Below are 72,089 nucleotides of genomic sequence, written 5' to 3' on the forward strand. Positions count from 1 at the left end.
CAACAGACCGGATCAACATTCCATCATGCAACCACCGTCAGCACCCTTCTTCTACTTCCAAGGAAACTGTTGGACCTGAACTGGATGCACTCCATCGGAGGGCATATGCTTTGAGTGACCATGTAAAGCCTTGTACAATACTAAATGCTTAGAAAAATAAAACAGATTTTTCTGAAATATCAGTGCTTATTTTTATAGAAGAGACGTCTAATCAGGCGTCTACCGAGTATAAATACTACGTCCATCTCGGGTATGACACGTCTTGGTATTGATGATCTAGCTGAAGCATCGTTTAAACCCGGACGAAGGTAGTAAACACTGGTGTTTAAGGAAAACCTAATTTATTTCTCCAAGCACCTCCCCTAAGTACCTTGCATTATACAAGGCCTAAGTAGCATGCAACAAGCCCGGACACCATCATCTTTGTTGCTCGTTGGTCATGGTTGAGCTCATTCACGCCGGTCCAACCGATCAGCGGGTACCCTACTGGATCTTTTTTCACAAGTAGATGAAACTAAAATGACATCATTTATTGATAAGACAACATATAACTTAAAGGCTAATCTATTGATGCTTCAGCTTTTAAACATTATGACTCCGTTTGTTATTTATGTGCTTATATTCATGATGTGGACATAGCTATCATAAAAACGTCTAAAAAATTACACGGCAAATTGAAAACCGGGTACTTTTATTTTTTTGTACCCGTGATTTAACTACAAGAATATGATGCTACGCTCATTATTCATTTTTCTTATACTCAGGAACGAAGGAGGTGAGAGAGTCATCAAGAGAGGGCACTTGAAGATGGAAGATGCAGATGCATGTACGTTCAATTCACAAGGGGCGTGTTTGGTTGCCTGCATGAGGCCCAACTAGGCCCGCGCGCGAAGGAAATGGGCTGTTTGGTTGGTTGCATACACTGTTGGGCATGCATAGCACGAAACTTAAAGCACCTCTGGGCTTGGCTCCCAGAAAACACTCAGATTGGCAGTTTCTTGCGAGCCAGGCCGAGGCAAGCGCAAGCGAGCGGACTTTTGCTGTGACGCCCCCGATTCAATCGTACACTAATCATACACCAAACATATACGATCAAGATCAGGGACTCACGGGAAGATATCACAACACAACTCTAAAAATAAAATAAGTCATACAAGCATCATAATACAAGCCAGGGGCCTCGAGGGCTCGAATACAAGTGCTCGATCATAGACGAGTCAGCGGAAGCAACAATATCTGAGTACAGACATAGGTTAAACAAGTTTGCCTTAAGAAGGCACAAACTGGGATACAGATCGAAAGAGTCACAGGCCTCCTGCCTGGGATCCTCCTAAACTACTCCTGGTCGTCATTAAGGGCCTGCACGTAGTAGTAGGCACCTCCGGTGTAGTAGGAGTCGTCGTCGACGGTGGTGTTTGGCTCCTGGGCTCCAGCATCTGGTTGCGACAACCAGGAAGAAAGGAAAACGGAAAAAGGGGGAGCAAAGCAACCGTGAGTACTCATCCAAAGTACTCGCAAGCAAGGATCTACACTACATATGCATGGGTATCTGTGTAAAGGGGCAATATCGATGGACTGAACTGCAGAATGCCAGAATAAGAGGGGGATAGCTAGTCCTGTCGAAGACTACGCTTCTGGCAGCCTCCATCTTGCAGCATGTAGAAGAGAGTAGATGGTAAGTTCACCAAGTAGCATCGCATAGCATAATCCTATCCGGCGATCCTCTCACTACTAGGAAAAGGGCTATAGCTAATATGGACATTAATGGCGCACCACATATGTGGTGCGCCACTGCTATATAGCAGTGGCGCACCATGTGTAGGTACGCCATTAGTGTCCATATCACTAATGGCGCACCACACCCACGGTGCGCCACTACTAACAATTTTTTTTCCAAAACTAGTAATGGCGCACCAGAGCATAATGCGCCATTACTAGTTTTAACTAGTAATGGCGCACCACACACTCTGTGCGCCACTACTAACAATTATTTTTTTGCTTTTTTCAAAACTAGTAATGGCGCACCAGGGTATAGTGCGCCATTACTAGTTCAAACTAGTAATGGCGCACCACAACCACGGCGCGACACTACTAACAATTTTTTTAAATTTTTTTGCAAAACTAGTAATGGCGCACCACGTAACAGGTGCGCCATTAGTAACCAGGGTTACTAATGGCGCATTGTTAGGCGGTGCGCCATTGGTAACCTGAGAGCAGCTAGATATTTTGGACAACCACCTACCACACTCACTTTCCCCACTTCATTCTCTCCACCTCCTCCTCCAAGCTTGTCTCGGCTTCCTCCTCCTCCTCACCTCATTTGCACCATAGATTCACCCAAATTAAGTGGTTAAATTTCCTTTTTTTGATAGGTAAGTAAGGGGAAAGCTTTCTTTATGCTGTAGATCTACTTTTGTCTCCCTCCAACAACGTGCACATGCACTTTTTATGGCCTAGATCTATGTATGTTTGTGTTTGCAGGTACCGGTATTTGAAATGCGATAGTTGCCAATATTTTGCCGGAATGTTGATTCATTTCCGTTTCGGCGAGAATTTGGCACTATGCATTCTTTTTGGTCCTATTTTTAGGCAAAGTCATGCCAAATTTTTTTTGTTCTAAAATATCGTTTTGCTCTACCCCGCAGGCGACCATGGTCCGCACGATGACCGAAGGCATCGTGAATAGGTTTTTGAGCTCCGCGAAGGCCGAGGTGCTTCAAAAGAACGAGACGGAGATAAGATGTCCGTGTCGAAGATGCAAGCTGAAGAGCCTTATGGACCCGGATTCCGTACAGGTGCGAGACCACCTGCTCTTGCGTGGTTTCATGGATGGCTATTGGTGGCAAGGTGATGAAGATGACTATGAAGTCGTCCATGGGGGCCAGGCAAGAAATGAGGAAGGGCAGCAAGACAACCGCGGCGAGGGCGGGCGAGAAGACGAAGAATCTCCAGGACATGATCACGAAGTAGATGCAGTACACAGTCATCATGTAGAAGATGCCGGACATGATGATAAGGAAGGTCAAGACGAAGGGCATGATCATGAAGATGAAGATGCCGGAGCAGACGACGATGGACCATCGATGGGCTGGGTGCAGGACCCTCATATTCAAGAGCTGCTTCTCAAGCAGACGGATAACGCAAGAGCTGCCGCCCGAGAGAAAGCCAAGCTGGATCAACTGGAGATAGACGCGGTTACTCCATTGTATGAAGGATGCAGGCCCGAGGATACCCGCCTGAAAGTAACGCTCATGGCTCTGGAGATGAAGGTAAAACACAAAATGACCGACGCATCCTTCGACGAGAACATGTCATTCTGGTACGAACGTCTTCCCAAGGGGAACAAGTGCCCGACCAGTTTCGAGGAGGCGAAGAAAATCGTGTGTCCTCTGGATTTACCGCACGTGAAATACCATGTGTGCATGAACAATTGCATCATTTATCAGGACGAGCACGCGGAGTCTACCATATGTCCGGTGTGTGGCGTCACTCGATACAAGAAGAGGAAGAAAGCTCCTCGAAAAGTGGTGTGGTACTTTCCGATCACTCCTCGTCTGCAGCGATATTTCGCGGACCCTAAGCTAGCAAAGCTCCTGCGTTGGCACACGGATAGGGAGGAGAAGAAGCGAGAAGATGACGAAAATGATCCGGAGATAAATAAAAAAAGACAAGATGCTGAGTCACCCTAAGGATGCGAGCCAGTGGCAAGCGTTGAACTTCGAACACCCAGAATTTGGGGACGATCCAAGGAACATCGTGCTGGGCGCGAGCACCGATGGAGTCAATCCGTTTGGCAGCCATAGAAGCATACATAGCACCTGGCCTGTGTTTGTGTGGATGTACAACCTTCCCCCTGGTTGTGCATGAAGAGGAAGTACATTCACATGAGTATGTTAATTGAAGGGCCGAAACAACCAGGGAACAACATCAATCTGTATCTGGGGCTGCTAAAAGAGGAGCTAGATACGCTGTGGAAAACTCCAGCCAATACGTGGGACGCTGCAGAGAAAGAAGATTTCCCTATGAGAGCCGCATTGCTCACGACGGTGCACGACTATCTCGGTTACGGATATGTCGCGGGGCAGGTGGTCCACGGATTTTCTGGATGCGGCAGGTGCATGGATGACACAACGTATCGCCAGCTAGATAGAGATCCCGGGTCTTCGAAAACCGTGTTCATGGGACATCGAAGGTGGCTTCACGACGATGACTCATGGAGAAAACTCAAGGATCTGTTCGATGGTGAAACCGAACCCCGAAGACGCCCGCGTACGAGGAGCGGCGAGGAAATAGACGAGCTGTTGAAAAATTGGAAAGATTGCCCACTGCCGGGAAAGAAGCAAAAGGCGCCAGAGCCGGGAAAGAAGCGAAAGGCGCTAGAGCCGCTGCTGAAGGTACGGAAAACGAGGTCTGTTTTCCGGGACTTGCCGTACTGGAAGATCCTCCGTTTGCCTCACAGCCTTGATGTCATGCATATCACGAAGAACGTGTGCGAGAGTCTGCTTGGTACCCTGCTCAACATGCCAGAGAGGACCAAAGATGGGCCGAAAGCAAGGGTAGATTTGAAATCAATGGGCATCAGGGAGGAGCTTCACGCTAATGATGATGATGAGGCGAAGCAGGACACGGAAAGTCGTCGCAAAGGCAAAAAAGCCAAGAAGATCGGAAATGACTACCCTGCCGCGTTGTAACGCCCCGAGGCCGATACTCCAGATGCCTTCCTTTTTTTAGTTGTTGTCGTGTGTTTTTTTGTGTTTGTTGCATTGTCATAATTGTTTTGGCTTATTTCTTTTCCCTATGTTGTTGCCATGATCATGAGGAATGCCATTGCCATATTTTGCTTCTTGCATCATGTTCATATTTTATTATATTATACTGTGCCATCTTTGTTTGTTTGCCATGTTCATCCCATTTTGTTATATGCTACATGTTTTGGATGTGTCTCTTGTCATTTATTATTGCATTGCATCATGATCATCATGCCTTGGTTTGCATGTTTAAGTCTTCTTGTGTGAAACCCCCCTCTTCTTCTTATCTCCACATCATTCATGCATCATGCACATACCAGCAACCATTCGTCAAGTTCACTCAAGTTTCTATCCCATCCAAACTTCTCCTTTCTTCTTTATTACACTTATTTTCATGTGACATTTCTCTGTCCAGAAAAATGTTCCTTTTTTTCCTATGAATCCTGCACCTTGCCTTTAACCCCTATGTAAAATCTCATCTATTTAGGAGTTGTTTTGGTTGGGTTAAAAAATGGCTCACGTTTGAATTTAATTCAAACTTGAATTATTTTTCTGTCCTTAAAAATGCCTGAAGCAATTTATTCAAATTTTGCACAAATTCTGGACTCCAATGATATGTTCATATCTCTCACAACCCTCTCCAATTCCTTTGTGATTTTTGCTTTTTTATTTCTGTTTGAAGAAATAGAAAAAGAGCAGCAGCGCAGCCCAGCGATCAGTAGTTTCGCAACCTAGCAGCCCAGCCGATCCAGCCCACCTGGCTTACCCATTCAAGCAGCCCACCAACGCCGACCCCTCATGTTCTTGTTCTTCCCCTTGTATGGCAGCTCATCGACCATGTCCACGTCGGCACTCCGACCGATTTGACGGCCGGAACAGGAGCCCCTGCTCCTACAAAACCTACCACGCGAGCCCTCTGCAACCTTAGACTTCTCCCTTCCCTCCTCGCGCCGCCAACCCTTTTCCTTCCCCTCTGTTTCCTCTTCTTCAAGGAACAGAGAAAGAGAGAGCACCACCGAGCGCGCTCCGCCGTCGTATGCAAGGCCTCCTCGTCGTCTTCTTCGTCTTCAAGCAAGGCCAGGAGCCAGAAGGGCCCAAGGGCACCGCGATCTTGTTCCTCGACGTCGTCTCCTTCGTCCACGCACACGTTCACGAGCCTCGGATCGACCTCCCCGACGACCTCTTCTTCCCCTGCTTCTCTGCTTCACGGACGCCAAGCCGGAGGCCTCTTCTCGTCACCGACCTCTCCTTCTTCTTCCTCGGGTCTACCTCGCCGCCGGCTAAATTCGTCGCGTCCCCGAGCTCGATCGACTCCTTCGAGCCCCTCTACATGAGCAGCCGCGCTTCCCTGTACCTTTTTCTCGTTGATTGTCTCCTCTGTCGCCGGTTGCTTGCATGCCTGATAGTTCCTCCACCGCCATTTTGGTCACCGGCAAGGTTGCTACGCTTCCTCTGTTTCTTCAGCACACACGCAGCGCCTTGTCTGCAACTCGCGCGCATGCACCAGGGCCTGCCCAGCTTCTTGTTCGTCGTAGATCTCTGCCCCGAGTGGAGCTCCTGCTCGTGCCCGAGCGCATGCACGCACACGACTCCGGCAAGAAGCTGCCGCTCGCTCACATGCAACCTCGTCAGTTTCCGCACCCCTGCCGGTGATCTGCTGTACCTGCAGCCGCTGCTTGCTCCCGTCGCCGGCAAGCATCACCGGACATCCATGGCCGTAGCTGTGGCCATGCCTCGCCACAACTCCTACCCTCGCCCAACCGAGCCAACACCCGCACGCGCGCACCCACACCATCCCCGCACGCTCGCCGTTGCTCTGCTGCGGCAGCAGCCGCCGCTTCACTCGCCATCCTCGCCGGCTACTTCTGTGCGTCCATGGAGTCCAGTGTCCGCCTCCTTGTTTGCTCTTAGAATGCTTTGCCGCTAGCATGCCAACTTCACCAAGCCAGCTCGGCTGGTCATCCCAGCGCAGCAACAACAGGAGGTCCTGGGTTTGATTCCCAGGCACCCATGCTTCGGGCCTGTGCATGTTTTTTTTCTGCCTGTGGTTTTGTTTAATTTCCAGTGTGTTGCATATTTACAGAATTGCCACTGTTTTATATTGTCTATAGCTAAGTATGCATGCGTCCAAACTAAACATGTTATTTATGTAAAATGCTCAGTTTTTCCTGTACTGTCATAATCTGCAACTTCCATCCATGTTTAAATGGCTGTTTGCATTATTTTGCATAAATGACTTGCTAAAATGGTTTAATTCATATCTAAATAACCGTAGCTCCGTAAATAATCTTTATATGTAAATGGGGTAGAAAAATGCATAGATTAACTTGCTGCACTTTATTTTGCTGGTTGACAACATTAAAATTGTGTATAGGGCAGAACAGTACCAAATTCGAAATATGCTTATGAGGATTTTCCGGAATTGTTGTTTGTGTTTCCGGCCTCATTTAAACTTGCCTAAATAGGTAGTTTGCATATGCTTCACCTCTTGCCATGTTAACAACATTTAATCTTGACATGCATCATACTTGGTTGTGCATCATGTCATGTTATGCTTGTTTGTTTACCTATGTTGTTTGCTTCTTTCCGGTATTGCTTCTTCTTGATAGTTCCGGTAACGTTGCGATTGTGAGGATCCGTTCGACTACGTTGGATCATCTTCTTCATGGACTCGTTCTTCTTCCTAGCGGGATTTCAGGCAAGATGACCGTCACCTTGGATCTCATTACTATCATTGCTATGCTAGTTGTCTCGATGCTATCGCTATGTCGCGCTACCTACCACTTGTTAATCAAGCCTCCCTGATTGCCATGATAGCCTCTAACCTTTTACACCCTTCCTAGCAAAACGTTGTTTGGCTATGTTACCGCTTTGCTCAGCCCCTCTTATAGCGTTGCAGTTGCAGGTGCAGTTGCAGGTTGTTCCATGTTGGAACATGGATATCATGAACTTTGTTGGGATATCACAATATCTCTTATTTAATTAATGCATCTATATACTTGGTAAAGGGTGGAAGGCTCGGCCGTATGCCTGGTGTTTTGTTCCACTCTTGCCGCCCTAGTTTCCGTCATACCGGTGTTATGTTCCTTTATTTTGACTATAAGCATGAGGAGAATTTAGCACAGATTGCAACAAAGAAATACAATCTATTAAAGAGAAATTATCATAATTAAATTCCTTGAAATCCAAAATAGTAGGTTCATTATTATCTAATGTTTTAATCTCTTCAATCCCACTTTTATCAATTTTAGCATCAAGATCTAAAAACTCTGAATTGTTGGAACGCCTTCTTGGTAAAGATGGATCATATTCAGTCCCATCATTATCAAGATTCATATTGCAAAACAAAGATTTAATAGGGGACACATCAATAACTTTTAGATCTTCATCTTTATTTTCATAGAGATTTGAAGAACACGCTTTCACAAAGCAATCTTTCTTAGCACGCATCCTAGCGGTTCTTTCTTTGCACTCATCAATGGAAATTCTCATGGCTTTGAGAGACTCATTGATATCATGCTTAGGAGGAATAGGTCTAAGTTTTAAAGAATCAACATCAAGAGAAATTCTATCAACGTTCCTAGCCAATTCATCAACTTTAAGCAGTTTTTCTTCAAGCAAAGCATTGAAATTCTTTTGTGAAATCATAAATTCCTTAACACTAGTCTCAAATTCAGAATTTATCTTATTAAAGTTTCCATAAGAATTGTTGTAGGAATTACCATAATTATTAGAGGAATTACTAGGATAAGGCCTAGGATTAAAGTTTCCTCTATACGCGTTGTTACCAAAATTATTCCTACCAACAAAATTCACATCCATAGGTTCATTATTATTCTCAATCAAAGTAGACAAAGCCATATCATTAGGATCAGAAGAAACACTCTTAGTAGCAAATAATTTCGTAAGTTCATCCATCTTTCCACTCAAAATATTAATTTCTTCTATCGCATGCACCTTTTTATTAGTAGATCTTTCAGTGTGCCATTGAGAATAATTAACCATAATATTATCTAGGAGTTTAGTAGCTTCTCCTAAAGTGATTTCCATAAAAGTGCCTCCCGCGGCCAAATCTAAAAGATTTCTAGAAGCAAAATTCAATCCGGCATAATTTTTTTGTATAATCATCCACAAATTCAAACCATGCGTAGGGCAATTACGTATCATTAATTTCATCCTCTCCCAAGCTTGTGCAACATGTTCATGATCAAGTTGCTTAAAATTCATAATATCGTTTCTAAGAGAGATGATCTTAGCGGGAGGAAAATACTTAGAGATAAAAGCATCTTTGCACTTATTCCAAGAATCAATACTATTTGTAGGCAAAGATGAAAACCAAGCTTTAGCACGATCTCTAAGCGAAAAAGGAAATAGCTTCAATTTAACAATATCATTGTCCACATCTTTCTTCTTTTGCATATCACACAAATCAACGAAGCTATTTAGATGAGTAGCGGCATCTTCACTAGGAAGGCCAGCGAATTGATCTTTCATGACAAGATTCAACAAAGCAGCATTGATTTCACAAGATTCAGTATCAGTAAGAGGAGCAATCGGAGTGCTAAGGAAATCATTATTGTTGGTATTGGTAAAGTCACACAATTTGGTATTATCTTGAGCCATCGTGACAAGCAAGCAATCCAACACACGAGCAAACAAGAAGCAAGCGAAAAATAAGGCGAATGGAAAAGAGAGAGGGTGAATAAAACGGCAAGGGTGAAGTGGGGGAGAGTAAAACGAGAGGCAAATGGCAAATAATGTAATGCGAGAGATAAGGGTTTGTGATGGGTACTTGGTATGTTGACTTTTGCGTAGACTCCCTGGCAATGGCGCCAAAAATCCTTCTTGCTACCTCTTGAGCACTGCGTTGGTTTTCCCTTGAAGATGAAAGGGTGATGCGGCAAAGTAGCGTAAGTATTTCCCTTAGTTTTTGAGAACCAAGGTATCAATCCAGTAGGAGGCCACGCACGAGTCCCTCGCACCTACACAAACAAATAAATCCTCGCAACCAACGCGATAAGGGGTTGTCAATCCCTACACGGTCACTTACGAGAGTGAGATCTGATAGATATGATAAGATAATATTTTTGGTATTTTTATGATAAAGATGCAAAGTAAAATAAAAGGCAATAAAAATAGCTAAGTGTTGGAAGATTAATATGATGGAAAATAGACCCGGGGCCATAGGTTTCACTAGTGGCTTCTCTCGAGAGCATAAGTATTTACGGTGGGTGAACAAATTACTGTTGAGCAATTGACAGAATTGAGCATAGTTATGAGAATATCTAGGTATGATCATGTATATAGGCATCACGTCCGAGACAAGTAGACCGACTCCTGCCTGCATCTACTACTATTACTCCACACATCGACCGCTATCCAGCATGCATCTAGAGTATTAAGTTCATAAGAACAGAGTAACGCTTTAAGCAAGATGACATGATGTAGAGGGATAAACTCATGCAATATGATATAAACCCCATCTTGTTATCCTCGATGGCAACAATACAATACGTGCCTTGCTGCCCCTACTATCACTGGGAAAGGACACCGCAAGATTGAACCCAAAGCTAAGCACTTCTCCCATTGCAAGAAAGATCAATCTAGTAGGCCAAACCAAACTGATAATTCGAAGAGACTTGCAAAGATAACCAATCATACATAGAAGAATTCAGAGAAGATTCAAATATTGTTCATAGATAAACTTGATCATAAACCCACAATTCATTTGTCTCAACAAACACACCGCAAAAGAAGATTACATCGAATAGATCTCCACAAGAGAGGGGGAGAACATTGTATTGAGATCCAAAAAGAGAGAAGAAGCCATCTAGCTAATAACTATGGACCCGAAGGTCTGAGGTAAACTACTCACACATCATCGGAGAGGCTATGGTGTTGATGTAGAAGCCCTCCGTGATCGATGCCCCCTCCGGCGGAGCTCCGGAACAGGCCCCAAGGTGGGATCTCACGGGTACAGAAGGTTGCGGCGGTGGAATTAGGTTTTTGGCTCCGTATCTGGTAGTTTGGGGGGGGGGTACGTAGGTATATATAGGAGGAAGGAGTACGTCGGTGGAGCAACAGGGGGCCCACGAGGGTGAAGGGCGCGCCCTGGGGGGGGGGGGTAGGCGCGCCCCCCTACCTCGTGCCCTCCTGGTTGATGTCTTGACGTAGGGTCCAAGTCCTCTGGATCACGTTCGTTCCGAAAATCACGTTCCCGAAGGTTTCATTCCGTTTGGAGTCCGTTTGATATTCTTTTTATGCGAAACTCTGAAATAGGCAAAAAATAGCAATTCTGGGCTGGGCCTCCGGTTAATAGGTTAGTCCCAAAAATAGTATAAAAGTTTATAATAAAGCCCAATAATGTCCAAAACAGAATATAATATAACATGGAAGAATCAAAAATTATAGATACGTTGGAGACGTATCAAGCATCCCCAAGCTTAATTCCTGCTCGTCCTCGAGTAGGTAAATGATAAAAACAGAATTTTTGATGTGGAATGCTACTTGGCATAATTTCAATGTAATTCTTCTTAATTGTGGTATGAATATTCAGATCCGAAAGATTCAAGATAAAAGTTTAATATTGACATAAAAATAAAAATACTTCAAGCATACTAACTAAGCAATTATGTCTTCTCAAATAACATGGTCAAAGAAAGTTATCCCTACAAAATCATATAGTCTGGCTATGCTCTATCTTCACCACACAAAATATTTAAATCATGCACAATCCCGATGACAAGCCAAGCAATTGTTTCATACTTTTAACGTTCTCAAACTTTTTCAATCTTCACGCAATACATGAGCGTGAGCCATGGACATAGCACTATATGTGGAATAGAATGGTGGTTGTGGAGAAGACAAAAAGGAGAAGATAGTCTCACATCAACTAGGCGTACCAACGGGCTATGGAGATGCCCATCAATAGATATCAATGTGAGTGAGTAGGGATTGCCATGCAACGGATGCACTAGAGCTATAAGTATATGAAAGCTCAATAAAAAAACTAAGTGGGTGTGCATCCAACTTGCTTGCTCACGAAGACCTAGGGCATTTTGAGGAAGCCCATCATTGGAATATACAAGCCAAGTTCTATAATGAAAAATTCCCACTAGTATATGAAAGTGATATCATAAGAGACTCTCTATCATGAAGATCATGGTGCTAATTTGAAGCACAAGTGTGGTAAAAGGATAGTAACATTGTCCCTTCTCTCTTTTTCTCTCATATTTTTGGGCCTTTTTTATGGCCACTTTTTTTATTTAGTCCGGAGTCTCATCCCGACTTGTGGGGGAATCATAGTCTCCATCATCCTTTCCTCACTTGGGACAATGCTCTAAAAATGATGATCATCACACTTTTATTTTCTTACAACTCAATACTTAGAACAAAATATGACTCTATGTGAATGCCTCCGGCGGTGTACCTGTTGGGGAACGTAGCAATAATTCAAATTTTTCTACGCATCACCAAGAACAATCTATGGAGTCTTCTAGCAACGAGAGGGAAAAGAGTGCATCTACATACCCTTGTAGATCGCGAGCGGAAGCGTTCAAGTGAACGGGGTTGATGGAGTCGTACTCGTCGTGATCCAAATCACAGATGACCGAGCGCCGAACGGACGGCACCTCCGCGTTCAACACACGTACGGTTGGGAAGACGTCTCCTCCTTCTTGATCCAGCAAGGGGAGGGAGAGGTTGATGGAGATCCAGCAGCACGACGGCGTGGTGGTGGAAGCAGCGGGGATCTCGGCAGGGCTTCGCCAAGCTCAGCGAGAGGGAGAGGTGTCACTGGAGGGAGAGGGAGGCGCCAGGGGCTTGGGGTGTTGCTCCCATGCGCCTCCCCACTATATATAGGGGTGGAGGGGGCTGGTTCCTTGCCCTCCAAGTCCATTGGGGCGTTGGCAAAGGTGGGGGAAAGAAATCCCATCATTTCCCTTCCCCACCGATTGTTATCCCCCTTTTTTAGGGATCTTGATCTTATCCCTTCGGGATATGATCTTATTCCTTCTAAGGTGGGATCTTGGTGCGCCTTGACCAGGGGTGTGGGGCCTTGCCCCCACTACCCACGTTCATGTGGGCCCCCCATGCAGGTGGGCCCCACTTCGGAACCTTCTAGAACCTTCCTGGTACAATACCGAAAAATCCCGAACATTTTCCGGTGGCCAAAATAGGACTTCCCATATATAAATCTTTACCTCCGGACCATTCCGGAACTCCTCGTGACGTCCGGGATCTCATCCGGGACTCCGAACAACTTTTGGTTAACCGCATACTAATATCTCTACAACTCTAGCGTCACCGAACCTTAAGTGTGTAGACCCTACGGGTTCGGGAGACATGTAGACATGACCGAGATATTTCTCCGGTCAATAACCAACAGCGGGATCTGGATACCCATGTTGGCTCCCACATGCTCCACGATGATCTCATCCGATGAACCACGATGTCGAGGATTCAATCAATCCCATATACAATTCCCTTTGTCAATCGGTACGTTACTTGCCTGAGATTCGATCGTCGGTATCCCAATACCTTGTTCAATCTCGTTACCGGCAAGTCACTTTACTCGTACCGTAATGCATGATCCCATGACCAAACACTTGGTCACATTGAGCTCATTATGATGATGCATTACCGAGTGGGCCCAGAGATACCTCTCCGTCATACGGAGTGACAAATCCCAGTCTCGATTCGTGCCAACCCAACAGACACTTTCGGAGATACCTGTAGTGCACCTTTATAGCCACCCAGTTACGTTGTGACGCTTGGTACACCCAAAGCATTCCTACGGTATCCGGGAGTTGCACAATCTCATGGTCTAAGGAAATGATACTTGATATTAGAAAAGCTCTAGCAAACGAACTACACGATCTTGTGCTATGCTTAGGATTGGGTCTTGTCCATCACATCATTCTCCTAATGATGTGATCCCGTTATCAATGACATCCAATGTCCATGGTCAGGAAACCATAACCATCTATTGATCAACGAGCTAGTCAACTAGAGGCTTACTAGGGACATGTTGTGGTCTATGTATTCACACATGTATTACGGTTTCCAGTTAATACAATTATAGCATGAACAACAGACAATTATCATGAACAAGGAAATACAATAATAACCATTTTATTATTGCCTCTAGGGCATATTTCCAATAGTCTCCCACTTGCACTAGAGTCAATAATCTAGTTCACATCACCATGTGATTAACACTCAAAGTTCACATCGCCATGTGACTAATACCCAAGAGTTTACTAGAGTCAATAGTCTAGTTCACATCACCATGTGATTAACACTCAATGAGTTCTAGGGTTTGATCATGTTATGCTTACGAGAGAGGTTTTAGTCAACGGGTCTGCAACATTCAGATCCGTGTGTGCTTTACAAATCTCTATGTCATCTTGTAGATGCAGCTACCACGTGCTACTTGGAGCTATTCCAAATAACTGCTCTACTATACGAATCCGGTTCACTACTCAGGGTCATCCGGATTAGTGTCAAAGTTTGCATCGACGTAACCCTTTATGACGAACCCCCTTTCCACCTCCATAATCGAGAAAATTCCTTAGTCCACTAGATACCAAGGATAAGTTCGACCGCTGTCATGTGATCCCTTCCTGGATCACTATTGTACCCCTTGACTAACTCATGGCAAGGCACACTTCAGGTGCGGTACACAGCATAGCATATTGTAGAGCCTACGTCTAAAGCATAGGGGACGACCTTCGTCCTTTCTCTTTCTTCTGCCGTGGTCAGGTCTTGAGTCTTACTCAATACTCACACCTTGTAACACAGCCAAGAACTCCTTCTTTGCTGATCTATTTTGAACTCCTTCAAAATCTTGTCACGGTATGTATTCATTTGAAAGTACTAGTAAGCATTTTTGATCTATACTTATAGATCTTGATGCTCAATGTTCAAGTAGCTTAATCCAGGTTTTCCATTAAAAAACACTTTTCAAATAACCCTGGATGCTTTCCAGAAATTCTACATCATTTCTGATCAACAATATGTTAACAACATATACTCATCAAAAATTCTATAGTGCTCCCACTCACTTCTTTGGAAATACAAGTTTCTCATGAACTTTGTATAAACCCAAAATCTTTGATCATCTCATCAAAGCGTTCATTCCAACTCCGAGATGCTTACTCCAATCCTTAGGAGGATTGCTGGAGCTTTGCATACTTGTTAGCATCTTTCAGGATTGACAAAACCTTCTGGTTGTATCACATACAACCTTTCCTCAAGAAAATTGTCGAGGAAAAAATGTTTTGACATCCTATCAGCAAGATTTCATAAATAATGCAGTAACTGCTAATATAATTCTAACAGACTCTTAGCATCGCTACGAGTGAGAAAGTCTCATCGCAGTCAACTCCTTGAACTTGCCGAAAAACATCTTAACGACAAGTCGAGCTTTCTTAATGGTGACACTTACCATCATTGTCTGTCTTCCCTTTAAAATCCATCTGTACCCAACAGCCTTACGACCATCAAGTAGTTCTTTCAAAGTCTATACTTTGTTTTCATACATGGATCCTCTCGGATTTTATGGCCTCGAGCCATTCGTCGGAATCCGGGCCCACCATCGCTTCTCCATAGCTCGTAGGTTCATTGTTGTCTAGCAACATGACTTCCAAGACAGGATTACGTACCACTCTGAAGTAGTACGCATCCTTGTCGTCCTATGAGGTTTGGTAGTGACTTGATCTGAAGTTTCATGATCACTATCATAAGCTTCCACTTCAATTGGTGTAGGTGCCACAGGAACAACTTCCTGTGCCCTGCTACACATTAGTTGAAGTGACGGTTCAATGACCTCATCAAGTCTCCACCATCCTCCCACTCAATTCTTTCGAGAGAAACTTTTCCTCGAGAAAGGACCCGTTTCTAGAAACAATCACTATTGCTTCCAGATCTGAAATAGGAGGTATACCCAACTGTTTTGGGTATTCTATGAAGATGCATATATCCGCTTTGGGTTCGAGCTTATCAGCCTGAAACTTTTTCACATAAGCGTCGCAGCCCCAAACTTTTAAGAAACGACAGCTTAGGTTTCTCTAAACCATAGTTCATACGGTGTCGTCTCAACGGAATTGCGTGGTGCCCTATTTAAATGAATGCGGTTATCTCTAATGCCTAACCCATAAAAGATAGTTGTAATTCGATAAGAGACATCATGGTATGCAGCAAATCCAATAGGGTGCAGTTATGATGTTCGGACACACCATCACAATATGGTGTTCCAGGCGGTATTAGTCGTGAAACAATTTCCACAATTTCTTAATTGTGTGCCAAACTCGTAACTCAGATATTCATCTCTATGATCATATCACAGACATTTTATCCTCTTGTCACGACGATCTTCAACTTCACTCTGAAATTACTTGAACCTTTCAATAATTCAGACTTGTGTTTCATCAAGTAAATATTCTCAGCATCTACTCAAATCATCTGTGAAGTAAGAACATAACGATATCCACTGCGTGCCTCAGCACTCATTGGACTGCACACATCAAATGTATTACTTCCAACAAGTTGCTCTCTTGTTCCATCTTACTGAAAACGAGGCCTTTCAGTCATCTTGCCCATGTGGTATGATTTGCATGTCTCAAGTGATTCAAAATCAAGTGAGTCCAAATGATCCATCTGTATGGACTTTCTTCATGCATATATACTAATAGACATGGTTCGCATGTCTCAATCTTTTCAAAAATGAGTGAGTCCAAAGATCCATCAACATGGAGCTTCTTCATGCGTTTTATACCAATATGACTCAAGTGGCAGTGCCACAAGTATGTGGTACTATCATTACTATCTTATATCTTTTGGCATGAACATGTGTATCACTACGATCGAGATTCAATAAACCATTCATTTTAGGTGCAAGACCATTGAAGGTATTATTCAAATAGACAGAGTAACCATTATTCTCCTTTAATGAATAACCGTATTGCGATAAACATAAGCCAATCATGTCTATGCTCAACGCAAACACCAAATAATAATTATTCAAGTTTAACCCCAATCTCGATGGTAGAGGGAGCATGCGATGCTTGATCACATCAACCTTGGAAACACTTCCAACACATATCGTCATCTCACCTTTAGCTAGTCTCCGTTTATTCCGCAGCTTTTATTTCGAGTTACTAACACTTAGCAACCGAACCGGTATCTAATACCCTGGTGCTACTAGGAGTACTAGTAAAGTACACATTAATATAATGTATATCCAATATACTTGTGTCGACCTTTCCAGCCTTCTCATCTACGAAGTATCTAGGGTAGTTCTGCTTCAGTGACCGTTCCCCTCATTTCAGAAGCACTTAGTCTCGGGTTTGGGTTCAACCTTGGGTTTCTTCACTAGAGCAGCAATTGATTTGCCGTTTCATGAAGTATCCCTTCTTGCCCTTGCCCTTCTAGAAACTAGTGGTTTTACTAACCATCAACAATTGATGCTCCTTCTTGATTTCTACTTTCGCGGTGTCAAACATCGCGAGTTGCTCAAGGATCATCATGTCTATCCCTGATATGTTATAGTTCATCACGAAGCTCTAATAGCTTGGTGGCAGTGACTATGGAGAACCATCACTATCTCATCTGGAAGATTAACTCCCACTTGATTCAAGTGATTGTAGTACTCAGACAATCTGAGCACATGCTCAACGATTGAGCTTTTCTCCCTTAGTTTGCAGGCTTAAGAAACTTGTCAGAGGTCTCATACCTCTTGACATGGGCATTAGTCTGAAATCCCAATTTTAGTCTTTGGAACATCTCATATGTTCTGCGACGTTTCAAAACCGTCTTTGGTGCCACAATTTTAAACCGTTAGCATCACACACTGAACTATCACGTAGTCATCAAAATGTGTATGTCAGATGTTTCGTAACATCTACAGACGACGCTCGAGGTTCAGCACACCGAGCGGTGCATTAAGGACATAAGCCTTCTGTGCAGCAATGAGGACAATCCTCAGTTTACGGACCCAGTCCGCATAATTGCTACTATCAACTTTCAACTAAATTTTCTCTAGGAACATATCTTAGTAGAACTAAAGCGTAAGCTACGACATTATTTGCAAAGACCTTTTGACTATGTTCATGATAATTAAGTTCATCTGATTATTTAATGAACTCCCACTTAGATAGACATCCCTCTAGTCATCTAAGTGATACATGATCCGAATCGACTAGGCCGTGTCTGATCATCACATGAGACGGACTAGTCATCATCGGTGAACATCTCCATGTTGATCGTATCTACTATACGACTCATGTTCGACCTTTCGGTCTCTTGTGTTCCGAGGCCATGTCTGTACATGCTAGGCTCGTCAAGTCAACCTAAGTGTTTTGCTTGTGTTCCGAGGCCATGTCTGTACATGCTAGGCTCGTCAACACCTGTTGTATGCGAACGTTAGAATCTATCACGCCCGATCATCACGTGGTGCTTCGAAACAACGAACCTCTGCAACGGTACACAGTTAGGGGGAACACATCTCTTGAAATTTTAGTGAGGGATCATCTTATTTATGCTACCGTCGTTCTAAGCAAATAAGATGTAAACATGACAAACATCACATGCAAATCATAAAGTGACATGATATGGCCAATATCATCTTGCGCCTTTTGATCTCCATCTTCGAGGCGCGGCATGATCACCTTCGTCACCGGCATGACACCATGATCTCCATCATCGTGTCTTCATGAATTTGTCTCACCAACTATTACTTCTACTACTATGGCTAACGGTTAGCAATAAAGTAAAGTAATTACATGGCGTTTTTCATTGACAAGCAAGTCATACAATAAATTAAGACAACTCCTATGGCTCCTGCCGGTTGTCATACTCATCGACATGCAAGTCGTGATTCCTATTACAAGAACATGATCAATCTCATACATCACATATATCATTCATCACATCCTTTTGGCCATATCACATCACATAGCATACCCTGCACAAACAAGTTAGACGTCCTCTAATTGTTGTTGCATGTTTTACGTGGCTGCTATGGGTTTCTAGCAAGAACGTTTCTTACCTACGCAAAAGCCACAACGGTGATATGCCAATTGCTATTTACCCTTCATAAGGACCCTTTTCATCGAATCCGATTCGACTAAAGTGGGAGAGACAGACACCCGCTAGCCACCTTATGCATCAAGTGCATGTCAGTCGGTGGAACCTGTCTCACGTAAGAGTACGTGTAAGGTCGGTCCGGGCCGCTTCATCCCACAATGCCGTTGAATCAAGATAAGACTAGTAACGGTAAGCAAATTGAACAAATCGTCGCCCACAACTACTTTGTGTTCTACTCGTGCATAGAATCTACGCATAAACCTGGCTCATGATGCCACTGTTGGGGAACGTAGCAATAATTCAAATTTTTCTACGCATCACCAAGAACAATCTATGGAGTCTTCTAGCAACGAGAGGGAAAAGAGTGCATCTACATACCCTTGTAGATCGCGAGCGGAAGTGTTCAAGTGAACGGGGTTGATGGAGTCGTACTCGTCGTGATCCAAATCACAGATGACCAAGCGCCGAACGGACGGCACCTCCGCGTTCAACACACGTACGGTTGGGAAGACGTCTCCTCCTTCTTGATCCAGCAAGGGGAGGGAGAGGTTGATGGAGATCCAGCAGCACGACGGCGTGGTGGTGGAAGCAGCGGGGATCTCGGCAGGGCTTCGCCAAGCTCAACGAGAGGGAGAGGTGTCACGGGAGGGAGAGGGAGGCGCCAGGGGCTTGGGGTGTTGCTCCCATGCGCCTCCCCACTATATATATGGGTGGAGGGGGCTGGTTCCTTGCCCTCCAAGTCCATTGGGGCGTTGGCAAAGGTGGGGGAAAGAAATCCCATCATTTCCCTTCCCCACCGATTGTTATCCCCCTTTTTAGGGATCTTGATCTTATCCCTTCGGGATATGATCTTATTCCTTCTAAGGTGGGATCTTGGTGCGCCTTGACCAGGGGTGTGGGGCCTTGCCCCCACTACCCACGTTCATGTGGGTCCCCCCATGTAGGTGGGCCCCACTTCAGAACCTTCTAGAACCTTCCCGGTACAATACCGAAAAATCCCGAACATTTTCCGGTGGCCAAAATAGGACTTCCCATATATAAATCTTTACCTCCGGACCATTCCGGAACTCCTCGTGACGTCCGGGATCTCATCCGGGACTCCGAACAACTTTCGGTTAACCGCATACTAATATCTCTACAACTCTAGCGTCACCGAACCTTAAGTGTGTAGACCCTACGGGTTCGGGAGACATGTAGACATGACCGAGACATTTCTCCGGTCAATAACCAACAGCGGGATCTGGATACCCATGTTGGCTCCCACATGCTCCATGATGATCTCATCCGATGAACCACGATGTCGAGGATTCAATCAATCCCGTATACAATTCCCTTTGTCAATCGGTACGTTACTTGCCCGAGATTCGATCGTCGGTATCCCAATACCTTGTTCAATCTCGTTACCGGCAAGTCACTTTACTCGTACCGTAATGCATGATCCCGTGACCAAACACTTGGTCACATTGAGCTCATTATGATGATGCATTACCGAGTGGGCCCAGAGATACCTCTCCGTCATACGGAGTGACAAATCCCAGTCTCGATTCGTGCCAACCCAACAGACACTTTCGGAGATACCTGTAGTGCACCTTTATAACCACCCAGTTACGTTGTGACGTTTGGTACACCCAAAGCATTCCTACGGTATCCGGGAGTGTTGGAAATATGCCCTAGAGGCAATAATAAATGGTTATTATTATATTTCTTTGTTCATGATAATCGTCTATTATTCATGCTATAATTGTATTGTCCGGAAATCGTAATACATGTGTGAATACATAGACCACAACGTGTCCCTAGTAAGCCTCTAGTTGACTAGCTCGTTGATCAACAGATAGTCATGGTTTCCTGACTATGGACATTGGATGTCATTGATAACGGGATCACATCATTAGGAGAATGATGTGATGGACAAGACCCAATCCTAAGCATAGCATAAAAGATCGTGTAGTTTCGTTTGCTAGAGCTTTTCCAATGTCAAGTATCTTTTCCTTAGACCATGAGATCGTGCAACTCCCGGATACCGTAGGAGTGCTTTGGGTGTGCCAAACGTCACAACGTAACTGGGTGACTATAAAGGTGCACTACGGGTATCTCCGAAAGTGTCTGTTGGGTTGGCACAGATCGAGACTGGGATTTGTCACTCCGTGTGACAGAGAGGTATCTCTGGGCCCACTCGGTAATGCATCATCGTAATGAGCTCAATGTGACTAAGGCGTTAGTCACGGGATCATGCATTGCGGTACGAGTAAAGAGACTTGCCGGTAACGAGATTGAACAAGGTATTCGGATACCGACGATCGAATCTCGGGCAAGTACATACCGATTGACAAAGGGAATTGCATACGGATTGATTGAATCCTCGACACCGTGGTTCATCCGATGAGATCATCGTGGAACATGTGGGAGCCAACATGGGTATCCAGATCCCGCTGTTGGTTATTGACCGGAGAGGCGTCTCGGTCATGTCTGCCTGTCTCCCGAACCCGTAGGGTCTACACACTTAAGGTTCGGTGACGCTAGGGTTGTAGAGATATATGTATGCGGAAACCCGAAAGTTGTTCGGAGTCCTGGATGAGATCCTGGACGTCACGAGAGGTTCCGGAATGGTCCGGAGGTGAAGAATTATATATAGGAAGTCAAGTTTCGGCCACCGGGAAAGTTTCGGGGGTTACCGGTATTGTACCGGGACCACCGGAAGGGTCCCGGGGGTCCACCGGGTGGGGCCACCTATCCCGGAGGGCCCCGTGGGCTGAAAGTGGAAGGGAACCAGCCCTTAGTGGTCTGGGGCGCCCCCCTTGGGCCTCCCCCCATGCGCCTAGGGTTGGGAACCCTGGGGGGGGGGAGCTTCCCCCTTGCCTTGGGGGGCAAGGCACCCCTTCCCCCCACTTGGCTGCCGCCCCCCCTTTGGATCTCATCTCCAGGGCCGGCGCCCCCCCAGGGGGCCAATATAAAGGGGGGGGAGGGAGGGCAGCAACCTACAGCCTTGGGCGCCTCCCTCCTCCCCTGCAACACCTCTCTCTCTCCCGTAGAAGCTCGGCGAAGCCCTGCCGGAGACCCGCTACGTCCACCACCACGCCGTCGTGCTGTTGGATCTCCATCAACCTCTCCTTCCCCCTTGCTGGATCAAGAAGGAGGAGACATCGCTGCACCGTACGTGTGTTGAACGCGGAGGTGCCGTCCGTTCGGCACTCGGTCATCGGTGATTTGGATCACGGTGAGTACGACTCCGTCATCCACGTTCATTGGAACGCTTCCGCTCGCGATCTACAAGGGTATGTAGATGCACTCCTTTCCCCTCGTTGCTAGTAGACTCCATAGATGCATCTTGGTGAGCGTAGGAAAATTTTAAATTATGCTATGATTCCCAACAGTGGCATCATGAGCCAGGCCTATGCGTAGTTACTATGCACGAGTAGAACACAAAGAAGTTGTGGGCGTTGATGTTGCCAATTCTTCTTGCCGCTACTAGTCGTTTCTTGTTTCGGCGGCATTGTAGGATGAAGCGGCCCGGACCGACCTTACACGTACGCTTACGTGAGACAGGTTCCACCGACTGACATGCACTAGTTGCATAAGGTGGCTAGCGGGTGTCTGTCTCTCCTACTTTAGTCGGAACGGATTTGATGAAAAGGGTCCTTATGAAGGGTAAATAGAAATTGGCAAATCACGTTGTGGTCATACGTAGGTAAGAAAACGTTCTTGCTAGAAACCTACAAACCACGTAAAAACTTGCAACAACAATTAGAGGACGTCTAACTTGTTTTTGCAGCAAGTGCAATGTGATGTGATATGGCCAGAAGATGTGATGAATGATATATGTGATGTATGAGATTGATCATATTTTTGTAATAAGAATCACGACTTGCATGTCGATGAGAATGACAACCGGCAGGAGCCATAGGAGTTGTCTTTATTATTTTGTATGACCTGCGTGTCATTGAATAACGCCATGTAAATTACTTTACTTTATTGCTAAACGCGTTAGCCATAGAAGTAGAAGTAATCGTTGGCGTGACGAATTCATGAAGACACAATGAAGGAGATCATGATGATGGAGATCATGGTGTCATGCCGGTGACAGAGATGATCATGGTGCCCCGAAGATGGAGATCAAAGGAGCATGATGATATTGGCCATATCATGTCACTATTTGATCGCATGTGATGTTTATCATGTTTTTGCATCTTATTTGCTTAGAACGACGGTAGCAAGTAGGATGATCCCTTATAATAATTTCAAGAAAGTGTTCACCCTAACTGTGCACCGTTGCGAAGGTTCGTTGTTTCGAAGCACCACGTGATGATCGGGTGTGATAGATTCTAACGTTTGAATACAACGGGTGTTGACGAGCCTAGCATGTACAGACATGGCCTCGGAACACACGCAATACACTTAGGTTGACTTGACGAGCCTAGCATGTACAGACATGGCCTCGGAACACGGAGGACCGAAAGGTAGAGCATGAGTCGTATAGAAGATACGATCAACATGGAGATGTTCACCGATCTTGACTAGTCCGTCTCACGTGATGATCGGACACGGCCTAGTTAAACTCAGATCATGTTTCACTTAGATGACTAGAGGGATGTCTATCTGAGTGGGAGTTCATTAAATAATTTGATTATATGAACTTAATTATCATGAACTTAGTCTATAATCTTTACACTATGTATTGTAGATCAAATGGCCAACGTTGTCCTCAATTTCAACGCGTTCCTAGAGAAAACCAAGCTGAAAGATGATGGCAGCAACTATACGGACTGGGTCCGGAACCTGAGGATCATCCTCATAGCAGCCAAGAAAGATTATGTCTTAGAAGCACCGCTAGGTGAAGCACCAATCCCTGAGAACCAAGACGTTATGAACGCTTGGTAGCAGCGTGCTGATGATTACTCCCTCGTTCAGTGCGGCATGCTTTACAGCTTAGAACCGGGTCTCCAAAAGCGTTTTGAGAAACATGGAGCATATGAGATGTTCGAGGAGCTAAAACTGGTTTTTCAAGCTCATGCCCGGGTCGAGAGATATGATGTCTCCGACAAGTTCTTCAGCTGTAAAATGGAGGAGAACAGTTCTGTTAGTGAGCACATACTCAGAATGTCTGGGTTGCATAACCGCTTGTCTCAGCTGGGAGTTAATCTTCCGGATGACGCGGTCATTGACAGAATCCTCCAGTCGCTTCCACCAAGCTACAAGAGCTTTGTGATGAACTACAATATGCAGGGGATGGAAAAGACCATTCCTGAGGTATATTCGATGCTGAAATCAGCAGAGGTGGAAATTAGAAAAGAACATCAAGTGTTGATGGTGAATAAAACCACTAAGTTCAAGAAGGGCAAGGGTAAGAAGAACTTCAAGAAGGACGGCAAGGGAGTTGCCGCGCCCGGTAAACCAGTTACTGGGAAGAAGTCAAAGAATGGACCCAAGCCTGAAACTGAGTGCTTTTATTGCAAGGGAAGTGGTCACTGGAAGCGGAACTGCCCCAAATACTTAGCGAACAAGAAGGCCGGCAACACCAAAGGTATATGTGATATACATGTAATTGATGTGTACCTTACCAGTACTCGTAGTAGCTCCTGGGTATTTGATACCGGTGCGGTTGCTCATATTTGTAACTCAAAACAGGAACTACGGAATAAACGGAGACTGGCGAAGGACGAGGTGACGATGCGCGTCGGGAATGGTTCCAAGGTCGATGTGATCGCCGTCGGCACGCTACCTCTGCATCTACCTACGGGATTAGTTTTAAACCTCAATAATTGTTATTTAGTGCCAGCTTTGAGCATGAACATTGTATCTGGATCTCGTTTAATTCGAGATGGCTACTCATTTAAATCCGAGAATAATGGTTGTTCTATTTATTTGAGAGATATGTTTTATGGTCATGCCCCGCTGGTCAATGGTTTATTTTTGATGAATCTCGAACGTGATGTTACACATGTTCATAGTGTGAATACCAAAAGATGTAAAGTTGATAACGATAGTCCCACATACTTGTGGCACTGCCGCCTTGGTCACATTGGTGTCAAGCGCATGAAGAAGCTCCATGCAGATGGACTTTTGGAGTCTCTTGATTACGAATCATTTGACACGTGCGAACCATGCCTCATGGGTAAGATGACCAAGACTCCGTTCTCCGGAACAATGGAGCGAGCAACCAACTTATTGGAAATCATACATACCGATGTGTGCGGTCCAATGAGTGTTGAGGCTCGCGGAGGATATCGTTATGTTCTCACTCTCACTGATGATTTAAGTAGATATGGGTATGTCTACCTAATGAAACACAAGTCTGAAACCTTTGAAAAGTTCAAGGAATTTCAGAGTGAAGTTGAGAATCAACGTGACAGAAAAATAAAATTCTTACGATCAGATCGTGGTGGAGAATATTTAAGTCATGAGTTTGATGCACACTTAAGGAAATGTGGAATAGTTTCACAACTCACGCCGCCTGGAACACCTCAGAGAAATGGTGTGTCCGAACGTCGTAATCGCACTCTATTGGATATGGTGCGATCTATGATGTCTCTTACCGATTTACCGCTCTCATTTTGGGGTTATGCTTTAGAGACTGCCGCATTCACTTTAAATAGGGCACCGTCTAAATCCGTTGAGACGACACCGTATGAATTATGGTTTGGGAAGAAACCTAAGCTGTCGTTTCTAAAAGTTTGGGGATGCGATGCTTATGTCAAGAAACTTCAACCTGAAAAGCTCGAACCCAAGTCGGAAAAATGCGTCTTCATAGGATACCCTAAGGAAACTATTGGGTATACCTTCTACCTCAGATCCGAGGGCAAGATCTTCGTTGCCAAGAACGGGTCCTTTCTAGAGAAGGAGTTTCTCTCGAAAGAATTGAGTGGGAGGAAAGTGGAACTTGATGAGGTGATAGTCACCCCTTCCGAACCGGAAAGTAGCGCAGCGCGGGAAAATGTTCCTGTGGTGCCTACACCGACTGGGGAGGAAGTTAATGATGATGATCATGAAGCTTCGGATCAAGTTACTAAACTTCGTAGGTCCACAAGGACACGTTCCGCACCAAAGTGGTACGGCAACCCTGTCCTGGAAATCATGTTGTTAGACAACGGTGAACCTTCGAACTATGAAGAAGCGATGGCGGGCCTGGATTCCGACAAATGGCTAGAAGCCATGAAATCCGAGATAGAATCCATGTATGAAAACAAAGTATGGACTTTGACTGACTTGCCCGATGAGCGGCGAGCCATAGAAAACAGATGGATCTTTAAGAAGAAGATGGACGCAGATGGTAATGTGACCATCTACAAAGCTCGACTTGTCGCTAAGGGTTATCGACAAGTTCAAGGGGTTGACTACGATGAGACTTTCTCACCCGTAGCGAAGCTGAAGTCCGTCCGAATCATGTTAGCAATTTCCGCATACTATGATTATGAGATATGGCAGATGGACGTCAAAACGGCATTCCTTAACGGCTTCCTTAAGGAAGAGTTGTATATGATGCACCCGGAAGGTTTTGTCGATCCTAAGAATGCTAACAAAGTATGCAAGCTCCAGCGCTCAATTTATGGGCTGGTGCAAGCATCTCGGAGTTGGAACATTCGCTTTGATGAGATGATCAAAGCGTTTGGGTTTACACAGACTTATGGAGAAGCCTGTGTTTACAAGAATGTGAGTGGGAGCTCTGTAGCATTTCTCTTATTATATGTGGATGACATACTATTGATGGGAAATGATATAGAATTCTTGGAAAGTATAAAGGCCTATTTGAATAAGTGTTTTTCAATGAAGGACCTTGGAGAAGCTGCTTATATATTAGGCATCAAGATCTATAGAGATAGATCAAGACGCCTCATTGGTCTTTCACAGAGTACATACCTTGACAAGATATTGAAGAAGTTCAATATGGATCAGTCCAAGAAGGGGTTCTTGCCTGTATTGCAAGGTGTGCAATTGAGCACGGCTCAATGCCCGACCACGGCAGAAGATATAGAAGAGATGAGTGTCATCCCCTATGCCTCGGCCATAGGGTCTATTATGTATGCCATGCTGTGTACCAGACCTGATGTAAACCTTGCCGTAAGTTTGGTAGGAAGGTACCAAAGTAATCCCGGCAAGGAACACTGGACAACGGTCAAGAATATCCTGAAGCACCTGAAGAGGACTAAGGATAAGTTTCTCGTTTATGGAGGTGACGAAGAGCTCGTCGTAAAGGGTTACGTCGACGCTAGCTTCGACACAGATATGGATGACTCGAAGTCACAAACCGGATACGTGTATATTTTGAATGGAGGAGCAGTAAGCTGGTGCAGTTGCAAGCAAAGCGTCGTGGCATGATCTACATGTGAAGCGGAGTACATGGCAGCCTCGGAGGCAGCACAGGAAGCAGTTTGGATGAAGGAGTTCATTACCGACCTAGGGGTGATTCCCAATGCGTCGGGCCCAATGACTCTCTTCTGTGACAACACTGGAGCTATTGCCCTTGCGAAGGAGCCCAAGTTTCACAGGAAGACCAGGCATATCAAGGGTCGCTTCAACTCCATTCGTGAAAGTGTTCAAAATGGAGACATAGATATTTGTAAAGTACATACGGACCTGAATGTAGCAGATCCGTTGACTAAACCTCTCCCTAGGGCAAAACATGATCAACACCAGGACGCAATGGGTGTTCGATTCATCACAATGTAACTAGATTATTGACTCTAGCGCAAGTGTGAGACTGTTGGAAATATGCCCTAGAGGCAATAATAAATGGTTATTATTATATTTCTTTGTTCATGATAATCGTCTATTATTCATGCTATAATTGTATTGTCCGGAAATCGTAATACATGTGTGAATACATAGACCACAACGTGTCCCTAGTAAGCCTCTAGTTGACTAGCTCGTTGATCAACAGATAGTCATGGTTTCCTGACTATGGACATTGGATGTCATTGATAACGGGATCACATCATTAGGAGAATGATGTGATGGACAAGACCCAATCCTAAGCATAGCATAAAAGATCGTGTAGTTTCGTTTGCTAGAGCTTTTCCAATGTCAAGTATCTTTTCCTTAGACCATGAGATCGTGCAACTCCCGGATACCGTAGGAGTGCTTTGGGTGTGCCAAACGTCACAACGTAACTGGGTGACTATAAAGGTGCACTACGGGTATCTCCGAAAGTGTCTGTTGGGTTGGCACGGATCGAGACTGGGATTTGTCACTCCGTGTGACAGAGAGGTATCTCTGGGCCCACTCGGTAATGCATCATCGTAATAAGCTCAATGTGACTAAGGCATTAGTCACGGGATCATGCATTGCGGTACGAGTAAAGAGACTTGCCGGTAACGAGATTGAACAAGGTATTGGGATACCGACGATCGAATCTCGGGCAAGTAACATACTGATTGACAAAGGGAATTGCATACGGATTGATTGAATCCTCGACACCGTGGTTCATCCGATGAGATCATCGTGGAACATGTGGGAGCCAACATGGGTATCCAGATCCCGCTGTTGGTTATTGACCGGAGAGGCGTCTCGGTCATGTATGCATGTATCCCGAACCCGTAGGGTCTACACACTTAAGGTTCGGTGACGCTAGGGTTGTAGAGATATATGTATGCGGAAACCCGAAAGTTGTTCGGAGTCCCGGATGAGATCCCGGACGTCACGAGAGGTTCCGGAATGGTCCGGAGGTGAAGAATTATATATAGGAAGTCAAGTTTCGGCCACCGGGAAAGTTTCGGGGGTTACCGGTATTGTACCGGGACCACCGGAAGGGTCCCGGGGGTCCACCGGGTGGGGCCACCTATCCCGGAGGGCCCCGTGGGCTGAAAGTGGAAGGGAACCAGCCCTTAGTGGGCTGGGGCGCCCCCCTTGGGCCTCCCCCCATGCGCCTAGGGTTGGGAACCCTAGGGGGGGGGAGCTTCCCCCTTGCCTTGGGGGGCAAGGCACCCCTTCCCCCCACTTGGCCGCCCCCCCCTTTGGATCTCATCTCCAGGGCCGACGCCCCCCAGGGGGCCTATATAAAGGGGGGGAGGGAGGGCAGCAACCTACAGCCTTGGGCGCCTCCCTCCTCCCCTGCAACACCTCTCTCTCTCCCGTAGAAGCTCGGCGAAGCCCTGCCGGAGACCCTCTACATCCACCACCACGCCGTCGTGCTATTGGATCTCCATCAACCTCTCCTTCCCCCTTGCTGGATCAAGAAGGAGGAGACGTCGCTGCACCGTACGTGTGTTGAACGCGGAGGTGCCGTCCGTTCGGCACTCGGTCATCGGTGATTTGGATCACGGCGAGTACGACTCCGTCATCCACGTTCATTGGAACGCTTCCGCTCGCGATCTACAAGGGTATGTAGATGCACTTCTTTCCCCTCGTTGCTAGTAGACTCCATAGATGCTTCTTGGTGAGCGTAGGAAAATTTTAAATTATGCTACGATTCCCAACAGGGAGTTGCACAATCTCATGGTCTAAGGAAATGATACTTGACATTAGAAAAGCTCTAGCAAACGAACTACACGATCTTGTGCTATGCTTAGGATTTCGGTCTTGTCCATCACATCATTCTCCTAATGATGTGATCCCGTTATCAATGACATCCAATGTCCATGGTCAGGAAACCATAACCATCTATTGATCAACGAGCTAGTCAACTAGAGGCTTACTAGGGACATGTTGTGGTCTATGTATTCACACATGTATTACGGTTTCCAGTTAATACAATCATAGCATGAACAACAGACAATTATCATGAACAAGGAAATACAATAATAACCATTTTATTATTGCATCTAGGGCATATTTCCAACAGTACCGGGATATGCAATGAATCAAGAGTGACATGTATGAAAGAATTATGAACGGTGGCTTTGCCACAAATACAATGTCAACTACATGATCATGCAAAGCAATACGACAATGATTGAGCGTGTCATAGTAAACGGAACGGTGGTAAGTTGCATGGCAATATATCTCGGAATGGCTATGGACATGCCATGATAGGTAGGTATGGTGGCTGTTTTGAGGAAGGTATATGGTGGGTATATGATACCGGCGAAAAGTGCGCGGTATTAGAGAGGCTAGCAATGGTGGAAGGAAGAAGAGTACATATAATCCATGGACTCAACATTAGCCATAAAGAACTCATATACTTATTGCAAAAATCTACAAGTTATCAAAGCAAAGTATTATGCGCATGCTCCTAGGGGGATAGATTGGTAGGAAAAGACCATCGCTCGTCCCCGACCGCCATTCATAAGGAAGACAATCAATAAATAAATCATGCTCCGACTTCATCACATAACGGTTCACCATACGTGCATGCTACGGGAATCACAAACTTTAACACAAGTATTTCTCAAATTCAAAACTACTAAACTAGCATGACTCTAATATCACCATCTCCATATCTCAAAACAATTATCAAGCATCAAACTTCTCATAGTATTCAACACACTCATAAGAATTTTTCTTTTTCTCTTTTACTAGTCTTGAATGCCTATTATTGTTAAAGCAAACTACCATGCTGTTTTGTAGGACTCTCAAAATAATCTAAGTGAAGCATGAGAGAACAATAGTTTCTATAAAAGTAATCCACCACCGTGCTCTAAAAGATATAAGTGAAGCACTAGAGCAAAAACTATATAACTCAAAAGATATAAGTGAAGCACATAGAGTATTCTAATAATTTCCGAATCATGTGTGTCTCTCTAAAAAGGTGTGTACAGAAAGGATGATTGTGGTAAACTAAAAAGCAAAGACTCAAATCATACAAGACGCTCCAAGCAAAACACATATCGTGTGGTGAATAAAAATATAGCTCCAAGTAAAGTTACCGATGGAAGTAGACGAAAGAGGGGATGCCTTCCGGGGCATCCCCAAGCTTTGGCTTTTAGGTGTCCTTAGATTATCTTGGGGTGCCATGGGAATCCCCAATCTTAGGCTCTTGCCACTCCTTGTTCCATAATCCATCAAATCTTTCACCCAAAACTTGAAAACTTCACAACACAAAACTCAGCAGAAAATCTCGTAAGCTCCGTTAGCGAAAGAAAGCAAAAGACAACTTCAAGGTACTGTAATGAACTCATTATTCATTTATATTGGTGTTAAACCTACTCTATTCCAACTTCTCTATGGTTTATAAACTATTTTACTAGCCATAGATTCATCAAAATAAGCAAACAACACACGAAAAACAGAATCTGTCAGAAACAGAACAGTCTGTAGTAATCTGTAACTAACGCAAACTTCTGGAACTCCAAAAATTCAGCAAAAATAGGACGACCTATAAAATATGTTTATTTATCAGCAGCAATTAGAATCAATATTTTATCACGTTTTGGTGATTTTTAAAAATTATTTTTGTGAACAGAAAGTTTCTGCAATTTTCAGCAAGATCAAATAACTATCATCCAAGAAGATCCTATAGGTTTAACTTGGCACAAACACAAACTAAAACATAAAAACACATCTAACCAGCGGCTAGATCAAATATTTATTCCTAAACAGAAGCAAAAAGCAAAAAACTAAAAATAAAATTGGGTTGCCTCCCAACAAGCACTATCGTTTAACGCCCTTAGCTAGGCATAAAAGCAAGGATAGATCTAGGTATTGCCATCTTTGGTAGGCAATCCATAAGTGGCTCTCATAATAGATTCATAAGGTAATTTTATTTTCTTTCTACGGAAGTGTTCCATGCCTTTCCTTAACGGAAATTGGAATCTAATATTCCCTTCCTTCATATCAATAATTGCACCAATCGTTCTAAGGAAAGGTCTACCAATAATAATAGGACATGAAGGATTGCAATATATATCAAGAACAATAAAATCTACGGGCAGATAATTCCTATTTGCAACAATAAGAACGTCATTCTTCCCATAGGTTTCTTAATGGTGGAATCTGCAAGGTGCAAGTTTAGAGAGCCATCATCAAAATCACGGAAACCTAGCAAATCGCACAAAGTTTTTGGAATCGTGGAAACACTAGCACCCAAATCACACAAAGCATAGCATTCATGATCTTTAATTTTAATTTTAATAGTAGGTTCCCATTCATCATAAAGTTTTCTAGGGATAGAAACTTCCAACTCAAGTTTTTCTTCATAGGATTGCATCAAAGCATCAACGATATGTTTGGTAAAGGCTTTATTTTGACTATAAGCATGAGGAGAATTTAGCACAGATTGCAACAAAGAAATACAATCTATTAAAGACCAATTATCATAATTAAATTCCTTGAAATCCAAAATAGTGGGTTCATTATTATCTAATGTTTTAATCTCTTCAATCCCACTTTTATCAATTTTAGCATCAAGATCTAAAAACTCTGAATTGTTGGAACGCCTTCTTGGTAAAGATGGATCATATTCAGTCCCATCATTATCAAGATTCATATTGCAAAACAAAGATTTAATAGGGGACACATCAATAACTTTTAGATCTTCATCTTTATTTTCATAGAGATTTGAAGAACACGCTTTCACAAAGCAATCTTTCTTAGCACGCATCCTAGCGGTTCTTTCTTTGCACTCATCAATGGAAATTCTCATGGCTTTGAGAGACTCATTGATATCATGCTTAGGAGGAATAGGTGTAAGTTTTAAAGAATCAACATCAAGAGAAATTCTATCAACGTTCCTAGCCAATTCATCAACTTTAAGCAGTTTTTCTTGAAGCAAAGCTTTGGAATTCTTTTGTGAAATCATAAATTCCTTAACACTAGTCTCAAATTCAGAAGACATCTTATTAAAGTTTCCATAATAATTGTTGTAGGAATTACCATAATTATTAGAGGAATTACTAGGATAAGGCCTAGGATTAAAGTTTCCTCTATACGCGTTGTTACCAAAATTATTCCTACCAACAAAATTCACATCCATAGGTTCATTATTATTCTCAATCAAAGTAGACAAAGCCATATCATTAGGATCAGAAGAAACACTCTTAGTAGCAAATAATTTCATAAGTTCATCCATCTTTCCACTAAAAATATTAATTTCTTCTATCGCATGCACCTTTTTATTAGTAGATCTTTTAGTGTGCCATTGAGAATAATTAACCATAATATTATCTAGGAGTTTAGTAGCTTATCCTAAAGTGATTTCCATAAAAGTGCCTCCCGCGGCCGAATCTAAAAGATTTCTAGAAGCAAAATTCAATCCGGCATAATTTTTTTGTATAATCATCCACAAATTCAAACCATGCGTAGGGCAATTATGTATCATTAATTTCATCCTCTCCCAAGCTTGTGCAACATGTTCATGATCAAGTTGCTTAAAATTCATAATATCGTTTCTAAGAGAGATGATCTTAGCGGGAGGAAAATACTTAGAGATAAAAGCATCTTTGCACTTATTCCAAGAATCAATACTATTTGTAGGCAAAGATGAAAACCAAGCTTTAGCATGATCTCTAAGCGAAAAAGGAAATAGCTTCAATTTAACAATATCATTGTCCACATCTTTCTTCTTTTGCATATCACACAAATCAACGAAGCTATTTAGATGAGTAGCGGCATCTTCACTAGGAAGGCCAGCGAATTGATCTTTCATGACAAGATTCAACAAAGCAGCATTGATTTCACAAGATTCAGTATCGGTAAGAGGAGCAATTGGAGTGCTAAGGAAATCATTATTGTTGGTATTGGTAAAGTCACACAATTTGGTATTATCTTGAGCCATCGTGACAAGCAAGCAATCCAACACACGAGCAAACAAGAAGCAAGCCAAAAATAAGGCGAATGGAAAAGAGAGAGGGCGAATAAAAGGGCAAGGGTGAAGTGGGGGAGAGTAAAACGAGAGGCAAATGGCAGATAATGTAATGCGAGAGATAAGGGTTTGTGATGGGTACTTGGTATGTTGACTTTTGCGTAGACTCCCTGGCAACGGCGCCAGAAATCCTTCTTGCTACCTCTTGATCACTGCGTTGGTTTTCCCTTGAAGAGGAAAGGGTGATGCGGCAAAGTAGTGTAAGTATTTCCCTTAGTTTTTGAGAACCAAGGTATCAATCCAGTAGGAGGCCACGCACGAGTCCCTCGCACCTACACAAACAAATAAATCCTCGCAACCAACGCGATAAGGGGTCGTCAATCCCTACACGGTCACTTACGAGAGTGAGATCTGATAGATATGATAAGATAATATTTTTGGTATTTTTATGATAAAGATGCAAAGTAAAATAAAAGGCAATAAAAATAGCTAAGTGTTGGAAGATTAATATGATGGAAAATAGACCCGGGGGCCATAGGTTTCACTAGTGGCTTCTCTCGAGAGCATAAGTATTTACGGTGGGTGAACAAATTACTGTTGAGCAATTGACAGAATTGAGCATAGTTATGAGAATATCTAGGTATGATCATGTATATAGGCATCACGTCCGAGACAAGTAGACCGACTCTTGCCTGCATCTACTACTATTACTCCACACATCGACCGCTATCCAGCATGCATCTAGAGTATTAAGTTCATAAGAACAGAGTAACGCTTTAAGCAAGATGACATGATGTAGAGGGATAAACTCATGCAATATGATATAAACCCCATCTTCTTATCCTCGATGGCAACAATACAATACGTGCCTTGCTACCCCTACTGTCACTGGGAAAGGACACCGCAAGATTGAACCCAAAGCTAAGCACTTCTCCCATTGCAAGAAAGATCAATCTAGTAGGCCAAACCAAACTAATAATTCGAAGAGACTTGCAAAGATAACCAATCATACATAGAAGAATTCAAAGAAGATTCAAATATTGTTCGTAGATAAACTTGATCATAAACCCACAATTCATCTGTCTCAACAAACACACCGCAAAAGAAGATTACATCGAATAGATCTCCACAAGAGAGGGGGAGAACATCGTATTGAGATCCAAAAAGAGAGAAGAAGCCATCTAGCTAATAACTATGGACCCGAAGGTCTGAGGTAAACTACTCACACATCATCGGAGAGGCTATGGTGTTGATGTAGAAGCCCTCCATGATCGATGCCCCTCCGGCGGAGCTCCGGAACAGGCCCCAAGATGGGATCTCACGGGTACAGAAGGTTGCGGCGGTGGAATTAGGTTTTTGGATCCGTATCTGGTAGTTTGGGGGGTACGTAGGTATATATAGGAGGAAGGAGTACGTCGGTGGAGCAACAGGGGGCCCACGAGGGTGAAGGGCGCACCCTGGGGGGGGGGGGTAGGCGCGCCCCCCTACCTCGTGCCCTCCTGGTTGATGTCTTGACGTAGGGTCCAAGTCCTCTGGATCACGTTCGTTCCGAAAATCACGTTCCCAAAGGTTTCATTCCGTTTGGAGTCCGTTTAATATTCTTTTTATGCGAAACTCTGAAATAGGCAAAAAACAGCAATTCTGGGCTGGGCCTCCGGTTAATAGGTTAGTCCCAAAAATAATATAAAAGTGTATAATAAAGCCCAATAATGTCCAAAACAGAATATAATATAGCATGGAACAATCAAAAATTATAGATACGTTGGAGACGTATCAGCCAACCCGAGTATCATCTTTATTTTAACCCCCCTGGGCCAATGCTTCTCTAAGTGTTGGTCCGAACTAGAGTCCTTTGCAGCGCCACCTCGGGGAAACTTGAGGGCTGGTTTTAGTTGTACGGAGTTCTCATCCGGTGTTGCCCTGAGAACGAGATATGTGCAGCTCCTATCGGGATGTCGGTGCATCGGGTGGTCTTGTTGGTCTTGTTTTACCATTGTCGAAATGTCTTGTAACCGGGATTCTGAGTTTGATCGGGTCTTCCCGGGAGAAGGAATATCCTTCGTTGATCGTGAGAGCTTGTGATGGGCTAAGTTGGGACACCCCTGCAGGGTATAAACTTTTGAGAGCCATGCCCGCGATTATGTGGCAGATGGGAATTTATTAATATCCGGTTGTAGTAAACTTGAAGTAATCTCTTCTAAAATACACCAACCGCGTGCGTAACCGTGATTGTCTCTTTTTCGGGGTTGTTCGAGAGGAGAACAAGGTTTTTGGGTTATGTTTGACGTAAGTAGGAGTTCAGGATCACTTCTTGATCATTACTAGTTGGCGACCGCTTGTTAAGCTCCTCTTCTCGCTCTTGTATTCGTAAGTTAGCCACCATACATGCTTAGTCGCTGCTGCAACCTCACCACTTTACCCCCTTCCTTACCCATTAAGCTTTGCTAGTCTTGATACCCATGGTAATGGGATTGCTGAGTCCTCGTGGCTCACAGATTACTACAACAACAGTTGCAGGTACAGGTTATGCGATGCTCATGGCGTGAGAGCGATGTTTACTTGTGTTTGAGTTCTTCTTCTCTTCGTCGATCTTGGGTTAGGTTCCTAGTTGGCAGCCTGGGCTAGCAGGGTGGATATTGTTTGAGTTTCTGTTTATGTTTCATCCGTAGTCGGATGTTGTTCTCATGTATGTTGATGTATTCTTGGGCGTTGTGCCTTATGTATGTATCCCCAACTATTATGTAATGGTATGATGTAATGATATCCACCTTGCAAAAGCGTTTCCAATATGCGGGTCTATCCTTGGTGGGACCTTCGAGTCACTCTCGGATAGGGTCGCATATTGGGCGTGACAAGTTGGTATCAGAGCCTCGACCGACCATATGACCCCCTTGATTGATCGTGTAGTTTGGCCGATGTCGAGTCTAGAAGAAAACTTTTTCGGAGTCTAGTTATATCGGAGAGTAGGATTTCTTTTTACTCCTCAGCCCCCTTCGTCGCTCTGGTGAGAAATCTTGACGTAGGTGTTTCGAATTACTTCTCTTCCCCTTCAAATTTTTCTTTAGGATCACGCGGTTAGTTTTCTTCATTGTCCATCCTATTTTCAATCCAGCGCACTTCTCTTCGAGTGGATTCAAACCTCTTTGTCTTTTGGGAGATCAATCCTCAGCTCTTTTCAATCGACGTTGTTTCCCTGTCCGAAGTTGTCCTTGTTTTTCCCACCCGCCTACCCTTCTTCTTCTCGGAACCGGAGTCCGAAATCGAGTATCCATCCTACTCGTGCGAAGCTTTGCATTCTTTCCTTATTTAATTCAACTAGTGCCTTTCTCTTCAAGTTATTCATCGGTTCCCCGTTCCAAGTTTCCTGTGTTTTTCCCGCCCTCCCACCCTTTTATTCCAGGAGTCTGAGCCTCTATTCGAGCATCAATTTCATTCGTGCGGAGCCTCTTCAGTCTTTCCTCAATTGTCTCAACCGGCGAATACTCGCCTAGTTAATCATTGTTCGTATCATTTCCTTTTCCGGTGGATCCAACTCAAGTTTTCGTTGTTGGTCATATTCTTTTCATCAACTCAAGTGCTTCCTTTGCTCCCTCTTGCCATTTAATCATTCCGGAGTGCTGAAGACATCTCAGAAGATTCGTGTTTGCATTCAATTATTTGGAGGTTGTCACCTCATTCAAATCTTTCAATTGTTCCGGTGCATCATTTCTCATTCAACAATCCTTTACAACGGTGTTTATTTTCAGTGGGCCCTAACCCACAGGTCTTTCCCAGGATCTTACCTGACTCTTCTGATTTTCCCGGAGGTATTCTCAAGTTCTTTTGAAATTTGACGTAAGTATGAATTTCACCAGTCAGATGCCTTCTCCAATATAGCTTCCAAATTCTTTTATGTTCGGTTCAATCTTTCCTCTTTTTATTCTTTCGGAGTGTTTCAACAAATTCTTCAAGGTGTTTCTCGTCGTCATTCTCATCATTTGAAGACCGAAGTAGAGTTTCCCCTACATCTTGTCCGTTCTCCCGGAGATTCGCGGTGCTAGCTTGATGTTATCCTCTCAAATTGTTTCCAATCGTGTGACTCTTTTCTTACCCATCCGGAGTATTTCAGGAGTTGCTTTTCCGTTTCGATTATCCGGAGGCCTCCATTTCAGAAGATAACTTCGTTCGTTCCATGATTGTACCGGTGCTTCGTTCTAGCATTCTTTAATCTGTTCGCGATCTCTTCGTTCTCTTGCATCTTGTTTCACTCAAGTATCTTCGTTCGTTTCTAATTCTTTCCGGCGATTCGTTTTCTTCTCTTCGTTCATTTTCATTTTCACAGTGGTTCGTTGAGGATTCCTTTTCCGTTCTTATCATATCAATTCATTCGTTATTTCCAGTCCTACCGGTGGTTCTTGAAGACTTTCTCAAGTTTTGCGCTATATCTTCCCCTAATCCTTTCCAACGCGAATAAGTTGTATGCAATCCATTGCTTCTCATCAATTTAATTGGTGGAGGATAAGCATAACATAATTCTTATTCTCCTCTCATCTAGTGATTAATTCCTTCCTTCAGAGATTCTCTTGATGAATAATGCCTTGGTTCTAAGTTTTTCATCTTTTCTTTTCCGGAGTCCCAAGTTTTTCTAGCTTGTCTCGTCGCGAAGCTCCATCTATATCATTGCAAGGCTCTAATCTTATTCTTTCATCCTTCAATTCTATCTCGTCATCCATTTGTTACCAGAGTTCTTCACGGTGGTTCATCATGACTTAATTCATTCTTCAAGTGTTCATCAAGATTCTTGTTGGAGCTCAAGTATCTTTTCTTCTGGCATCTTGAAGTGCAATTAATTCTCCGTATTCTTTTGAAGTGGAGTTTTGCATTTCTTTGTTCTTCTCATCTATTCAATCATTTCCGTTTGTGGCCGGTTATCACCTCATAGTTTTGAGACGTTATCCATAAGCCCACAACAAGCTTATTCTTTTCGTCGTTGATTTCCCAACAACTTCGTTCAACCCTTCTTCGTAAGGATGCTTTGCAAACTCAATCTTGGTAGAAGTTGTCTTTTTCTTCTCCGTTCTTTTCATTCCACTCTTTCAATTCTTCCGGAGGCATTGTGTTGTTCCTTTCATCAAGTATCGTTCCATCTTCTCAAGTTCATGTTCTATTCTTTCCATGTTCAGCCGGAGTGCTGCCTCAATTCCTTCTTTATTATTCCTTTTCTATCTTGTTCTAACCGGAGTGGTTACAGAGTCTATTTTATTCCTTGAGCTTTTGATTCTCGTCATATTCGCCGTTCCTCTTGTCTACCCGAGTGCTCTCGGCCTTGGTCATCTTTTCTCTTGCGCTCTTGGTTACCCCATCCTTTTTTCTTTCGTCTCATTTCTAAGATCTCGGGACGACATCTTCTGTTAGTGGAGGAGAGTTGTAATGCCCCGAGGCCGATACTCCAGATGCCTTCCTTTTATTTTAGTTGTTGTCGTGTTTTTGTGTGTGTTTGTTGCATTGCCATAATTGTTTTGGCTTATTTCTTTTCCCTATGTTGTTTCCATGATCATGAGGAATGCCATTGCCATATTTTGCTTCTTGCATCATGTTCATATTTTATTATATTGTACTGTGCCATCTTTGTTTGTTTGCCATGTTCATCCCATTTTGTTATATGCTACATGTTTTGGATGGGCCTCTTGTCATTTATTATTGCATTGCATCATGATCATCATGCCTTGGCTTGCATGTTTAAGTCTTCTTGTGTGAAACCCCCCTCTTCTTCTTATCTCCACCTCATTCATGCATCATGCACATACCAGCAACCATTCGTCAAGTTCACTCAAGTTTCTATCCCATCCAAACTTCTCCTTTCTTCTTTATTACACTTATTTTCATGTGACATTTCTCTGTCCAGAAAAATGTTCGTTTTTTCCTATGAATCCTGCACCTTGCCTTTAACCCCTATGTAAAATCTCATCTATTTTGGAGTTGTTTTGGTTGGGTTCAAAAATGGCTCAAGTTTGAATTTAATTCAAACTTGGATTATTTTTCTGTCCTTAAAAATGCCTGAAGCAATTTATTCAAATTTTGCACAAATTCTGGACTCCAATGATATGTTAATATCTCTCACAACCCTCTCCAATTCCTCTATGATTTTTGCTCTTTTATTTCTGTTTGAAGAAATAGAAAAAGAGCAGCAGCGCAGCCCAGCGATCAGTAGTTTCGCAACCTAGCAGCCCAGCCGATCCAGCCCACCTGGCTTACCCATTCAAGAAGCCTACCAACGCCGATCTTTCATGTTCTTCTTCTTCCCCTTGTACCGCAGCTCATCGACCGTGTCCATGTCGGCAGTCCGACCGATTTGACGGCCGGAATAGGAGCCCCTGCTCCTACAAAACCTACCACGCGACCCCCCTGCAACCCTAGACTTCTCCCTTCCCTCCTCGCACCGCCAGCCCTTTTCCTTGTTGGGCATCGTAGCATAATTTTAAAATTTTCCTATGCTCACCAAGATGCATCTATGGAGTCTACTAGCAACGAGGGGAAAGGAGTGCATCTACATACCCTTGTAGATCGCGAGCGGAAGCGTTCCAATGAACGTGGATGACGGAGTCGTACTCGCCGTGATCCAAATCACCGATGACCGAGTGCCGAACGGACGGCACCTCCGCGTTCAACACACGTACGGTGCAGCGACGTCTCCTCCTTCTTGATCCAGCAAGGGGAAAGGAGAGGTTGATGGAGATCCAACAGCACGACGGCGTGGTGGTGGATGTAGCGGGTCTCCGGCAGGGTTTCGCCGAGCTTCTGCGAGAGAGAGAGAGAGGTGTTGCAGGGGAGGAGGGAGGCGCCCAAGGCTGTAGGTTGCTGCCCTCCCTCCCCCTTTATATAGGCCCTCTGGGGGGGGGGGGCGCCGGCCCAGGGAGATGGGATCTCCAAGGGGGGGCGGCGGCCAAAGGGGGGAAGGGGTTGCCTTGCCCCCCAAGGCAAGGGGGAAGCTCCCCCCTAGGGTTCCCAACCCTAGGCGCATGGGGGGAGGCCCAAGGGGGGCGCCCCAGCCCACTAAGGGCTGGTTCCCTTCCACTTTCAGCCCACGGGGCCCTCCGGGATAGGTGGCCCCACCCGGTGGACCCCCGGGACCCTTCCGGTGGTCCCGGTACAATACCGGTAACCCCCGAAACTTTCCCGGTGGCCGAAACTTGACTTCCTATATATAATTCTTCACCTCCGGACCATTCCGGAACCTCTCGTGATGTCCGGGATCTCATCCGGGACTCCGAACAACTTTCGGGTTTCCGCATACATATATCTCTACAACCCTAGCGTCACCGGACCTTAAGTGTGTAGACCCTACGGGTTCGGGAGACATGCAGACATGACCGAGACGCCTCTCCGGTCAATAACCAACAGCGGGATCTGGATACCCATGTTGGCTCCCACATGTTCCACGATGATCTCATCGGATGAACCACGGTGTCGAGGATTCAATCAATCCGTATGCAATTCCCTTTGTCAATCGGTATGTTACTTGCCCGAGATTCGATCGTCGGTATCCCAATACCTTGTTCAATCTCGTTACCGGCAAGTCTCTTTACTCGTACCGCAATGCATGATCCCGTGACTAACGCCTTAGTCACATTGAGCTCATTATGATGATGCATTACCGAGTGGGCCCAGAGATACCTCTCCGTCACACGGAGCGACAAATCCCAGTCTCGATCCGTGCCAACCCAACAGACACTTTCGGAGATACCCGTAGTGCACCTTTATAGTCACCCAGTTACGTTGTGACGTTTGGCACACCCAAAGCACTCCTACGGTATCCGGGAGTTGCACGATCTCATGGTCTAAGGAAAAGATACTTGACATTGGAAAAGCTCTAGCAAACGAAACTACATGATCTTTTTATGCTATGCTTAGGATTGGGTCTTGTCCATCACATCATTCTCCTAATGATGTGATCCCGTTATCAATGACATCCAATGTCCATAGTCAGGAAACCATGACTATCTGTTGATCAACGAGCTAGTCAACTAGAGGCTTACTAGGGACACTTTGTGGTCTATGTATTCACATATGTATTACGATTTCCGGACAATACAATTATAGCATGAATAATAGACGATTATCATGAACAAAGAAATATAATAATAACCTTTTATTATTGCCTCTAGGGCATATTTCTAACAGTCTCCCACTTGCACTAGAGTCAATAATCTAGTTACATTGTGATGAATCGAACACCCATTGTGTCCTGGTGTTGATCATGTTTTGCCCTAGGGAGAGGTTTAGTCAACGGATCTGCTACATTCAGGTCCGTGTGTACTTTACAAATATCTATGTCTCCATTTTGAACAGTTTCACGAATGGAGTTGAAGCGACGCTTGATATGCCTGGTCTTCCTGTGAAACCTGGGCTCCTTCGCAAGGGCAATGGCTCCAGTGTTGTCACAGAAGAGAGTCATCGGGCCCGACGCATTGGGAATCACCCCTAGGTCGGTAATGAACTCCTTCATCCAGACTGCTTCCTGTGCTACCTCCGAGGCTGCCATGTACTCCGCTTCACATGTAGATCCCGCCACGACGCTTTGCTTGCAACTGCACCAGCTTACTGCTCCTCCATTCAAAATATACACGTATCCGGTCTGTGACTTCGAGTCATCCAGATCTATGTCGAAGCTAGCGTCGACGTAACCCTTTACGACGAGCTCTTCGTCACCTCCATAAACGAGAAACATATCCTTAGTCCTCTTCAGGTACTTCAGGATATTCTTGACCGCTGTCCAGTGTTCCATGCCGGGATTACTTTGGTATCTTCCTACCAAACTTACGGCAAGGTTTACATCAGGTCTGGTACACAGCATGGCATACATAATAGACCCTATGGCCGAGGCATAGGGGATGACACTCATCTCTTCTATATCTTCTGCCGTGGTCGGGCATTGAGCCGTGCTCAATTGCACACCTTGCAATACAGGCAAGAACCCCTTCTTGGACTGATCCATATTGAACTTCTTCAATATCTTGTCAAGGTATGTACTCTGTGAAAGACCAATGAGGCGTCTTGATCTATCTCTATAGATCTTGACGCCTAATATATAAGCAGCTTCTCCAAGGTCCTTCATTGAAAAACACTTATTCAAATAGGCCTTTATACTTTCCAAGAATTCTATATCATTTCCCATCAACAGTATGTCATCCACATATAATATGAGAAATGCTACAGAGCTCCCACTCACTTTCTTGTAAACACAGGCTTCTCCATAAGTCTGTGTGAACCCAAACGCTTTGATCATCTCATCAAAGCGAATGTTCCAACTCCGAGATGCTTGCACCAGCCCATAGATTGAGCGCTGGAGCTTGCATACTTTGTTAGCATTCTTAGGATCGACAAAACCTTCCGGCTGCATCCTATACAACTCTTCCTTAAGGAAGCCGTTAAGGAATGCCGTTTTGACGTCCATCTGCCATATCTCATAATCATAGTATGCGGCAATTGCTAACATGATTCGGACGGACTTCAGCTTCGCTACGGGTGAGAAAGTCTCATCGTAGTCAACCCCTTGAACTTGTCAATAACCCTTAGCGACAAGTCGAGCTTTGTAGATGGTCACATTACCATCCGCGTCCGTCTTCTTCTTAAAGATCCATTTGTTTTCTATGGCTCGCCGATCATCGGGCAAGTCAGTCAAAGTCCATACTTCGTTTTCATACATGGATCCTATCTCGGATTTCATGGCTTCTAGCCATTTGTCAGAATCCGGGCCCGCCATCGCTTCTTCATAGTTCGAAGGTTCACCGTTGTCTAACAACATGATTTCCAGGACAGGGTTGCCGTACCACTCTGGTGTGGAATGTGTCCTTGTGGACCTACGAAGTTCAGTAACTTGATCCGAAGCTTCATGATCATCATCATTAACTTCCTCCCCAGTCGGTGTAGGCACCACAGGAACATTTTCCCGCGCTGCGCTACTTTCCGGTTCGGAAGGGGTGACTATCACCTCATCAAGTTCCACTTTCCTCCCACTCAATTCTTTCGAGAGAAACTCCTTCTCTAGAAAGGACCCGTTCTTGGCAACGAAGATCTTGCCCTCAGATCTAAGGTAGAAGGTATACCCAATAGTTTCCTTAGGGTATCCTATGAAGACGCATTTTTCCGACTTGGGTTCGAGCTTTTCAGGTTGAAGTTTCTTGACATAAGCATCACATCCCCAAACTTTTAGAAACGACAGCTTAGGTTTCTTCCCAAACCATAATTCATATGGTGTCGTCTCAACGGATTTCGACGGAGCCCTATTTAAAGTGAATGCGGCAGTCTCTAAAGCATAACCCCAAAATGAGAGCGGTAAATCGGTAAGAGACATCATAGATCGCACCATATCCAATAGAGTGCGATTACGATGTTCGGACACACCATTTCTCTGAGGTGTTCCAGGCGGCGTGTGTTGTGAAACTATTCCACATTTCCTTAGGTGTGCACCAAACTCGTGACTTAAATATTCTCCACCACGATCTGATCGTAGGAATTTTATTCTCCTGTCACGTTGATTCTCAACCTCACTCTGAAATTCTTTGAACTTTTCAAAGGTTTCAGACTTGTGTTTCATCAGGTAGACATATCCATATCTACTTAAATCATCAGTGAGAGTGAGAACATAACGATATCCTCTGCGAGCCTCAACACTCATTGGACCACACACATCGGTATGTATGATTTCCAATAAGTTGGTTGCTCGCTCCATTGTTCCGGAGAACGGAGTCTTGGTCATCTTACCCATGAGGCATGGTTCGCACGTGTCAAATGATTCGTAATCAAGAGACTCCAAAAGTCCATCTGCATGGAGCTTCTTCATGCGCTTGACACCAATGTGACCAAGGCGGCAGTGCCACAAGTATGTGGGACTATCGTTATCAACTTTACATCTTTTGGTATTCACACTATGAACATGTGTAACATCATGTTCGAGATTCATCAAAAATAAACCATTGACCAGCGGGGCATGACCATAAAACATATCTCTCAAATAAATAGAACAACCATTATTCTCGGATTTAAATGAGTAGCCATCTCGAATTAAACGAGATCCAGATACAATGTTCATGCTCAAAGCTGGCACTAAATAACAATTATTGAGGTTTAAAACTAATCCCGTGGGTAGATGCAGAGGTAGCGTGCCGACGGCGATCACATCGACCTTGGAACCATTCCCGACGCGCATCGTCACCTCGTCCTTTGCCAGTCTCCGTTTATTCCGTAGTTCCTGCTTTGAGTTACAAATATGAGCAACCGCACCGGTATCAAATACCCAGGAGCTACTACGAGTACTGGTAAGGTACACATCAATTACTTGTATATCACATATACCTTGGGTGTTGCCGGCCTTCTTCTTGTCCGCTAAATATTTGGGGCAGTTCCGCTTCCAGTGACCACTTCCCTTGCAATAAAAGCACTCAGTCTCGGGCTTGGGTCCATTCTTTGACTTCTTCCCGGTAACTGGTTTACCGGGCACGGCAACTCCCTTGCCGTCCTTCTTGAAGTTCTTCTTACCCTTGCCCTTCTTGAACTTAGTGGTTTTATTCACCATCAACACTTGATGTTCTTTTCTGATCTCTACCTCAGCTGATTTCAGCATTGAATATACCTCAGGAATGGTCTTTTCCATCCCCTGCATATTGAAGGTCATCACAAAGCTCTTGTAGCTTGGTGGAAGCGACTGGAGGATTCTGTCAATGACCGCGTCATCCGGGAGATTGACTCCCAGCTGAGACAAGCGGTTATGCAACCCAGACATTCTGAGTATGTGTTCACTAACAGAACTATTCTCCTCCATTTTACACCTGAAGAACTTGTCGGAGACATCATATCTCTCGACCCGGGCATGAGCTTGAAAAACCAGTTTCAGCTCCTCGAACATCTCATATGCTCCATGTTTCTCAAAACGCTTTTGGAGACCCGCTTCTAGGCTGTAAAGCATGCCGCACTGAACGAGGGAGTAATCATCAGCACGCTGCTGCCAAGCGTTCATAACGTCTTGGTTCTCAGGGATTGGTACTTCACCTAGCGGTGCTTCTAAGACACAATCTTTCTTGGCTACTATGAGGATGATCCTCAGGTTCCGGACCCAGTCCGTATAGTTGCTGCCATCATCTTTCAGCTTGGTTTTCTCTAGGAACGCGTTGAAATTGAGGACAACGTTGGCCATTTGATCTACAAGACATAGTGTAAAGATTTTAGACTAAGTTCATGATAATTAAGTTCATCTAATCAAATTTTTTAATGAACTCCCACTCAGATAGACATCCCTCTAGTCATCTAAGTGAAACATGATCCGAATTCAACTAGGCCGTGTCCGATCATCAAGTGAGACGGACTAGTCAAGATCGGTGAACATCTCCATGTTGATCGTATCTTCTATACGACTCATGCTCGACCTTTCGGTCCTCCGTGTTCCGATGCCATGTCTGTACATGCTAGGCTTGTCAAGTCAACCTAAGTGTATTGCGTGTGTTCCGAGGCCATGTCTGTACATGCTAGGCTCGTCAACACCCGTTGTATTCGAACGTTAGAATCTATCACACCCGATCATCACGTGGTGCTTCGAAACAACGAACCTTCGCAACGGTGCACAGTTAGGGTGAACACTTTCTTGAAATTATTATAGGGGATCATCTTACTTACTACCGTCGTTCTAAGCAAATAAGATGCAAAAACATGATAAACATCACATGCAATCAAATAGTGACATGATATGGCCAATATCATCATGCTCCTTTGATCTCCATCTTCGGGGCACCATGATCATCTTTGTCACCGGCATGACACCATGATCTCCATCATTGTGTCTTCATGAAGTCGTCACGCCAACGATTACTTCTACTTCTATGGCTAACGCGTTTAGCAACGAAGTAAAGTAATTTACAAGGCGTTATTCAATGACACGCAGGTCATACAAAATAATAAAGACAACTCCTATGGCTCCTGCCGGTTGTCATACTCATTGACATGCAAGTCGTGATTCCTATTACAAGAATATGATCAATCTCATACATCACATATATCATTCATCACATCTTCTGGCCATATCACATCACATAGCACTTGCTGCAAAAACAAGTTAGACGTCCTCTAATTGTTGTTGCAAGTTTTTACGTGGTTTGTAGGTTTCTAGCAAGAACGTTTCTTACCTACGCATGACCACAACGTGATTTGCCAATTTCTATTTACCCTTCATAAGGACCCTTTTTATCGAATCCTTTCCGACTAAAGTAGGAGAGACAGACACCAGCTAGCCACCTTATGCAACTAGTGCATGTCAGTCGGTGGAACCAGTCTCACGTAAGCGTACGTGTAAGGTCGGTCCGGGCCGCTTCATCCTACAATGCCGCCGAAACAAGAAACGACTAATAGCGGCAAGAAGAATTGGCAAACTCAACGCCCACAACTGCTTTGTGTTCTACTCGTGCATAGTAACTACGCATAGGCCTGGCTCTGATACCACTGTTGGGCATCGTAGCATAATTTTAAAATTTTCCTACGCTCACCAAGATGCATCTATGGAGTCTACTAGCAACGAGGGGAAAGGAGTGCATCTACATACCCTTGTAGATCGCGAGCGGAAGCGTTCCAATGAACGTGGATGACGGAGTCGTACTCGCCGTGATCCAAATCACCGATGACCGAGTGCCGAACGGACGGCACCTCCGCGTTCAACACACGTACGGTGCAGTGGCGTCTCCTCCTTCTTGATCCAGCAAGGGGGAAGGAGAGGTTGATGGAGATCCAACAGCACGATGGCGTGGTGGTGGATGTAGCGGGTCTCCGGCAGGGCTTCGCCGAGCTTCTGCGAGAGAGAGAGAGGTGTTGCAGGGGAGGAGGGACGCGCCCAAGGCTGTAGGTTAATGCCCTCCCTCCCCCTTTATATAGGCCCCCTGGGGGGGGGCGCCGGCCCAGGGAGATGGGATCTCCAAGGGGGGGGCGGTGGCCAAAGGGGGGAAGGGGTTGCCTTGCCCCCCAAGGCAAGGGGGAAGCTCCCCCCTAGGGTTCCCAACCCTAGGCGCATGGGGGGAGGCCCAAGGGGGGCGCCCCAGCCCACTAAGGGCTGGTTCCCTTCCACTTTCAGCCCACGGGGCCCTCCGGGATAGGTGGCCCCACCCGATGGACCCCCGGGACCCTTCCGGTGGTCCCGGTACAATACCGGTAACCCCCGAAACTTTCCCGGTGGCCGAAACTTGACTTCCTATATATAATTCTTCACCTCCGGACCATTCCGGAACCTCTCGTGATGTCCAGGATCTCATCCGGGACTCCGAACAACTTTCGGGTTTCCGCATACATATATCTCTACAACCCTAGCATCACCGGACCTTAAGTGTGTAGACCCTACGGGTTCGGGAGACATGCAGACATGACCGAGACGCCTCTCCGGTCAATAACCAACAGCGGGATCTGGATACCCATGTTGGCTCCCACATGTTCCACGATGATCTCATCGGATGAACCACGGTGTCGAGGATTCAATCAATCCGTATGCAATTCCCTTTGTCAATCGGTATGTTACTTGCCCGAGATTCGATCGTCGGTATCCCAATACCTTGTTCAATCTCGTTACCGGCAAGTCTCTTTACTCGTACCGCAATGCATGATTCCATGACTAACGCCTTAGTCGCATTGAGCTCATTATGATGATGCATTACCGAGTGGGCCCAGAGATACCTCTCCGTCACACGGAGTGACAAATCCCAGTCTCGATCCGTGCCAACCCAACAGACACTTTCGGAGATACCCGTAGTGCACCTTTATAGTCACCCAGTTACGTTGTGACGTTTGGCACACCCAAAGCACTCCTACGGTATCCGGGAGTTGCACGATCTCATGGTCTAAGGAAAAGATACTTGACATTGGAAAAGCTCTAGCAAACGAAACTACACGATCTTTTATGCTATGCTTAGGATTGGGTCTTGTCCATCACATCATTCTCCTAATGATGTGATCCCGTTATCAATGACATCCAATGTCCATAGTCAGGAAACCATGACTATCTGTTGATCAACGAGCTAGTCAACTAGAGGCTTACTAGGGACACTTTGTGGTCTATGTATTCACATATGTATTACGATTTCCGGACAATACAATTATAGCATGAATAATAGACGATTATCATGAACAAAGAAATATAATAATAACCTTTTATTATTGCCTCTAGGGCATATTTCCAACAGTCTCCCACTTGCACTAGAGTCAATAATCTAGTTACATTGTGATGAATCGAACACCCATTGTGTCCTGGTGTTGATCATGTTTTGCCCTAGGGAGAGGTTTAGTCAACGGATCTGCTACATTCAGGTCCGTGTGTACTTTACAAATATCTATGTCTCCATTTTGAACACTTTCACGAATGGAGTTGAAGCGATGCTTAATATGCCTGGTCTTCCTGTGAAACCTGGGCTCCTTCGCGAGGGCAATGGCTCCAGTGTTGTCACAGAAGAGAGTCATCGGGCCCGACGCATTGGGAATCACCCCTAGGTCGGTAATGAACTCCTTCATCCAGACTGCTTCCTGTGCTGCCTCCGAGGCTGCCATGTACTCCGCTTCACATGTAGATCCCGCCACGACGCTTTGCTTGCAACTGCACCAGCTTACTGCTCCTCCATTCAAAATATACACGTATCCGGTCTGTGACTTCGAGTCATCCAGATCTGTGTCGAAGCTAGCGTCGACGTAACCCTTTACGACGAGCTCTTCGTCACCTCCATAAACGAGAAACATATCCTTAGTCCTCTTGAGGTACTTCAGGATATTCTTGACCGCTGTCCAGTGTTCCATGCCGGGATTACTTTGGTATCTTCCTACCAAACTTACGGCAAGGTTTACATCAGGTCTGGTACACAGCATGGCATACATAATAGACCCTATGGCCGAGGCATAGGGGATGACACTCATCTCTTCTATATCTTCTGCCGTGGTCGGGCATTGAGCCGTGCTCAATTGCACACCTTGCAATACAGGCAAGAACCCCTTCTTGGACTGATCCATATTGAACTTCTTCAATATCTTGTCAAGGTATGTACTCTGTGAAAGACCAATGAGGCGTCTTGATCTATCTCTATAGATCTTGATGCCTAATATATAAGCAGCTTCTCCAAGGTCCTTCATTGAAAAACACTTATTCAAATAGGCCTTTATACTTTCCAAGAATTCTATATCATTTCCCATCAACAGTATGTCAGCCACATATAATATGAGAAATGCGACAGAGCTCCCACTCACTTTCTTGTAAACACAGGCTTCTCCATAAGTCTGTGTGAACCCAAACACTTTGATCATCTCATCAAAGCGAATGTTCCAACTCCGAGATGCTTGCACCAGCCCATAGATTGAGCGCTGGAGCTTGCATACTTTGTTAGCATTCTTAGGATCGACAAAACCTTTCGACTGCATCATATACAACTCTTCCTTAAGGAAGCCGTTAAGGAATGCCGTTTTGACGTCCATCTGCCATATCTCATAATCATAGTATGCGGCAATTGCTAACATGATTCGGACGGACTTCAGCTTCGCTACGGGTGAGAAAGTCTCATCGTAGTCAACCCCTTGAACTTGTCGATAACCCTTAGCGACAAGTCGAGCTTTGTAGATGGTCACATTACCATCCGCGTCCGTCTTCTTCTTAAAGATCCATTTGTTTTCTATGGCTCGCCGATCATCGGGCAAGTCAGTCAAAGTCCATACTTCGTTTTCATACATGGATCCTATCTTGGATTTCATGGCTTCTAGCCATTTGTCGGAATCCGGGCCCGCCATCGCTTCTTCATAGTTCGAAGGTTCACCGTTGTCTAACAACATGATTTCCAGGACAGGGTTGCCGTACCACTCTGGTGTGGAATGTGTCCTTGTGGACCTACGAAGTTCAGTAACTTGATCCGAAGCTTCATGATCATCATCATTAACTTCCTCCCCAGTCGGTGTAGGCACCACAGGAACATTTTCCCGCGCTGCGCTACTTTCCGGTTCGGAAGGGGTGACTATCACCTCATCAAGTTCCACTTTCCTCCCACTCAATTCTTTCGAGAGAAACTCCTTCTCTAGAAAGGACCCATTCTTGGCAACGAAGATCTTGCCCTCGGATCTAAGGTAGAAGGTATACCCAATAGTTTCCTTAGGGTATCCTATGAAGACGCATTTTTCCGACTTGGGTTCGAGCTTTTCAGGTTGAAGTTTCTTGACATAAGCATCGCATCCCCAAACTTTTAGAAACGACAGCTTAGGTTTCTTCCCAAACCATAATTCATATGGTGTCGTCTCAACGGATTTCGACGGAGCCCTATTTAAAGTGAATGCGGCAGTCTCTAAAGCATAACCCCAAAATGAGAGCGGTAAATCGGTAAGAGACATCATAGATCGCACCATATCCAATAGAGTGCGATTACGATGTTCGGACACACCATTTCTCTGAGGTGTTCCAGGCGGCGTGTGTTGTGAAACTATTCCACATTTCCTTAGGTGTGCACCAAACTCGTGACTTAAATATTCTCCACCACGATCTGATCGTAGGAATTTTATTCTCCTGTCACGTTGATTCTCAACCTCACTCTGAAATTCTTTGAACTTTTCAAAGGTTTCAGACTTGTGTTTCATCAGGTAGACATATCCATATCTACTTAAATCATCAGTGAGAGTGAGAACATAACGATATCCTCTGCGAGCCTCAACACTCATTGGACCACACACATCGGTATGTATGATTTCCAATAAGTTGGTTGCTCGCTCCATTGTTCCGGAGAACGGAGTCTTGGTCATCTTACCCATGAGGCATGGTTCGCACGTGTCAAATGATTCGTAATCAAGAGACTCCAAAAGTCCATCTGCATGGAGCTTCTTCATGCGCTTGACACCAATGTGACCAAGGCGGCAGTGCCACAAGTATGTGGGACTATCGTTATCAACTTTACATCTTTTGGTATTCACACTATGAACATGTGTAACATCATGTTCGAGATTCATCAAAAATAAACCATTGACCAGCGGGGCATGACCATAAAACATATCTCTCAAATAAATAGAACAACCATTATTCTCGGATTTAAATGAGTAGCCATCTCGAATTAAACGAGATCCAGATACAATGTTCATGCTCAAAGCTGGCACTAAATAACAATTATTGAGGTTTAAAACTAATCCCGTGGGTAGATGCAGAGGTAGCGTGCCGACGGCGATCACATCGACCTTGGAACCATTCCCGACGCGCATCGTCACCTCGTCCTTTGCCAGTCTCCGTTTATTCCGTAGTTCCTGCTTTGAGTTACAAATATGAGCAACCGCACCGGTATCAAATACCCAGGAGCTACTACGAGTACTGGTAAGGTACACATCAATTACTTGTATATCACATATACCTTGGGTGTTGCCGGCCTTCTTCTTGTCCGCTAAATATTTGGGGCAGTTCCGCTTCCAGTGACCACTTCCCTTGCAATAAAAGCACTCAGTCTCGGGCTTGGGTCCATTCTTTGACTTCTTCCCGGTAACTGGTTTACCGGGCACGGCAACTCCCTTGCCGTCCTTCTTGAAGTTCTTCTTACCCTTGCCCTTCTTGAACTTAGTGGTTTTATTCACCATCAACACTTGATGTTCTTTTCTGATCTCTACCTCAGCTGATTTCAGCATTGAATATACCTTAGGAATGGTCTTTTCCATCCCCTGCATATTGAAGGTCATCACAAAGCTCTTGTAGCTTGGTGGAAGCGACTGGAGGATTCTGTCAATGACCGCGTCATCCGGGAGATTGACTCCCAGCTGAGACAAGCGGTTATGCAACCCAGACATTCTGAGTATGTGTTCACTAACAGAACTATTCTCCTCCATTTTACAGCTGAAGAACTTGTCGGAGACATCATATCTCTCGACCCGGGCATGAGCTTGAAAAACCAGTTTCAGCTCCTCGAACATCTCATATGCTCCATGTTTCTCAAAACGCTTTTGGAGACCCGATTCTAGGCTGTAAAGCATGCCGCACTGAACGAGGGAGTAATCATCAGCACGCTGCTGCCAAGCGTTCATAACGTCTTGGTTCTCAGGGATTGGTGCTTCACCTAGCGGTGCTTCTAAGACATAATCTTTCTTGGCTACTATGAGGATGATCCTCAGGTTCCGGACCCAGTCCGTATAGTTGCTGCCATCATCTTTCAGCTTGGTTTTCTCTAGGAACGCATTGAAATTGAGGACAACGTTGGCCATTTGATCTACAAGACATAGTGTAAAGATTTTAGACTAAGTTCATGATAATTAAGTTCATCTAATCAAATTTTTTAATGAACTCCCACTCAGATAGACATCCCTCTAGTCATCTAAGTGAAACATGATCCGAATTCAACTAGGCCGTGTCCGATCATCACGTGAGACGGACTAGTCAAGATCGGTGAACATCTCCATGTTGATCGTATCTTCTATACGACTCATGCTCGACCTTTCGGTCCTCCGTGTTCCGATGCCATGTCTGTACATGCTAGGCTCGTCAAGTCAACCTAAGTGTATTGCGTGTGTTCCGAGGCCATGTCTGTACATGCTAGGCTCGTCAACACCCGTTGTATTCGAACGTTAGAATCTATCACACCCGATCATCACGTGGTGCTTCGAAACAACGAACCTTCGCAACGGTGCACAGTTAGGGTGAACACTTTCTTGAAATTATTATAAGGGATCATCTTACTTACTACCGTCGTTCTAAGCAAATAAGATGCAAAAACATGATAAACATCACATGCAATCAAATAGTGACATGATATGGCCAATATCATCATGCTCCTTTGATCTCCATCTTCGGGGCACCATGATCATCTTTGTCACCGGCATGACACCATGATCTCCATCATTGTGGCTTCATGAAGTCGTCACGCCAACGATTACTTCTACTTCTATGGCTAACGCGTTTAGCAATGAAGTAAAGTAATTTACAAGGCGTTATTCAATGACACGCAGGTCATACAAAATAATAAAGACAACTCCTATGGCTCCTGCCGGTTGTCATACTCATTGACATGCAAGTCGTGATTCCTATTACAAGAATATGATCAATCTCATACATCACATATATCATTCATCACATCTTCTGGCCATATCACATCACATAGCACTTGCTGCAAAAACAAGTTAGACGTCCTCTAATTGTTGTTGCAAGTTTTTACGTGGTTTGTAGGTTTCTAGCAAGAACGTTTCTTACCTACGCATGACCACAACGTGATTTGCCAACTTCTATTTACCCTTCATAAGGACCCTTTTCATCGAATCCGTTCCGAATAAAGTAGGAGAGACAGACACCCGCTAGCCACCTTATGCAACTAGTGCATGTCAGTCGGTGGAACCAGTCTCACGTAAGCGTACGTGTAAGGTCGGTCCGGGCCGCTTCATCCTACAATGCCGCCGAAACAAGAAATGACTAGTAGCGGCAAGAAGAATTGGCAAACTCAATGCCCACAACTGCTTTGTGTTCTACTCGTGCATACTAACTACGCATAGGCCTGGCTCTGATACCACTGTTGGGCATTGTAGCATAATTTTAAAATTTTCCTACGCTCACCAAGATGCATCTATGGAGTCTACTAGCAACAAGGGGAAAGGAGTGCATCTACATACCCTTGTAGATCGCGAGCGGAAGCGTTCCAATGAACGTGGATGACGGAGTCGTACTCGCCGTGATCCAAATCACCGATGACCGAGTGCCGAACGGACGGCACCTCCGCGTTCAACACACGTACGGTGCAGCGACGTCTCCTCCTTCTTGATCCAGCAAGGGGGAAGGAGAGGTTGATGGAGACCAACAGCACGACGGCGTGGTGGTGGATGTAGCGGGTCTCCGGCAGGGCTTCGCCGAGCTTCTGCGAGAGAGAGAGGTGTTGCAGTGGAGGAGGGAGGCGCCCAAGGCTGTAGGTTACTGCCCTCCCTCCCCCCTTTATATAGGCCCCCTGGGGGGGCGCCGGCCCAGGGAGATGGGATCTCCAAGGGGGGGCGGCGGCCAAAGGGGGGAAGGGGTTGCCTTGCCCCCCAAGGCAAGGGGGAAGCTCCCCCCTAGGGTTCCCAACCCTAGGCGCATGGGGGGAGGCCCAAGGGGGGCGCCCCAGCCCACTAAGGGCTGGTTCCCTTCCACTTTCAGCCCACGGGGCCCTCCGGGATAGGTGGCCCCACCCGGTGGATCCCCGGGACCCTTCCGGTGGTCCCGGTACAATACCGGTAACCCCCGAAACTTTCCCGGTGGCCGAAACTTGACTTCCTATATGTAATTCTTCACCTCCGGACCATTCTGGAAACTCTCGTGACGTCCGGGATCTCATCCGGGACTCCGAACAACTTTCGGGTTTCCGCATACATATATCTCTACAACCCTAGCGTCACCGGACCTTAAGTGTGTAGACCCTACGGGTTCGGGAGACATGCAGACATGACCGAGACGCCTCTCCGGTCAATAACCAACAGCGGGATCTGGATACCCATGTTGGCTCCCACATGTTCCATGATGATCTCATCGGATGAACCACGGTGTCGAGGATTCAATCAATCCGTATGCAATTCCCTTTGTCAATCGGTATGTTACTTGCCCGAGATTCGATCGTCGGTATCCCAATACCTTGTTCAATCTCGTTACCGGCAAGTCTCTTTACTCGTACCGCAATGCATGATCCCGTGACTAATGCCTTAGTCACACTGAGCTCATTATGATGATGCATTACCGAGTGGGCCCAGAGATACCTCTCCGTCACACGGAGTGACAAATCCCAGTCTCGATCCGTGCCAACCCAACAGACACTTTCGGAGATACCCGTAGTGCACCTTTATAGTCACCCAGTTACGTTGTGACGTTTGGCACACCCAAAGCACTCCTACGGTATCCGGGAGTTGCACGATCTCATGGTCTAAGGAAAAGATACTTGACATTGGAAAAGCTCTAGCAAACGAAACTACACGATCTTTTATGCTATGCTTAGGATTGGGTCTTGTCCATCACATCATTCTCCTAATGATGTGATCCCGTTATCAATGACATCCAATGTCCATAGTCAGGAAACCATGACTATCTGTTGATCAACGAGCTAGTCAACTAGAGGCTTACTAGGGACACTTTGTGGTCTATGTATTCACACATGTATTACGATTTTCGGACAATACAATTATAGCATGAATAATAGACGATTATCATGAACAAAGAAATATAATAATAACCTTTTATTATTGCCTCTAGGGCATATTTCCAACATTCCTTCCCCTCTGTTTCCTCTTCTTCAAGGAACATAGAAAGAGAGAGCACCACCGAGCGCGCTCCGCCGTCGTATGCAAGGCCTCCTCGTCGTCTTCTTCGTCTTCAAGCAAGGCCAGGAGCCAGAAGGGCCCAAGGGCGTTGCGATCTTCTTCCTCGACGTCGTCTCCTTCGTCCACGCACACGTTCATGAGCCTCGGATCGACCTCCCCGACGACATCTTCTTCCCCTGCTTCTCTGCTTCACGGACGCCAAGCCGGAGGCCTCTTCTCATCACCGACCTCTCCTTCTTCTTCCTCGGGTCTACCTCACCACCGGCTAAATTCGTCGCGTCCCCGAGCTCGATCGACTCCTCCGAGCCCCTCTACGTGAGCAGCCGCGCTTCCCTGTACCTTTTTCTCGTTGATTGTCTCCTCTGTCGCCGGTTGCTTGCATGCCTGATAGTTCCTCCGCCGCCATTTTGGTCACCGGCAAGGTTGCTATGCTTCCTCTGTTTCTTCAGCACACACGCAGCGCCTCGTCTGCAACTCGCGCACATGCACCAGGGCCTGCCCAGCTTCTTGTTTGTCGTAGATCTCTGCCCCGAGTCGAGCTCCTGCTTGTGCCCGAGCGCATGCACGCACACGACTCCGGCAAGAAGCTGCCGCTCGCTCACACGCAGCCTCGTCAGTTTCCGCACCCCCGCCGGTGATCTGCTGTACCTGCAGCCGCTGCTTGCTCCCGTCGTCGGCAAGCATCACCGGACATCCATGGCCGTAGCTGTGGCCATGCCTCGCCACAGCTCCTACCCTCGCCCAACCGAGCCAACACTCGCACGCGCGCACCCACACCATCCCCGCACGCTCGCCATTGCTCTGCTGTGGCAGCAGCCGCCGCTTCACTCGCCATCCTCGCCGGCTACTTCTGTGCGTCCATGGAGTCCAGTGTCCGCCTCCTTGTTTGCTCTTAGAATGCTTTGCCGCTAGCATGCCAACTTCACCAAGCCAGCTCGGCTGGTCATCCCAGCGCAGCAACAACAGGAGGTCCTGGGTTCGATTCCCAGGCACCCATGCTTCGGGCCTGTGCATGTTTATTTTTCTGCCTGTGGTTTTGTTTAATTTCCAGTGTGTTGCATATTTACAGAATTGCCACTGTTTTATATTGTCTATAGCTAAGTATGCATGCATCCAAACTAAACATGTTATTTATTTAAAATGCTCAGTTTTTCCTGTACTGTCATAATCTGCAACTTCCATCCATGTTTAAAATGTTTAAATGGCTGTTTGCATTATTTTGCATAAATGACTTGCTAAAATGGTTTAATTCATATCTAAATAACCGTAGCTCCGTAAATAATCTTTATATGTAAATGGGGTAGAAAAATGCATAGATTAACTTGCTGCACTTTATTTTGCTGGTTGACAACATTAAAATTGTGTATAGGGCAGAACAGTACCAAATTCGAAATATGCTTATGAGGATTTTCCGGAATTGTTGTTTGTGTTTCCGGCCTCATTTAAACTTGCCTAAATAGGTAGTTTGCATATGCTTCACCTCTTGCCATGTTAACAACATTTAATCTTGACATGCATCATACTTGGTTGTGCATCATGTCATGTTATGCTTGTTTGTTTACCTATGTTGTTTGCTTCTTTCCGGTATTGCTTCTTCTTGATAGTTCCGGTAACGTTGCGATTGTGAGGATCCGTTCGACTACGTTGGATCATCTTCTTCATGGACTCATTCTTCTTCCTAGCGGGATTTCAGGCAAGATGACCGTCACCTTGGATCTCATTACTATCATTGCTATGCTAGTTGTCTCGATGCTATCGCTATGTCGCGCTACCTACCACTTGTTAATCAAGCCTCCCTGATTGCCATGATAGCCTCTAACCTTTTACACCCTTCCTAGCAAAACGTTGTTTGGCTATGTTACCGCTTTGCTCAGCCCCTCTTATAGCGTTGCAGTTGCAGGTGCAGTTGCAGGTTGTTCCATGTTGGAACATGGATATCATGAACTTTGTTGGGATATCACAATATCTCTTATTTAATTAATGCATCTATATACTTGGTAAAGGGTGGAAGGCTCGGCCGTATGCCTGGTGTTTTGTTCCACTCTTGCCGCCCTAGTTTCCGTCATACCGGTGTTATGTTCCACTCTTGCCGCCCTAGTTTCCGTCATACCGGTGCAGATACCTAGACTCAGCGAAGCAGAAGTTCAGCGGGATGAAGTCTCACGACTGTCACGTGCTGATTATGCAGATACTTCCAGTTGCAATCCGTGGGATCATGGATGCGCACGTCCGTGAAACGCTATTTGGCCTATGCAACTTTTTCGACGTCATCTCTCGGAAGTCGGTTGGCGTGAGGCAACTTAGAAGGCTACAGGAAGAGATCGTGGTGATACTATGCGAGCTTGAGATGTACTTCCCGCCCGCATTCTTCGATGTTATGGTGCATCTGCTGGTCCATATCGTGGAGGATATCATCCAACTCAGGCCGACGTTCCTGCACAGCATGATGCCGTTCGAAAGGATGAATGGTGTCATCAAAGGATACGTTCGCAACATGTCACGTCCAGAGGGAAGCATAGCCAGGGGCTTTCTGACCGAAGAGTGCATCTCCTACTGCACGAATTATCTAGGCATCGAGAACGCCGTTGGTCTCCCGGTCAACAGGCACCTTAGCAGGCTCGCTGGATGGGGTCACCGCGATGGTCGCCGCAAAATGCATGTCGACTTCGAGGGTTGACTCGCCGACTTTGAAAGAGCAAACCTAGTCGCACTACAACACATAGACGTGGTCGATCCTTGGGTGGTAGAGCAGAAAACCTTTATTGAGAAGACGTACAATGACCGAGGCCAATAGAGGACAGACGAAGATATAATCAAGGAGCACAACTCATGTTTCACGCATTGGTTCAAGGAGAAGCTTCTGTCGTACCCTTTACATGCGGATTCTTCCGCGGAAGAAAAACTCATATTCGCCTTATCACAGGGCGCCGAGCACAACCTGATGACCTATGAGGCGTACGATATCAACGGCTACACATTCTACACCGAGGACAAGGACATGAAGAGCGATGGTTATCAGAACTCCGGGGTAACGATGGAATCCTACACCGGTAACGACAAGGACAGATACTACGGAAGGATCGAGGAGATCTGGGAGCTGAGCTATGCTGGAGAGAAGGTCCCGATGTTCCGTGTCAGATGGGCCAAGAGCGTCCTAAAAGAAGACCGGTATTTCACCACCATGGTTATACCCGAAGCCAAATCCAAGACCGCGGGCGCAAACGTCACCGCAAAAAATGAGCCATGGGTAGTGGCTTCCCAAGTGGACCAATGCTTCCTCATTACCGACCCGTCAAAGCCCAGTCGTGTTGTCGTGAGGAGAGGCAAAAGGAAGATCATCGGAATGGATGGAGTCGCCAATGAGCAAGACTTCGACAAGTACGGCGACCCAAAGATGGAACATGACGACGACGATGAAGTGCCATACACCACAAGAAGAAGCAGGACCACCCTACATAAAGGACGTCCGTTCAACAAAAGAACTCCATTTGCGAAAAAGAAGGGCAAGAAGATTGTGAAAAGATAGCTAGCTAAGATCGATTGTATTTAAATTGTAGTCTTCATTTCTCGATTGTATTTCGACATATTAAAATGATATTTCTTCTGTTCTAGTCTTCATGAATATTTATTTATGTTTATTCTGGTATATACCAATTTTTATTTATGTTTATTCTGGTATTGAATTTCTAACTCACAAAAAGTATTGAATTTGTTAATATTTTTTGAACTCATGAATATTTTTAAATTTCATGGGCACGTTTTGAATTCATGAATATTTTTTTCAAATTTGATGATATTTTTTCATATTCATAAATGTTTTACCAATTCACAAATGAATGCAATTAAAAAAAATTGATGTTATTTTCAAATAACAAATTTGATGATATTTTCAAATAACAAATTTGATGATATTTTTTCATATTCATAAATATTTTCAAATAATAGATTTGATGATATTTTTTACATTCATAAATGTTTTCAAATTTGATCGGCATTTTCTAAAAAATTATTAGATGCAACAAAAAAAAGATACTAATGGCGCACCAGGAGAAGGTCCGCCATTGCTTTCAAGGTACTTATGACGCACCCCTAGGAGGTGCGCCATTGGTGTACCAATTTTTATTTTATTTTTTCAAATATTTTCAAATAACAAATTTGATGATATTTTCAAATAACAAATTTGACGATATTTTTTCATATTCATAAATATTTTCAAATAACAAATTTGATGATATTTTTTCACATTCATAAATGTTTTCAAATTTGATCGTCATTTTCTAAAAAATTATTAGATGCAACTAAAAATAATAATAATAAGTTAGTAATGGCGCACCAGGAGAAGGTGCGCCATTGCTATCAAGGTACTTATGGCGCACCCCTAGGAGGTGCGCCATTGGTATACCAATTTTTATGATATATTTTCAAATAACAAATTTGATGATATTTTCAAATAACAAATTTGATGATATTTTTTCATATTCATAAATATTTTCAAATAACAAATTTGATGATATTTTTTCACATTCATAAATGTTTTCAAATTTGATCGTCATTTTCTAAAAAATTATTAGATGCAACTAAAAATAATAAAAAAAAGTTAGTAATGGCGCACCAGGGGAAGGTGCGCCATTGCTATCACTGTGTTTATGGCGCACCCCTAGATGATGCGCCATTGCTAACCTTCCCCCCTCTATGTAGGTGTGTTCTGTCCATCTCGCTGTCCCTCCCTCGCCAGATCCCCCTCGCCCCCCGCACCCGCTCCACCGCCGCCGATGACCCCCGCACCCGACGACCCCCGCGCCCGCTCCGCCGCCGGAGTCGTCGCCGGAGCACTAGGAGGAGGAGGCCCGTGTCCACCAGGAAAGGAGGCCCGAGCACCTCGCGACCTCCCCGCCGTCTATCCCCGCCTCCCCCAAGCTCGCCGTCTCCGCCCTCCGCCGTCTCCGCTCCGGCCACCACCTCATCGTGGTCAGGTAATCTTCATTGCCCTCCTCCCTCTGCCTCTCTTCTCCTCTCTTCCTCCTCTCCTCCCTCCAGGCCATGCCCTCTTCTTCTCTCTTTTGCTAGGTTTAGGTAAAATCCCTCTCGAATTTAGGTCAAATTAGGTTCAAAAAATTGCTAATTTTGGTCAAATTAGCAAGTGTCCATCTTCTTGCTCTGTAGCAAGTGTCCATCTTCCTGTGTAGGCATGGCGATGATTTTTTTAGAATGGGGATTAATTTACGAACCAAACATTGGTCAGATGGGCCTCCTAATCATGTTAAATCCAAAGTTGCTAAATACAATCTTTACGTTCAATTGGTGTCATGTAGGAGCAAATACTTGCGGTTTTAGACTTTTTTTAGGCAACACAGTGGGTGATCTTCCAACTGCATTTTTTCAAAGATAAAAACTGTACCATCTACTTATCTACTTATGAGATCAGTAAAACCAGTGCTAGAAATCAATTAGAAATTGCTTGGCTCCTCTTCTTTCTGCTCCTTACCTAGACATAAACTTGGCAAGTTTTAGCAACAAGAATACAAATGATAGTCACTGCAGCTGCACATGATCTCTGCTAGTTATAGAAATTCATTGCTTGTCCTATGTTTTCTGTCAGGGTATTGTTCAGTAAGCTTGCTTGAGTTTGTGTCCTTTAATGTGTAAATCTGTAGTTCTAGCCACTGTTTGCAGTTCTAGCCACTCCTTGCTGCTAGTTCCTCAAGGAGTTCTGCTCAAAATTAGCTCAACAAGTTGCATCTGGCTTTTACAAAGTTGTTTGGCTTAAGAGGATAAGTTGTTGTATATACTGTCATAAAATTTGCTTCATATGCTTGTATCTGGGTGCTAAAATCACTTTTGTTAGAGCTTTATTATTTCAGCAAAACTGATAGCTTTAGTTCATTGATATGCTTCCTCTGATCTCCTTTGGCAAGAGGCCGAGAGGTGGTAGCAGATAGATTTAGTTCATTGGTACAAATAATTTTTGTTAATATTCTTCAGGAAGCTTGCTTGAGCTGTTTATATACTTGCTTGCTTGCTAGCAAAAACAGTAGCTTTGTTTACGGTGTTAACTAATTCATGCCACCAAATGGTAGAGACAGAGACCAGGTCTCTTCTAGTTTCCCATGAATTAATAAACCATGCATGGTATCAAGTGAGCCATGCACAGCCATGAAAACAGCTTGCTTGCTACTGTTTTAAATAGTTAGTCAAATGAATTGCTTGCTTGCTACTGTTTTTAGCTACTGTTTTTATTCAAAAATTATTAGAGTTTATATCATATATATTGCTGGCATGTATTTCATATGTTCTGTAGCATTAAGGCTACATAACATGCCATTTTTGTGCCTTGTATTAATTGCTTTCCCTACATGTTTGCAGGTTTAAGTGAAAAAAGAGGAAGAAAGGAGAATCAGGGTAGGGTTTCCTGGCTAGAAGATATATTGCTGGGTTTTGTCTCCGACCATCGTGCCGTGATGATATTGGGGGGTTTTGTCTCCGACCATCGTGTCGTGATGATATTGTGGGGTGTTGTGGGGCTGCAGCGGGGCGGGGGTGGGATAATGATTTTGCAGGTACCCCGAGAGGCCCTTGAGTTTGCCGGAATGTCGATTAACTTCCGTTCCGGCAAATTCGGGTACTCCATATGTCCTATTTTCAACAAAGGTCATGCTGAAATTTTCCGTGAATTTTAGCATGACTTTGCTAAAAAATAGGACATATGGGGTACTTGCGACTAATGCATGGGCCGGGGTATCCTAGTACTTAATTAAGAAGGATCAACTGTTTTTTTGTCCATCACTCGATAAACTACATGTATGCGTATTTAGCATGACTTTTTTAGGCAACACAGTGGGTGATCTTCCAACTGCATTTTTTCAAAGAAGATGCAAATGAATGAAATTGGCTCACCGTGCCAAGGGAAATCAGGCTCAATGTAGGACAGATGCAGTTGATTTGCTGTTCTTATGGAATAAATAATAGATGTTTAACTGAAACCATTTACTGTAGGACTTGCAAGCAGCTGTGCTTGCAAGCAGTAGCCCTTCTCTCTTCTTCTCATTTTTCTCATCTCAAGCAGTTAAAAACTTTATTTAATTAGAACTACTCCACACAAAATTAAATGAAACTTTTCAAACAAAAATGATCATATATATATGGAGTAAAGTTTCAGTATAGTTCCAAGCACAGTAAAGTTTCAGTAATGTTATGGAGTACTGAATTTTGCAATTTTGGTTCTCTGTAATTTTGCAATATTGCTTGCAATCAGTATTGCTTTAATCTGTGAAAATTGGAGTAGCATTATTGCTTGCTCTGTAGTGCATTTTTGCTAGGGACCTGATACTCCATAGTGGTGCATTTTTACTGCAACCTAAACTGGAGTAAACTAGAGTAGGACCTGATACATTTAAGCCATTTGCTAGCACTTCTTGACTAAGACAATTCCTAACAATTTCTGTAGATTTCCAAAATTCAGTTTTGTACCGCACACCGAAGCCCCAAGAAAGAAAACTGCAATCTGAAACAGATGATCAATTTTCAGCCCTTGGATTAGTTTAGTATTTTTTCACACACTCAGACACCCTTGCTTGCCATGTGTGTGAGAGAGATAGTGAGAGGAGACAAGAAGAAGGGGGTTAGGAAGGGACTTGGACCTTAGCAACAACACAGTAACATGTTCCATCCCAAAACACCTAGGCAATATCACAAACATCTCTCAATTATTCCTTGACAATAACCAACTTTTTGGCGACATTCCTTGAGAATTAGGTTATTTGGTCAACTTACAGATCTTGTTCCTTGACAATAACCAACTTTTTGACCAAACATTTTTCCTATTTAGAGCGAAACATGGCCCACAATGATGAGGCCGGCGGTTCGGGCAAGGCATTCTGGGAGCTGTCCCAGGAGATTGAGGAAGAACCTCACCGCTATGAGGACGCCGCAGAAGACACCGATCCTGACTACACAACCCCTAGTGGCGTCGGGGATGACACCACTGATGGTGCCGCCGAGGATGCCACCACTGATGATGGCAGCGCACGCACAGATGGCAGCCAACCGAAGAGGCAACGGAAGGACCGGCGCCTGAACGTGATCGGCACTGTCAAGGAGGAATTTACTGAAGTGTCCTCAGGTGGGAATCCAACGGCGCCCAAAGAATTAGTCAAGGGGTACGCGGGACAACTCGGGTGCATTCTCCGGAGCACCGTCTCGATCAACACCGAGAACCCAAGGCATCGTGACTGAGGGAATTTGCGCAACATCCTCTTCACGAAGCTGCACGAACGATACAAGTTCCCCGGTGACTTCGCAAACACAGGCCTCTCAGGGAATAAAGTGAACGGTGCCGCCCTCACAAAGATGAGCACGACCCTGGCTACTTGGAGAGCCGCGGTGAAGAGAAGGATTTAAAAAGGTGATAGTTATGAGAAGATCAAGGAGACAAATCCTTCGATCAGCGAAGCTGACTACCTGGAGTTCAAGATCAAGTGCGAGAGCAACGCAACCGCGGAACCAAGTCAGTGGGGGAAAGATATGCGGGACTTGAACTTAGGGGTCCACAAACTCGGTCCCGGCGGTTATAGAGTGGCGGAACCTATATGGGACAAGGAGGACACGGATCGTGCCGAGCAAGTCCTACTGCCCCTCTTCGATAAATATTGTGACAAGCAGACAAGGAACTATGTCAGGGCCCGGTACAAGATTGACCCGGTAACAAAGGAGCTTACCATGGATCCGAAGACCAAGGCGCTTGAGCTTGTTCTGGTAAGGAATACACCCCCGCGTAATTAGCTCCATATGGTTGCATTCTAATTAATGAAGCCAAATTTGTAAATGGTTCACGTTCCTTCCGCAGGACACTGAAAGCAGTAGTGCGGGGTCGTCTAAGAGCTCCCCTTGGGACACCACTTTAAATAGGGCGTTCAACGTAATGAAAAACAAGGATAAGATCAGTAAGCCGTCGTCAGCTGGTCGTGTGGCCGGCAAAGGCTTGTCCACGAAATGGTCGGAATACTATACCGCTGGGCGAAAGGAGAGAAAGACCAGCTCGGAAAGCCAGGAGTGCGAGGTTCAAGACTCAAGGCATAAGTGGTGCGGATTCCGGAGATAGTCGAAGAGCAAGTGCGAGACCAACTGGGAGCGACGATCACCGCCATTGTGCCTACCTTGATTGAGGGGCTGCAGGCATGGATTGCGGGCGGCCAACAGGGGCCGCCCCCGATTCCCAGCTTCACGGGCAGCAACTCGCACAACACGCCGGCGGCGCCATTGGTGTCTCCGGCGGAGGCGACATTGGTGTCTCCGGTGTCGGCGCCGGCATTAGAGCTTAATGCACCCAGGTGTGGGAAGAATACGCCGGCCAGCACCTCGGCAGCAAGCGGCCCCTCCGTCACGTGCACGCCCGCCGTTGGCGGTGCCTCGACATTAGCCGAGCTCGACGCCATCACGGTAACTAAGCCTCTCGGCCGATGACTTCATCTCCTTGCCTTTGACTAGGCATCCCTGACGCCCTACATGTTTTCGCAGGGCCGCCGACGTTCCATGCACTCTCCTGCACTTCGTGGACGACGAGTTGATCGATGTCGCCAAGGCCAGAATCGTTCAACCGGGCAGCCGCGTGTTCCACGGTAATCCGATGCCACCCACCGTGTATAGGGTTCAACTGGTTCGGGTGCTGCGGGGCTTCGACGACTTGTTACCTCCGTATCGACCCCCTGGGGCCGATGAAGATGATGTGATGACCCTCAGCGCCTGCATAAGCTGGCCCATGCTTTGGTCGAAGAGCCAGATTCGTTTGGGGGCGGGGGACACCACCCCACAGACAACACCGCCAGTCGTGCCGGCGCCAAGCCATGGCAAGACTGCCGCAATGCTACCGCCGTCAGCTGATCTGGACATGCATATGGCATAGGATCCGGACGACGATGGTACATTTACCAATGTCGATAAGTACTTCAACGAACATGGATACGATGACGAATTCTTGGGGCCTCCTTCTTAAGAACCCAACCCTGCAAAAGACGATCGTGATCTAGCTGGTACCACGGAGAAACCCAATTGCAACAGGCGTTGTCTGGCATTCAGTTCTCAGGAGACGCCTCCAGCTGCCGCCTTCACCGAGCCTCAGATAGCCGAGGTGCGAAATATTATCAGCCCCAACACACTAAGGAAGGTGGTCTCTGAGCAGAACTCGATCCCATTACAGCAGAAGAAGCAGAAGGGACGGAAAAGAAAGAATAACAAGGGTGCGAGCCAGCCGGCACTGAGTACGATCTGTGCTCAGGACGGGCCACCTTCACCTAAGGATATCCCGAGGAGGGTGCATGTGGCGGGTAGGCCGATGCTACCGACTAATCTGCTCAATGCTGCAACCGGTGCTATGCGGAGTCTGCATGACACTGTTCTTTCTTTGGAGAAGCGGCGTCTCTCCGAGAATGATGTGGCATACCCGGTTTTCGTGGCCAAGGTGCCAGAGGGCAAGGGCTTTGTGAATAGTGCCATCGGGGGTATGATCGTCCTGCGGTTTGATGACATCTTCGCTATGTTTAACCTTCATCCACTGCACTACATGTTCGTTCGGCTATTTTCGCTGAGTATGGAGATGCGGATCATTAGAGACAAGACCCCGGACATCGTGACAGTCGACCCCTTCTACATGCGTGCCAAGATCTTGGGCAGCGCTGGGGACAGGCAAGTCACGAGTTCATACCTCGAAGGCGTCATTCTGGCGAACCCAGATAAGGATAACTTCCTCGTGCCTTACTTTCCCGAGTAAGTCATCCCCTCACCGCCCCGTAACATATGATTTCTTAGATTTCGATTGTTCTTTTTTTTCTAACATTCCGTGTTTTGTGCAGTGACACACATTGCACACTCATCCTCTTAAGCCCGAACTATTCCATGGCCACGTATTTCGACTCGGACCGTCAGTCGAAGAAAGACTACACAAATATCAAGAAAGTTCTTGATGATGTTCTCCTCGGCTACGCCAAATCTGGAGGCATCTTTAGGAGGCCAATTTTTAGGTACGGCAAGCACGTGTTCACCCACGTAACGACGTTCCCCTGCGTCAAGCAGCCGCCTGGCGGTCAGAAGGATGCCTACTACGCCCCCATCACATGCGGGCGATTGTACAGGACCATAATCACCTTCTGCTACCAAATAGTCTCAAAGATTGGGCCGCACGCTTGTCGGCCATCCAGGACGCGGACCTCAGACAAGAATTCTTTCGCATCCAGTCGGAGTTTGCGGAAATCATCCATCAAGATGTCCTTCGTACCTCGGGGCAGTTCGACCTCAAATATGAACCGTCCAACAGTGAAATAGAAACAACGCTACAAATGCAAGCTGACAACGACCACACATTCATGACCATCACGAAAGACGGCGGTTTCATCCACGCTCCGGTCCCTGAGTCGAGTCGAAAGTAGTGATGCTATGTAGTTCTGAAATATCGATTAGCTCATGTTGTAATTAAACTTTAATGAACTTGTATGTCTCTTTGGTTTGGACAGTTGTTCAACTTATATGTAATCGATGTTATTTATTAGTAGGACCATGAATCGTGCTATTAATGTGTTGCTTTTCTCTTCCGCTCCTTTTGTTGCATACTTATATATTGCTTATGTATTGTCTGTGAATTGCTACTAACGTTTTGTTTGTCTAGTGCATAGAGATGATGTCGTATGTCGTGTACAAGGGTAAGGTTCCCGGAGTCTACGACGACTGGGAGGAGTGTCGGAGACAGGTTCACCGTTTCAGCGGTAACAGTCACAAAGGGTACACCACTAGGGCGGAGGCGGAAGCTAGATATGCGTGCTATCTAGCGGGAGAGAGGAGGGAGCGTTGGAGGAACCGGATGAAGACCAGTTTCATCGTGATGATGCTCATCGTGATGACCGCAGCTCTCTTCTATGTGATGGTAGTTTAGATGATCGATATCGACTTGTAATGTGAAGACAAACTCGCTACTCGTGGTCTCGAGACTTGTAATGTTCTAACTTTGTTCGGTATTTTGAATTCGGAGACTAATATGATGAATTGTATTCGGAGACTAATCTTCTATTGTATTCGATAAATCTGCTGTTTATATATTGCGCTGTCTATATTCTGTGCAGTAATATATTTTGTAACCTGTGCAAATATCAGAAAAGAAAAAAATTCCTAATATTCATACTAGTGGCGCACTGCAATAAACACACTAGTGGTGCATTATCTAGAAGCCATTAGTAACCCAGAGCACAAGGTAAATATGGCCCCCTCGGAGGCATAGTAATGGCGCACTGGTGGACATAGTAATGGCGCATGGTGTGGTGCGCCACTATTATCTGGGATACTAGTGGCGCACCAGAGGTGCGCCATTACTATTTGTTACTAGTGGCGTGTTAATAGTGGCGCACCTGTAGTGCGCCTTTAATAGCAAAAACAGGTGCGCCACTAACAACCCTGTTTCTAGTAGTGTCTCCTCGTCGCCCTGTGTAAGAGTGATCACTGGGTTATATCTGGCACTTGGAAGGGTGTGTTTTATTAAGTATCCGGTTCTAGTTGTCATAAGGTCAAGGTAGAACTCCGGGTCGTCCTGTTACCGAGGATCACGGCTATTCGACTAGATGAACTTCCCTGCAGGGGTGCACCACATTACCCAACAAGCTTGATCCCCTTTGGCCGGACACACTTTCCGGGTCATGCCCGGCCTCGGAAGATCAACATGTCGCAACCCCACCTAGGCACAACAGAGAGGTCAGCACGCCGGTCTAAATCCTATGCGCGCAGGGGTCTGGGCCCATCGCCCATTGCACACCTGCACGTTCCGAACGCGGCCGGAAGCAGACCTAGCCCCCTTAATACAAGCGCAGGCTTACGGTACAATCCGGCGCGCGCCGCTCAGTCGCTGACGTCAAGAAGGCTTCAGTTGATACCACGACGTCGAGTGCCCATAACTGTTCCCGTGTAGTTGGTTAGTGCGTATAGGCCAGTAGCCAGACTCAGATCAAATACCAAGATCTCGTTAAGCGTATTATTTTGATGTAACCACGGACGCCGACCAGGGCCAGGCCCACCTCTCTCCTAGGTGGTCTCAACCTGCCCTGTCACTCCACCACAAAGTAACAGTCGGGGGCCGTCGGGAACCCAGGCCCATCTCTACCGGGATGGAGCCACCTGTCCTTTCAGCCCCCACATCGGAATCATTTGCGGGTACTCTACGAGCCGACCCGACTTTAGTCACCACATGTATCATGTATAAAGTATATAGTATATACCCGTGATCACCTCCCGAGTGATCACGGCCCAGTAGTATAGCAAGGCAGACAGACAAGAATGTAGGGCCACTGATGGAATACTAGCATCCTATACTAAGCATTTAGGATTGCAGGTAAGGGTAACAACTGTAGCAACAATGATAGGCTATGCAGCAGAATATGATTAACCAAAAGCAGTAACATGCTACACTACTCTAATGCAAGCAGTAGAGAGAAGGAATAGGAGATATCTGGTGATCAAGGGGGGGGCTTGCCTGGTTGCTCCGGCAAGAAGGAGGGGTCGTCAACACCGTAGTCGATCGGGCAGCGGCGGCGTCACTCTCGTAGTCTACCGGAGAAGAAGAGGGGGAAGAAATCAGTAAATACGGAGCAAACACAGGATCATAAAACATAACAAGGCAATACGCGGTGCTAGGGGTGACCTAACGCAGTACTAGGTGCTACCGACGAAGGGGGGAAACATCCAGGAAAGTGTTCCCGGTGTTTGGCATTTTCGGACAGATGAAATGGAGGGGGACGGTTGCATGTTCGCTAAGCTAGGGACGTGTGGCGGATGAACGGACTGCGTATTCAGGTTCGTCTTGTCTTTCTGAGCAACCTTCATGTACAAAGTATTTTCATCCGAGTTACGGTTTATTTTATATGAATTTCCAATGTTTAAATGATTTTTTGGATTTATTAATTCACATTAAATAAAAGGGAATTGGCTATGTGTCCCCACTATTGTACCCAACCTGAAAGGCTGAGAGGCTGACAGTGGGCCGGTGGGGGTCCAGTCATCAAAGGTTGACCCAGTCCATATTTGACCGGTCATACGCAAAGACCATGCTCCATGGCTGGGCACGCACAGGGGTGCAGGCGGCCATGGCTTGCAGCGGCAGCAACAACTAGCAGCTAGCAAAGAGCAGCAACGCAGCGGCAACAGCAAGAGCAGCAGGGGCGCGAACGCGTATGCACGAGCGGGCATAGACAGAGGACGACCAAGGGCGGCGCAGGGCGCGGGCAGTGCAGTACGCGGCGCTAGGCGGGAGCAACAGGAGCAGCAGCAGGCACGGGCATACGCTGCCGAGCGCGCGTGGGGCACGAACGCAAGGCGCGGGCGTGGTGAGTACAAGGGGAGTTCGGGAGCGTGGTGCTCGTCGCCCATGGCGGCGGCCGGAGCTCGGTGCTCAATGGGATGATGGCTAGGCGGCGGAATCGAGCACGGGGGGAGAGGGATTTCGCGGCGGAGCTCACAGTGGAGCCGTAGGGCATGGCAGCAGGCTCGAGGGAGGCTCGGGGTGGCCGGAGTCGGTGGCGGCGTGCGGCGGCCCGAGGAGGAAGCCCAACACGATGCGGCGTCATGGGGGCGTCCTGGCTCGTACGCGTGGTCAGGGGCCAGGAAGTGGTTGACAACGAGGCGTGCGACGAGCTCCTAGGTAGCGGGGCGCATGGTGGCCGCGGTAGGACGAGGGACGTCGGGGTCGGACGCTCCGCCCAGATCCAAAACGGGGAAGGAGGAGGAGAGTCGTGTGAGGAGTGGGGATAGTGGGGGGGATTAGGTTATGGTGGAGGTGGGGGGGGGGTAGCGGGGCCTTAATAGGCCAGGCGAGCGGGGTGGTCGGCTGGGCCGAGGCCCAGCAAAAAGGAGGAGGGGGGTGTCTTCTGTTTAATTTTGTTTTACTTTACTTTTCTCTTTTATTTACTTTATTTCTTTTCTGTTTCTTTTAGTTGTTGTTTATTCGAGTGTTAACAATATACCAAAGTGGCACCTAAATTGATTTCACCAATTATGCCACTGCCACATTAATTTTGCTACCCAGAGTAAAATAGTTTCGTAATTAATTATTATTTAAAAGTATTTAAATAATACTTTGCGCTACTGTTTTATTCATCTTAGAGTATTTAAGCATTCTATAAAAGTGTGGTTTCTACACCATGATTACCTATGCATTATTTGGCACAACCCGAACATTTTATTTTTAATGTTTGAAAACTTTGATGTCTGCCTTTAATCCAAATTTGAATTTGAATCGGTTTCGAAGTAACGCGAGATCAACAACAGTAATTTTGGTGACATGGCATCATTAACAGGGAGTTACTGTTGCTTAATTATCCGGGCGTCACAATTCTCCTCCACTACAAGAAATCTTGTCCCGAGATTTAAGAGGTAGAGATAAAAGGAAGGAATTGGTTATGAAATTCTAACGAGTCTTCTCGATCTTGGTTGCTCTTTTCGAGGCGGTCGACCCATTACGTTGATGTCTTCATTTCTCTGCTTCAGGTCATCATGATGAAGTAGGCATCCTTTCTTCAGGATATTCATCATACTTACGAAAGGGTAAGAAGGGAAAACTCTATAAGGACGGATTCTAACAAGATCGAGCATCAGACGGTTAACTTAGGGGAAGAAGCATAAGTATCTCTCGAATTGAAACTTAAGAAGATATCGAGAGCAAAGTAAGAAGGTACCATGAGAAGTTTCAAACGGATAGACAATCGTTCGATGCCTAATCAGAAGGTGAAAGGGTTCCAGAGCAACGAGAATAAGTATTGTGTCTGATACTAGAGTAGATCATCTCTAGGAAGGTGTCTCGTGATTTCATACGAAGCCAAGCGTGAGTATTAACTTTAGAAACAGGGGTGTACAGGAGAGTCAGGTTTCGATCTTGAGGAACTGTGGGTTATGGGCCCACCATGTGGGTTAAAAGTAGAAGGAGCGGTGACATCTTGCACGGTCATCATAGCAAGGCATGTCAGAGGGTAGTCTGTCAGTTATGTTGGCAACAGTTATTGGTACCAAGGGCGAGGGATGAAGAGAACCATTTTCCTGCTCGTCGAAACGAGGCGGACCAATAGGCAAAGTTCTCGTCCATCGGTGGTTACCGGAATATCATCAACAAAGTAACAGGGTCTTACTGACCAAGTTGTACACCACGGTGTTTACATAAGCAGGGAGATATTACTGCTTATGTCATATATATCACAGAAAGGTTAAACAAAACAATGGAAATGAAATTATGTTTATCAAATTAAACAAAACAATTGAAGGGAAAATGTGTTTAAACACATATTTCAGGGGTATATCCTTCCCAA

This window comes from Aegilops tauschii, chromosome 3, assembly GCF_002575655.3.
Source record: "Aegilops tauschii subsp. strangulata cultivar AL8/78 chromosome 3, Aet v6.0, whole genome shotgun sequence".
NCBI lineage: Eukaryota > Viridiplantae > Streptophyta > Magnoliopsida > Poales > Poaceae > Aegilops > Aegilops tauschii.